Source organism: Apium graveolens, chromosome 5, assembly GCF_009905375.1.
Source record: "Apium graveolens cultivar Ventura chromosome 5, ASM990537v1, whole genome shotgun sequence".
NCBI lineage: Eukaryota > Viridiplantae > Streptophyta > Magnoliopsida > Apiales > Apiaceae > Apium > Apium graveolens.
This window is the reverse complement of record NC_133651.1, coordinates 14470540-14542628: the sequence shown is the minus strand read 5'-3', so window position 1 is coordinate 14542628 and position 72089 is coordinate 14470540. Positions and strand designations below refer to the sequence as shown.

At 33.7% G+C, this 72089-nt stretch overlaps 1 protein-coding gene across 1 annotated transcript; it reads right to left on the bottom strand.

Annotated features, from left to right (window-relative positions):
- Positions 1 to 21253: 21253 nt before the first annotated feature.
- LOC141723473 (uncharacterized) lies at positions 21254 to 49586 on the bottom strand. Its single transcript, XM_074525292.1, has 8 exons — positions 49454 to 49586; positions 49089 to 49229; positions 48618 to 48741; positions 48466 to 48535; positions 48101 to 48163; positions 47006 to 47080; positions 22653 to 22775; positions 21254 to 22179 (listed from the first exon to the last, which is right to left on the bottom strand). Exons 2-8 carry the CDS (start codon positions 49225 to 49227, stop codon positions 21445 to 21447), a joined length of 1329 nt encoding a protein of 442 aa, XP_074381393.1. The 5' UTR covers positions 49228 to 49229; positions 49454 to 49586; the 3' UTR covers positions 21254 to 21444.
- Positions 49587 to 72089: the final 22503 nt, after the last annotated feature.

Genomic DNA, 72089 nt, shown 5'->3' with positions numbered 1-72089 from the left:
GGGATTCACATTCAAAACTGGTCAACATGGTCCAGAAACGTTGACCATGATTATATGGTTCGGAAACGTTGACCATATCCAATCTGGTCCGTGATGGTTAACCATGGTTATTGACAATGTGTTATGTTCAAAGTGACATTTGCTCTGTGGTAGACAGGGTTGTGTGATAACCCATTTATGATTAATTGCTAGCAAAATTTGAAATGTAAGGTGGGACTTGCCTGAAGGCACTGATCACGCTACACGCGAGTTCTGCAGGAGTCGATACTTGTGACATGATAGTTGATCGAGCCATGGGGTATCAAAAGGTGGACGACCAGTATGCTCTTGTGTCATGTTGTTTAAAGATGTGTTTGAGTTTGTTAACATTCTCAGATTTGAGTTTTATTATTTAAGTCGTCAGTTATCGTTTGTTCTTAAAAATTTCAAATGTATTCTGTTATTTCCTATTATTGGGTGTTGATTAAATAGTGAATTTGCTGAGCATATTAATGCTCACTCTTTCTACCATGATAATTTCTTTTAGCAGTCAAATCAGAAGATGATGAATGAACATCCAAATCCGCGTGCGGAGGGCAAGGAAAAGATGCCAAGTTCAAGCATGGATCGTTAGGTTGTCTGTGTGCCAGCTTCATGCTATGAAAGTCGCCTACTAGTGGAATAAATTTTAGTTATGTAATAAAGTTCTAGTGGTTGATACTTTGGTTCGCGGAGTATGTATGGTATTCGTAAGTGATCCTTGGATCTGTGGACGTCATAAGATAAATGTAATAAAGTACTTTTTATGCTATTGTAATAATAAACAAGTATTTGATACACTGCATGATGTGGCGACCCAAATCCGGGAAAGAGCGGGTTTGGGGGCGCTACAAATAATAACCGTAATGTTTCGATAGTTATGCGAGAAATACGAATAACTCATAGAAATACGAGTAATTGATTGGTGAATTGAATTCTGATTCGAATAATAGTTTATTTATTCGACAGTTATCGTATCAGTTGATCGTATCGATTATTTACTTATAAATAATCGATCTAATCGAATAAATAACGGTAAGTTATAAATAATTGTAATAAGTTGTGATTAATCCTAACAATTAGGGATTAATTATTTTAAATTATTAAGTAATTATTTATTAATTATTTATTAGTTATTTATTTAATATTTAAAAAGTGATAATTATTTCGATAAATGATCACATAATTTTCAATAAACCATAACTTATTCATTGTAACTCTAAAAATTATAGAAAAATTATTTTTGACTTTGATTTTTCTTAAATAATTATTTTAGGATTTAAAAATTTGTAATAATTAATTATATTGAATAATAAATTGAATTATCAGTGTTTAATTGATAATAATGCAACTGTTAGTCCGATTTAAGCGAAACGAAAGCCATTTTACTTAGAAAAATGAATTCTTTTCATTAAAAATAATATGAAGACCTAATTTATTCTAGAAATTAGTTGACTTTATTAATTGCTTGATTATCAGTCGAAATGCGTGCCGAGACGAATCTGAAAAATTCCGGAAAAATGGAAAATGAAGCAGAAGGTGATCAACGGAGCAATCAGCGAGTCGATTTTGATTCTAAAAATTATTTTAACTATAAAAATGATTATGTGCTTATGTGCTTATGTGTATTATGTGGTTAATCGAGTCTTACTTGCTTATATGTAATATACGAGTTGGTCATAAGCGTATGGGTAGATAATAGGAACGAAATGAAGTCAATTCAAGATGCAACTGAAGTACAAAATGACTTAATCAGTCTATTTTGCTAACAGAATCTAAGCCAACAAGGCAGGTCGAGTAGGTGATAGAGGAAAGTGAGTTAATTGCAGTAAGTCGCGCAGAAGGCAAGTTTCTCCTCTATTCTATTTTTCAGAATACTGATATTCTCTTCAGATTCTTATTATAATTGCACTCTTTTAATTCTCTTGTTCATATTTCATTTCACTTCTTGATTTATTCTTCTCATTTGAATTCATTATTCGTATTCCAATTGTTACTCACATTCATTGATATATTCTGGTAATTAGAATATATCAAGGCATACCAATTGTTTCGGTTGCTATTCCAGGGACTGGATAATAATACTTTGGGGATTAAGTTTACTTAATCCTAAGGACCGGGACATAACCAGATCCTTGATATGGGCCGTAGTGCCTGGGTGCCCGACGGGATCTATATAGTGAGATATAGATCTGCACTGTATCCTGGCTGATCAGCAGAGTATAGCTGCGAACTTGAGTCCAGTTTAGTTCGTTAATATTCGCCAGTAATGGCCTTCTTTCTATTCTTGTAAGGTTATATCTTTGCAGATATACCTGGGTTACGGATTCACTTATATTGCTTTAACACTGTTTATATTTTGTAGACTTGTTGAGCAATTTTTGGCTCACCCATTTTGTTGTTATTCACCTTATTTGTTTCAGTTAAGAAGGAATATGTAACCCATCAGGACACGAGTGGTAAAGAAGCGGGTCAAGCCTCGGGATCCTCTCATACTCAAGGTGTTGATCCCAATTCAGGAAGAAAGCTTTGAGTTGTCCGAGCAGGTGGAGTGTTGATAGAAAGTGTGTGTGTTTGAATAAAAGATGAACTTAGTTTAAAAATGAATTAGACAATGGTTTGTAATAAAGAGAGTTTGTGAGATTTTAAATGTTGTTTTGTAATAAAAGTAGTTAGTGGTTCTTATTTTCATACTTCAACCTAAAAAGGTCCCGGTTAGTATTAAAGGGGTTTAGTTTCCTTTCTTTATTATTTATTAATAAAATTGTACAGGTTTGGTGATTAGCTCTTAACCCCCAAACTTATACCCCGGGTTTGGAGGGCGTTACAGTTTGGCATCAGAGCTGTAGGTTTGGTCCCTGAAAACAAGAACATTAGGATTAAGATAAGATAGGGAGATCACATAGGATAGGAATAGTAAATAGGGAGATCACTGCTAGGATTTAGGTCAGGTTAGAATAGGGAAATATAAATCTTAGGATTGTCTAGTGACCTTTTCTTTTCTTTGGTATATTATCAGATGGCATCTTCTGGTTATTCTGCATCTTCCGAGGGGACATTCACTGGGCCAGCAGCACCAGTTATACCTCCAGTATCTGAGTATATATTTCCTCCTCTACCACCTTCACCACCATTGCCACAGGAGCCGGTACCACCAGTTCAGGGGATAGTTCATGACCCCATAGAGATGTTTGATCTCTTTGAGTTCTTTGAGCCGATGGTTCCTTTACCAGTTGAGCATCAGTTTATGCCAGGTATTGAGCAGGAGTTACCACCACCACCATTGTTACCTCCTATACCAGTGCATGCCCCAGAGCCGGATGTGTTTCAGATGATTCCAGTCGAGGAATGGGAGAGCATGATGTAGATTTACAACTAGGATTACCACAGCAGGGTGCAGGTATTTCGAGGGTTCCTTCACAGGAGTCGGTAGGTCAGGTTGCTCAGCCATACATTGTACCATACCATGAGTATAGAGTTATGAGGGATGATGTGGAGTATTGGCGGGCACAGTGTCGAGAGATTATGCATCTATTTGATCAGAGGGACAGAGGACCATTAGCGGCCCTACAGCCAGATTACTATAGTTGATGAGTGATACTTGGGAGCTTGATGATTTGACCCATGATGGACCTCCTTCTTTTGCAGAGTTCTATCGGATATTTCGCTTGGCACAGACTTTGGTCCAGGCACTTAGAGAGGAGCTTAGGCGTATTCCGCCTAGGTTCTGGGACAGGGATAGTTGAGACAGTGACTCCAGGGTATAGATGTATATAGAGGCAGTATAGTATAACCTAGTGAGTAGTGTGTACGTGTGTACTAGTAGTTTAACCTGTAGTAGGATTTTGACCTGTAGTGTTAGTATGACTTGTAGCCGCGGTGATTACCAGCAGAGCGAGACTTTTTGTATCAAGCATTTACACCTGAGGCTGGTGTCATATATATAAACTGAACTTTTCAAATTTCTTTTATTTAAATTTCAGTCTTTACAGTTTTACAGCATTTACTTTCACCTTATTATTTTCCAGCTTTCCATATTATAATTCATGTTAAAAAAAAAAAGAACAACCATTTTATTTAACTGCTTACATTTCCAATTTTTATTCATCAACTGTTTTCTTGATTTAAATCATGTTATTAATACCGGATAAATTGTTTTCTTACCTACTGTCAATTGTTTATTAAACTGTTAAAGAAATATCACTTGTTTTATTATCAGAACAAGATGGCACCAAAAAGAAAGACTAGGGCTGAGACTTTTAACAGCAATTCCGAAGGTCAGACTAATGAGACCATGAACCAAATGTCCCATCTGATGCAACAACAGATGGTAATGATGTAGCAGCAGATGCAGCATCAACAACAGCAAATCCAACAACAAATGTTACAACAGCCACCTCGTCCTGAGCCTCAATTACCACCAGAAACAACTTATACCGCTGTAGTCCAGAAAGCTTTGATCATCGAAGGAGAAAGTGAAAGATCTCAACGAGACAGAGGACAGGAAAGTTTCCAAGACCGTTCCAACAGGAAGCCGGGATTTCAAGCCCGGGCAAATTTGAATTTCAAGAGGATAGGACAGGGTACACAAAAAGCAGGTAATTGTTTCCAAGCCTCCAAACAGCATGGAATTGTTAAGGTTCCAGTGCCGTATTGCAAAACTTGTGGACGCAAGCATACCGGCGTATGTATTAAAGCAGACGTGACATGTTTCAAATGCAAGCAGAAAGGGCCCTATTCTAACGAATGTCCAATAGGAAAAATAGCAGAAATCATTTGCTACCAATGCGGAAAGAAAGGGCATATCGCTCGGAATTGTAAAAGACCAGCAATAGCAGCCAGTATCCTGAAAGTATTGGCCTTACCTCCGCCACCGCCGCCGAATCAACCCAAAGCAAGGACTTTTAACATGACAATGAAAGAAGCAGTGCAGAGTCCAATTGTGATCACAGGTACGCTTCTGGTGAATTCCGTAGATTCAAAAGTATTAATTGATTCTGGAGCTACCCGTTCATTTATTTCTGAAGAATTTCTTAACAAATTACATTGCGAAATCGAATGGTTGGGCGAGACGTTAATTATAAAATTAGCAAATGACAACCAAGTTCCAGTGGATCGAGTGTGTCCTGCGTGTAATATAGAAATAGCTGGACATCATTTTTCTGTAGACTTAATTCCTTTTAAGCTAGGAGAATTCGATATTATTTTGGGAATGGATTGGTTAGCATATCACAATGCTCAGATAGATTGCGCAAATAAGAAAGTTAAATTGCGAACTGCGGAAAATGCAACAGTAATATTCAAGGGCGAAAAAGAGCGGAAGAAATTTCTCACCATGATGCAGACCAAACGATTGCTTCGACAAGGTTGTGAAGTGTATATAGCTTACGTCTTAGATACTGAAGAAGGAAGTCCTAGAATAGAAGACATTCCAGTTGTATGTAAGTTTCCGGACGTCTTTTTAGACGAGTTTCCAGGGTTACCGTCAGATCGAGAAATCGAGTTCACGAATGATCTAGCACCAGGTACAGAACCATTTTCGAAAGCTCCGTATCGAATGGCTCCAGTCGAGATGAAGGAATTGTCAATGCAACTGCAAGATCTTTTAGACCGAGGCATCATACGACCTAGTGTATCCCCATGGGGTGCACCAGTGTTATTCGTAAAGAAGAAGGACGGCATCATGCGATTATGCATCGACTATCGGGAGTTGAATAAGCTCACGATTAAGAACAAGTATCCTTTACCGAGAATTGATGATTTGTTCGACTAGCTAAAAGGAGCTGCATGGTTTTCGAAGATAGATTTGCGATCAAGCTATCATCAATTGAAGATTAAAGCTGAAGATATTCCCAAGACTGCGTTTCGTACGAGATATGGACATTACAAGTTTCTTGTAATGGCATTCGGTTTGACAAACGCGCCAGCTGCATTCATGGATTCGATGAACAGGGTATTCAAGAAATATTTGGACAAATTCGTGATTGTATTCATTGATGACATCTTGATTTATTCCAAGACGGAAGAAGAGCATGCAGAACACTTGAGGATAGCTTTGGAAATTCTGAGGAAAGAGCAACTGTGCGCAAAATTCTCAAAATGTGAATTCTGGTTAAGGGAAATACAATTTCTAGGGCATATCATCAGTAGAGAAGGCATCCAAGTCGATCCAACGAAGATTGAAGCTGTGTTGAATTGGGAACGACCGAAGACACCGACAGAAGTTCGAAGTTTCTTGGGATTGGCAGGGTATTATCGAAGATTTGTCAAAGATTTTGCGAAAATACCAACGCCGTTGACCAAGTTAACACGAAAAAGTGAAAAGTTTATATGGAATGATAAATGTGAAGAAAGTTTCCAAGAGTTGAAGAATCGGTTAGTAACCGCACCTGTACTTGTATTGCCAGACGAGCAAGGGAATTTTGTTATTTTCAGCGACGCTTCGTATCGCGGGCTAGGATGTGTATTAATGCAGGACGGTAACGTCATTGCATATGTTTCGAGACAACTTAAACCCCATGAGCAGAAATATCCTACGCATGATCTAGAATTGGCAGCGATCGTATTTGCATTGAAGCTTTGGAGACATTATCTCTACGGTGAAAAATGCGAAATCTATACGGAACATAAAAGTCTGAAGTATATCTTTACGCAAAAAGAACTGAACATGCGACAACGTCGATGGCTGGAATTGATAGAAGATTATGATGTCACGATCAGTTATCATTCAGTGAAAGCAAATATTGTAGCGGATGCGTTGAGCGGGAAAGAAAGATTGAATCGGTTAACTTCATGTGAAGAATTAGCTAAGGAATTTGACAAATTGGAAATCGAGATTCGTATTCCCAATGAATCTGTAGAAGCTATCTACGCTATGACTTTCCAACCAGAGTTGCTAGAGAAGATTCCCCGTTATCAAGATAAAGTGATAAGTCAAGATGACGACTTAACGGGAGAAGAGATCACCACTCAGAAAGATAATGAAGGAATTTTACGCTTTGCATCGAGAATCTGGATCCCTAATGTGGCAGAATTAAAAGAAGAAATAATACGAGATGCGCACAATTCAAAGTATTCCATTCATCCAGGAAGCACAAAAATGTATCGCGATCTGAAGGAAAACTTTTGGTGGCCTAACATGAAGAAGGAAATAGCAGAATGGGTGAGTAAATGCTACACATGCCAGCGAGTTAAAGCGGAACATCAACGGCAGAGTGGATTATTACAACCGTTAGACATTCCAGAATGGAAATGGGAACATCTAGCGATGGATTTTGTAGTAGGACTGACGAGAACTAGGGCAAATCATGATGCGATATGAGTAATTATTGACAGACTCACGAAGTCGGCACATTTTCTACCAATTAACGAAAGATTTTTTCTTGACAAGCTAGTGCATTTATATCTCAAGAAAATTGTGATGCGACATGGAGTTCCAATATCTATCGTGTATGATCGAGATCCTCGTTTCAACTCAAGATTTTGGAGACAATTTCAAGAATGTCTTGGAACAAAATTTAACATGAGTACCACTTATCATCCGCAAACCGACGGGCAAAGTGAAAGAACTATCCAAACGATTGAAGATATGCTACGAGTTTGTGCGATCGATTTTGAAGGCAGTTGGGATGAGCATTTACCTCTAGAGGAATTTTCTTATAATAACAGCTATCACACCAGCATTGGAATGCCACCGTATGAAGCACTATATGGGAGAAAATGCAGATCACCAGTGCATTGGGATGAAGTTGGAGAACGCAAAATTTTGGGTCCAGAATTAATACAACAGACTAAAGAAAAGATTGAACTTATTCGGAAACGACTCGATGCGGCACAAAACAGACAACGCAAACATGCAGACCAAGCAAGAAAAGATATGGACTATCAGGAAGGAGAACACGTATTACTCAAAATATCGCCATGGAAAGAATTGACTAGATTTGGCAATAAGGGTAAATTGAAGCCACGATATGTCGGACCATTTGAAATTTTGAAGAAAGTAGGAAAACTTGCATACGAATTAGCTTTACCGCCTCATATGCAACATATTCACAATGTGTTTCATGTGTCGATGCTTAAGCGATATAATCCTGATTCTAGGCATGTAATAGAATATGAACCGATAGATATCCAACCTGATTTTTCTTTTGTAGAACAGGCAGTAAGAATTTTAGATCGGCGAGAGAAAGTATTGAGAAATAAGTCCGTATATTTAGTGCGAGTGTTGTGGAGAAATCCTATAGTTGAAGAATCAACCTGGGAACTTGAAAGTGAGATGTTAGAAAAATATCCTCAGTTGTTTTCATAGAAGATTCTGAGGACAGAATCCTATTAAGGGGGGAGAATGTAACGACCGGGAAATTTACGTTGTATTATATCATATTTATAATAAAATATGTGTATTAGTATGTCATTTATGTGTGATTATCTGTTAAACCCTAAGGGTTATGTGTTACATGTATCCCGTGTCATTTCTGTATTTTTAAGGTATTTTTCAGATATTTTATTTCACATTCATAGCTTTCATTTCAAACGTTTTACGACCCAAACAATGATTTTAAAGCCAGTATTTCAAATAAAATAATGGGCCTTATTTTTTCATCAAACGGCTTTTACAATCGCATTATTCTGAACATCTAGATATTTTATAAATTTTCTCGTTTTACGAAAAATGACTTTTCCGGGCCCCATTGGGTGTTAAAAACCCCCCACAAAAATCACATTTTTATTTTTATAAAATTATAGGACTATTATTTATACCATTTCTTTGTATTTTTACATTATTCACAATTTTTGGGAATTTTTGGCATATATATTATATATATAAAATATTTATAAATTAATTTTTAATACCCAAAAATTATGAAAATTAGGGCCAAATATTTTTATTAGATGTACAATTAGCCCCTTAATTTTATTTAGGAGTATTATTTTTCACACTATAAATAGCCTAATTATCAGTTAATTATAATTAATTAATTATTAAAAATTCTGCAAATTTCTGGAAATTCTCTGAAGAACAGTTCGGGTCGGAATTCGGGTCAGAAATCAATCGGTGATTTTGAACGTTTCTGAGCACCAAATCGATCGATGTGAGTATCCAAATTGATCCTCTCGGGTTGTTCTTTCGGTTTCTGGTATCAAAAATATGTTTGGGTGTGTTAATTTTCAATTTTAATTTCTAGGGTTTATACCCGATTTGGTACTTTTTGATCTGGGGTTATTTGTTAAAATTGACGTTATGAATAGCTTTATTTGATTGTTTATGATTGATTCCTGCTAATTAATTTGACTGACGATTGCTTGAATCGATAGTTCGATATCTAGGGTTTATGTGTTTTTTTTGTTGTTGAATCATTTTTGATTATACAGTTATATGAGGTATGTTTGGATATGGGGGTTTGATTGTGGATGCTGTAAGCTTTATTTTCATATATATAACGTAATTTTTGATGTACAAATTAGTGAAATCGGATTATGGTCGGACTTTGAGTCGGTTTGATCGGAGAACTTAGCCTGAGGGTTATTAGGTGATGTTAGTGGGTGAATAATGTTTAGAATTGAGTTTAGGATCGATTCCCCGTAAAAACGAGTACAAACGATTCGTGATTTGGCCTAAAAATGACTTGATCGGAATCTGGAAAGCTTCGTCGGAGTTTGATGGATTTCGTCGGAGAAGAAGACACGGGCGTCGTTGATGGTTGATGAAGACAGTGATGGGTTGCTGTGTTGATTTCAAACGAGATGGACACAAAAACGGAGCAAAACAGAGTCGAATTGAGGGGTAATTGTACTGGCCGGAAAACGGGACGGTGGCCGGAATCCTCACCGGATTCTGGGTTCATCCCGACCCGTTTCCTGTTCGTGGTGACCCGGTTGCAACCCGATTTGCAACCCGGGTTTGATCTTCAATACCTAATTTCCTTAACCTGATTTCTGTTTCTGGATTTTAATTATTTAATTATATTTTATAAAAATAGAAATTAGTTTATTAATTCTAAAAATCAATTAAAAATTAAGTTTTAAATTCTGTAAAATATTATTAATAATTTCGAAAATTATTTTCTTAAATTAGAAATTCAAATTTAGTTATCTAATTAATTATTTAACTACTTATTTAATCATATACCTATTTAATTATTATTTAATAGTTTAGTGATAATTAATAATTAAAGATTAAAATTTATTGAATATTACGAGAAACGATTCGATAAATAAGGGAATAAAACGAATAACTCGTAATTGTACGAGTAATTGAACGATAAGTTTGATTATTAATATTATTATTATTCAGACGATAGTTAATTATTCGTATAATATCGAAATAATTATTCATAATGAATAATTAAATACAGATAATTGATTTAAATCGTCTACGTGTAATAATAACCGTAATGTTTCGATAGTTCTGCGAGAAATACGAATAACTCATAGAAATACGAGTAATTGATTGGTGAATTGAATTCTGATTCGAATAATAGTTTATTTATTCGACAGTTATCGTATCAGTTGATCGTATCGACTTTTTACTTATAAATAATCGATCTAATCGAATAAATAACGATAAGTTATAAATAATTGTAATAAGTTGTGATTAATCCTAATAATTAGGGATTAATTGTTTTAAATTATTAAATAATTATTTATTAGTTATTTATTTAATATTTAAAAAGTGATTAATTATTTCGATAATTGATCATATAATTTTCAATAAACCATAACTTATTCATTTTAACTCCAAAAATTATAGAAAATTTTTTGACTTTGATTTTTCTTAAATAATTATTTTAGGATTTTAAAATTTTTAATAATTAATTATATTGAATAATAAATTGAATTATCAGTGTTTAATTGATATAATTCAACCGTTAGTCCGATTTAAGCGAAACGAAAGCCATTTTACTTAGAAAAATGAATTCTTTTCATTAAAAATAATATGAAGACCTAATTTATTCTGGAAATTAGTTGACTTTATTAATTGCTTGATTATCAGTCGAAATGCGTGCCGAGACGAATTCGAAAAATTCCGGAAAAATGGGAAATGAAGCAGAAGGTGATCAACGGAGCAATCAGCGAGTCGATTTTGATTCTAAAAATTATTTTAACTATAAAAATGATTATGTGCTTATGTGTATTATGTGGTTAATCGAGTCTTACTTGCTTATATGTAATATACGAGTTGGTCATAAGCGTATGGGTAGATAATAGGAACGAAATGAAGTCAATTCAAGATGCAACTGAAGTACAAAATGACTTAATCAGTCTATTTTGCTAACAGAAGCTAAGCCAGCAAGGCAGGTCGAGTAGGTGATAGACGAAAGTGAGTTAATTGCAGTAAGTCGCGTAGAAGGCAAGTTTTTCCTCTATTCTATTTTTCAGAATAGTGATATTCTCTTCAGATTCTTATTATGATTGCACTCTTTTAATTCTCTTGTTCATATTTCATTTCACTTCTTGATTTATTCTTCTCATTTGAATTTATTATTCGTATTCCAATTGTTACTCACAATCATTGATATATTATGGTGATTAGAATATATCAAGGCATACCGATTGTTTCGGTTGCTATTCCAGGGACTGGATAATAATACTTTGGGGATTAAGTTTACTTAATCCTAAGGACCGGGTCATAACCGGATCCTTGAGATAGGCCGTAGTGCCTGGGTGCCCGACGGGATCTATATAGTGAGATATAGATCTGCACTGTATCCTGGCTGATCAGCAGGGTATAGCTGTGAACTTGAGTCCAGTTTAGTTCGTTTGTATTCGCCAGTAATGGCCTTCTTTCTATTCTTGTGAGGTTATATCTTTACAGATATACCTGGGTTTCGGATTCACTTATATTGTTTTAACAATGTTTATATTTTGTAGACTTGTTGAGCAATTTTTGGCTCACCCCTTTTGTTGTTATTCACCATATTGTTTTCAGTTAAGAAGGAATATGAAACCCATCAGGACACGAGTGGTAAAAAAGCGGGTCAAGTCTCGGGATCCTCTCATACCCAAGGTGTTGATCTCAATCCAGGAAGAAACCTTTAAGTTTCCCGAGCAGGTGGAGTGTTGATAGATAGTGTGTGTGTTTGAATAAAATATGAATTAGTTTAAAAATGAATTAGACATGGTTTGTAATAAAGAAAGTTTGTGAGATTTTAAATGTTGTTTTGTAATAAAAGTAGTTAGTGGTTCTTGTTTTCATACTTCAATCTAAAAAGGTCCTGGTTAGTATTAAAGGGGTTTAGTTTCCTTTCTTTATTATTTATTAATAAAATTGTACAGGTTTGGTGATTAGCTCGTAACCCCCAAACTTATACCCCGGGTTTGGAGGGTTTGGTATCTCCCTATTTATAAACTGTAACGCCCTCCAAACCCGGGGTATAAGTTTGGGGGTTATGAGCTAATCACCAAACCTGTACAATTTTTTTAATAAATAATAAGGAAAGAAAACTAAACCCCTTTATTACTAACCATGACCTTTTTAGGTTGAAGTATGAAAACAAGAACCACTAACTACTTTTATTACAAAACAACATTTAAAATCTCACAAACTCTCTTTATTACAAACCATTGTCTAATTCATTTTTAAACTAAGTTCTTTTATTCAAACACACACACTATCTATCAACACTCCACCTGCTCGGGCAACTCAAAGCTTTCTTCCTGGATTGGGATAAACACCTTGGATATGAGAGGATCCCGAGGTTTGACCCGCTTCTTTACCACTCATGTCCTGATGGGTTTCATATACCTTCTTAACTGAAAACAATAAGGTGAATAATAACAAAAAGGGTGAGCCAAAAATTGCTCAACAAGTCTACAAAATATAAACAGTGTTAAAACAATATAAATGAATCCGTAACCCAGGTATATCTTCAAAGATATAACCTCTCAAGAATAGAAAGAAGGTCATTACTGGCGAATATAAACGAACTAAACTGGATTCAAGTTCGCAGCTATACGCTGCTGATCAGCCAGGATACAGTGCAGATCTATATCTCACGATATAGATCCCGTCGGGCACCCAGGCACTACGGCCCATCTCAAGGATCCGGTTATGTCCCGGTCCTTAGGATTAAGTAAACTTAATCTCCAAAGTATTATTATCCAGTTCCTGGAATAGCAACAGGAACAATCAGTATGCCTTGATATATTCTAATCACCAGAATATATCAATGATTGTGAGTAACAATTGGAATACGAATAATGAATTCAAATGAGAAGAATAAATCAAGAAGTGAAATGAAATATGAAGAGAATTAAAAGAGTGCAATTATAATAAGAATCTGAAGAGAATATCACTATTCTGAAAAATAGAATAGAGGAGAAACTTGCCTTCTGCGCGACTTACTGCAATTAACTCACTTTCGTCTATCACCTACTCGACCTGCCTTGCTGGCTTAGCTTCTGTTAACAAAATAGACTGATTAAGTCATTTTGTACTTCAGTTGCATCTTGAATTGACTTCATTTCGTTCCTATTATCTACCCATACGCTTATGACCAACTCGTATATTACATATAAGCAAGTAAGACTCGATTAACCACATAATACACATAAGCACATAAGCACATAATCATTTTTATAGTTAAAATAATTTTTAGAATCAAAATCGACTCGCTGATTGCTCCGTTGATCACCTTCTGCTTCATTTCCCATTTTTCCGGAATTTTTCGGATTCGTCTCGGCACGCATTTCGACTGATAATCAAGCAATTAATAAAGTTAACTAATTTCCAGAATAAATTAGGTCTTCATATTATTTTTAATGAAAAGAATTCATTTTTCTAAGTAAAATGGCTTTCGTTTCGCTTAAATCGGACTAACGGTTAAATTATTATCAATTAAACACTGATAATTCAATTTATTATTCAATATAAATAATTATTACATAATTTTAAATCCTAAAATAATTTTTAACAAAAATCAAAGTCAAAAATAATTTTTCTATAATTTTTGGAGTTAAAATGAATAAGTTATGGTTTATTGAAAATTATGTGATCAATTATCGAAATAATTAATCACTTTTTAAATATTAAATAAATAACTAATAAATAATTATTTAATAATTTAAAATAATTAATCCCTAATTATTAGGATTAATCATAACTTATTACAATTATTTATAACTTATCGATATTTATTCGATTAGATCGATTATTTATAAGTAAATAATCGATACGATCTGATACGATAACTGTCAAATAAATAAACTATTATTCGAATCAGAATTCAATTCGCCAATCAATTACTCGTATTTCTATGAGTTATTCGTATTTCTCGCATAACTATCGAAACATTACGTTTATTATTACACGTAGACGATTTAAATCAATTATCTGTATTTAATTATTCATTATGAATAATTATTACGATATTATACGAATTATTTACTATCGTCTGAATAATAATAATAATAATATTAATAATCGAACTTATCGTTCAATTACTCGTACAATTACAAGTTATTCGTTTTATTCTCTTATTTATCGAATCGTTTCTCGTAATATTCGATAAATTTTAATCTTTAATTATTAATTATCACTTAACTATTAAATAATAATTAAATAGGTATATGATTAAATAAGTAGTTAAATAATTAATTAGATAACTAAATTTGAATTTCTAATTTAAGAAAATAATTTTCGAAATTATTAATAATATTTTACAGAATTTAAAACTTAATTTTTAATTGATTTTCAGAATTAATAAACTAATTTCTATTTTTATAAAATATAATTAAATAATTAAAATCCAGAAACAGAAATCAGGTTAAGGAAATTAGGTATTGAAGATCAAACCCGGGTTGCAAATCGGGTTGCAACCGGGTCACCAAGAACAGGAAACGGGTCGGGATGAACCCAGAATCCGGTGAGGATTCCGGCGATCGTCCCGTTTTCCGGCCATTACAATTACCCCTCAATTCGACTCTGTTTTGCTCCGTTTTTGTGTCCATCTCGATTGAAATCAACACAGCAACCCGTCACTGTCTTCATCAACCATCAACGACGCCCGTGTCTTCTTCTCCGACAAAATCCATCAAACTCCGACGAAGCTTTCCAGATTCCGATCAAGTCATTTTTAGGCCAAATCACGAATCGTTTGTACTCCTTTTTACTGGGAATCGATCCTAAACTCAATTCTAAACATTATTCACCCACTAACATCACCTAATAACCCTCAGGCTAAATTCTCCGATCAAACCGACTCAAAATCCGGCCATAATCCGATTTCACTAATTTGTACATCAAAAATTACGTTCTATATATGAAAATAAAGCTTACAAAATCCACAATCAAACCCCCATATCCAAACATACCTCAGATAACTATATAATCAAAAACGATTCAACAAAAAAAACACATAAATCCTAGATATCGAACTATCGATTCAAGCAATCGTCAGTCAAATTAATTAGCAGGAATCAATCATAAACAATCAAATAAAGCTATTCATAACGTCAATTTCAACAAATAACCCCAGAATCAAAAAGTATCAAATCGGGTATAAACCCTAGAAATTAAAATTGAAAATTAACACATCCAAACATGTTTTTGATACCAGAAACCGAAACAACTCGAGGGGATCGATTTGGATACGCACATCGATCGATTTGGTGCTCAGAAACGTTCAAAATCACCGATTGATTTCTGACCCGAATTCCGACCCGAACTGTTCTTCAGAGAATTTCCAGAAATTTGCAGAATTTTAATAATTAATTAATTATAATTAACTGATAATTAGGCTATTTATAGTGTGAAAAATAATACTCCTAAATAAAATTAAGGGGCTAATTTTACATCTAATAAAAATATTTGGCCCTAATTTTCATAATTTTTGGGTATTAAAAATTAATTTATAAATATTTTATATATACAATATATATGCCAAAAATTCCCAAAAAATGTGAATAATGCAAAAATACAAAGAAATGGTATAAATAATAGTCCTATAATTTTATAAAAATAAAAATGTGAATTTTGTGGGGGTTTTTAACACCCAAAGGGGCCCGGAAAAGTCATTTTTCGTAAAATGAGAAAATTTATAAAATATTTAGATGTTCAGAATAATGCGATTGTAAAAGCCGTTTGATGAAAAAATAAGGCCCATTATTTTATTTGAAATACTGGCTTTAAAATCATTGTTTGGGTCGTAAAACGTTTGAAATGAAAGCTATGAATGTGAAATAAAATATCTGAAAAATACCTTAAAAATACAGAAATGACACGGGATACATGTAACACATAATCCTTAGGGTTTAACAGATAATCACACATAAATGACATACTAATACACATATTTTATTATAAATATGATATAATACAACGTAAATTTCCCGGTCGTTACATTCTCCCCCCCCCCCTTGATAGGATTCTGTCCTCAGAATCTTCTATGAAAACAACTGAGGATATTTTTCTAACATCTCACTTTCAAGTTCCCGGGTTGATTCTTCAACCATAGGATTTATCCACAACACTCACACTAAATATACGGACTTATTTCTCAATACTTTCTCTCGCCGATCTAAAATTCTTATTGGCTGTTCTACAAAAGACAAATCAGGTTGGATATCTATCGGTTCATACTCTATTACATGCCTAGAATTAGGATTATATCGCTTAAGCATCGAAACGTGAAATACATTGTGAATATGTTGCATATGAGGCGGTAAAGCTAATTCGTATGCAAGTTTTCCTACTTTCTTCAAAATTTCAAATGGTCCGACATATCGTGGCTTCAATTTACCCTTATTGTCAAATCTAGTCAATCCTTTCCATGGCGATATTTTGAGTAATACGTGTTCTCCTTCCTGATAGTCCATATCTTTTCTTGTTTGGTCTGCATGTTTGCGTTGTCTGTTTTGTGCCGCATCGAGTCGTTTCCGAATAAGTTCAATCTTTTCTTTAGTCTGTTGGATTAATTCTGGACCCAAAATTTTGCGTTCTCCAACTTCATCCCAATGCACTGTTGATCTGCATTTTCTCCCATATAGTGCTTCATACGGTGGCATTCCAATGCTGGCGTGATAGCTGTTATGATAAGAAAATTCCACTAGAGGTAAATGCTCATCTCACCTGCCTTCAAAATCAATCGCACAAACTCGTGGCATATCTTCAATCGTTTGAATAGTTCTTTCACTTTGCCCGTCGGTTTGCGGATGATAAGCAGTACTCATGTTTAATTTTGTTCCAAGGCATTCTTGAAATTGTCTCCAAAATCTTGAGTTGAAACGAGGATCTCGATCATACACGATAGATATTGGAATTCCATGTCGCATCACAATTTCCTTGAGATACAAATGCACTAGCTTGTCAAGCAAAAATCTTTCGTTAATTGGTAGAAAATGTGCCGACTTCGTGATTCTGTCAATAATTACCCATATTGCATCATGATTTGCCCTAGTCATCGGCAGTCCTACTACAAAATCCATCGCTAGATGTTCCCATTTCCATTCTGGATTGTCTAACGATTGTAATAATCCGCTCGGACGTTGATGTTCCGCTTTAACTCGCTGGCATGTGTAGCATTTACTCACCCATTCTGCTATTTCCTTCTTCATGTTCGGCCACCAAAAGTTTTCCTTCAGATCGCGATATATTTTTGTGCTTCCTGGATGAATGGAATACTTTGAATTGTGCGCATCTCGCATTATTTCTTCTTTTAATTCTGCCACGTTAGGGATCCAGATTCTCGATGCAAAGCGTAAAATTCCTTCATTATCTTTCTGAGTGGTGATCTCTTCTCCTGTTAAGTCGTCATCTTGACTTATCACTTTATCTTGATAACGGCGAATCTTCTCTAGCAACTCCGGTTGGAAAGTCATAGCGTAGATAGCTTCTACAGATTCATTGGGAATACGAATCTCGATTTCCAATTTGTCAAATTACTTAGCTAATTCTTCACATGAAGTTAACCGATTCAATATTTCTTTCCTGCTCAACGCATCCGCTACAACATTTACTTTCCCAGGATGACAACTGATCGTGATATCATAATCTTTTATCAATTCCAGCCATCGACGTTGTCCCATGTTCAGTTCTTTTTGCGTAAAGATATACTTCAGACTTTTATGATCCGTATAGATTTCGCATTTTTCACCGTAGAGATAATGTCTCCAAAGCTTCAATGCAAATACGATCGCTGCCAATTCTAGATCATGCGTAGGATAATTCCTGCTCATGGGGTTTAAGTTATCTCGAAGCATATGCGATGACGTTACCGTGCTGCATCAATACACATCCTAGCCCGCGATACGAAGCGTCGCTGAAAATAACGAAATTCCCTTGCTCGTCTGGCAATACAAGTACCGGTGCGGTTACTAACCGATTCTTCAACTCTTGGAAACTTTCTTCACATTTATCATTCCATACAAACTTTTCACTTTTTCGAGTTAACTTGGTCAACGGCGTTGCTATTTTCGCAAAATCTTTGACAAATCTTCGATAATACCCTGCCAATCCCAAAAAACTTCGAACTTCTGTCGGTGTCTTCGGTCGTTCCCAATTCAACACAGCTTCAATCTTCGTTGGATCGACTTGGATGCCTTCTCTACTGATGATATGCCCTAGAAATTGTACTTCCCTTAACCAGAATTTACATTTTGAGAATTTTGCGTACAGTTGCTCTTTCCTCAGAATTTCCAAAGCTATCCTCAAGTGTTCTGCATGTTCTTCTTCCGTCTTGGAATAAATCAAGATATCATCAATGAATACAATCACGAATTTGTCCAAATATTTCTTGAATACCCTGTTCATCAAATCCATGAATGCAGCTTGCGTGTCAAACCGAATGCCATTACAAGAAACTCGTAATGTCCATATCTCGTACGAAACGCAGTCTTGAGAATATCTTCGGCTTTAATCTTCAATTGATGATAGCTTGATCGCAAATCTATATTCGAAAACCATGCAGCTCCTTTTAACTGGTCGAACAAATCATCAATTCTCGGTACAAGATACTTGTTCTTAATAGTGAGCTTATTCAACTCCCAATAGTCGATGCATAATCGCATGCTGCCGTCCTTCTTCTTTACGAATAACACTGGTGCACCCCATGGGGATACACTAGGTCGTATGATGCCTCGGTCTAGAAGATCTTGCAGTTGCGTTGACAATTCCTTCATCTCGATTGGAGCCATTCGATACGGAGCTTTCGAAACTGGTTCTGTACCTGGTACTAGATCAATCGTGAACTCGATTTCTCGATCTGGCGGTAACCCTGGAAGCACGTTTGGAAAGACGTCCGGAAACTTACATACAACTGGAATGTCTTCTATTCTAGGACTTCCTTTTTCAGTATCTAAGACGTAAGCTATATACACTTCACAACCTTGTCGAAGCAATCGTTTGGTGTGCATCACGGTGAGAAATTTCTTCCGCTGTTTTTCGCCCTTGAATATTACCGTTGCATTTTCCGTAGTTCGCAATTTAACTTTCTTATTTGCGCAATCTATCTGAGCATTGTGATATGCTAACCAATCCATTCCCAAAATAATTTCGAATTCTCCTAGCTTAAAAGGAATTAAGTCTACAGAAAAATGATGTCCAGCTATTTCTATATTACACGCAGGACACACTCGATCCACTGGAACTTGGTCGTCATTTGCTAATTTTATAATTAACGTCTCGCCCAACCATTCGATTTCGCAATGTAATTTGTTAAGAAATTCTTCAGAAATAAATGAACGGGTAGCTCCAGAATCAATTAATACTTTTGAATCTACGGAATTCACCAGAAGCGTACCTGCGATCACACTTGGACTCTGCACTGCTTCTTTCATTGTCATGTTAAAAGTCCTTGCTTTGGGTTGATTCGGCGGTGGTGGCGGAGGTAAGGCCAATACTTTCGGGATATTGGCTGACATTGCTGGTCTTTTACAATTCCGAGCGATATGCTCTTTCTTTTCGCATTGGTAGCAAGTGATTTCTGCTGTTTTTCCTGTTGGACATTCGTTACAATAGTGCCATTTCTGCTTGCATTTGAAACATGTCACATCTGCTTTAATACATACGCCGGTATGCTTGTGTCCACAAGTTTTGCAATACGGCACTGGAACCTTAACAATTCCCTGCTGTTTGGAGGCTTGGAAACGATTACCTGCTTTTTGTGTACCCTGTCCTATCCTCTTGAAATTCAAATTTTCCCGGGCTTGAAATCCCGGCTTCCTGTTGGAACGGTCTTGGAAACTTTCATGTCCTCTGTCTCGTTGAGATCTTTCACTTTATCCTTCGATGATCAAAGCTTTCTGGACTATAGCGGTATAAGTTGTTAATTCGAAAACTGCAACCTGTTCACATATCCATGGTCGTAATCCCTCTTGAAACCTCTGAACTCGTTTCTCTTCAGTGTCCACCTGTTCTGGAACAAACCTAGCCAATTCATTAAATTTGGCTTCATATTCTGTTACAGACATACTTCCCTGCTTCAGCTCTAAAAACTTTATCTGCATCTGATTCCTTACGTGGCGAGGAAAATGCTTCCCTAAAAATAACTTTTTAAACCTATCCCAAGCAATAACATCTTCACCCTCTAAAGCCTTTTTAGATTCCCACCAATAATTTGTCTCTCCTTTCAACAAGTAACTAGCAAAATCAGTCTTCTGGTCCTCACTTACCTTCACTAATGCAAATGTTTTCTCTATTTCTTTTAACCAGGTGGTAGCTTTAATAGGATCAGTAGACCCATCAAATTCTGGAGGTTTAAATGCCTGAAACTGCTTAAAATTAACAACAGGTAATGCTGGTGGTAATTGAGGCTCAGGATGAGGTGGCTGTTGTAACATTTGTTGTTGGATTTGCTGTTGTTGATGCTGCATCTGCTGTTGCATCATTATCATCTGTTGTTGCATCAGATGGAACATTTGGTTCATGGTCTCATTAATCTGACTTTCGGAATTGTTGTTAAAAGTCTCAGCCCTAGTCTTTCTTTTTGGTGCCATCTTCTTCTGATAATAAAATAAGTGATATTTCTTTAACAGTTTAATGAACAATTGACAGTAGGTAAGAAAACAATTTATCCGGTATTAATAACATGATTTAAATCAAGAAAACAGTTGCTGAATAAAAATTAAAAATGTAAGCAGTTAAATAAAATGGTTGTTCTCTTTTTTTTTAACAGGAATTCTAATATGGAAAGCTGGAAAAGCAATAAGGTGAAAGTAAATACTGTAAAACTGTAAAGACTGAAATTTAAATAAAAGAAATTTGAAAAGTTCAGTTTATATATATGACACCAGCCTCAGGTGTAAATGCTTGATACAAAAAGTCTCGCTCTGATGGTAATCACAGCGGCTACAAGTCATACTACCACTACAGGTCAAAATCCTACTACAGGTTAAACTACTAGTACACACGTACACACTACTCACTAGATTATACTATACTGCCTCTATATACATCTATACCCTGGAATCACTGTCTCAACTATCCCTGTCTCATAACCCAGGCAGAATACGCCTAAGCTCCTCTCTAAGTGTCTGGACCAAAGTATGTGCCAAGCGAAATATCCGATAGAACTCTGCAAAAGAAGGAGGTCCATCATGGGTCAAATCATCAAGTTCCCAAGTAGCGTTCATCAACACCGACTGCAATCGCTGTCTCATATAGTAGTCTGGCTGTAGGGCCGCTAACGTTCTTCTGTCCCTCTGATCAAACAGATGCATAATCCCTCGACACTGTGCCCGCCAATACTCCACATCATCCCTCATAACTCTATATTCATGGTATGGTACCATGTATGGCTGAGCAACCTGACTTACTGACTCCTGTGAAGGAACCCTCGGAATACCTGCACCCGGTTGTGATAATCCTAGCTGTAAATCCACATCATGCTCTCCCATCCCCTCGACTGGAATCATCTGAAACACATCCGGCTCTGCGGCATGCACTGGTATAGGAGGTAACAATGGTGGTGGTGGTAACTCCTGCTCAATACCTGGTATAAACTGATGCTCAACTGGTAAAGGAACCATCGGCTCAAAGAACTCAAAGGGATCAAACATCTCTATGGGGTCATGAACTATCCCCTGAACTGGTGGTACCGGCTCCTGTGGCAATGGTGGTGGAGGTGGTAGAGGAGGAAACATATACTCAGATACTGGAGGTATAATTGGTGATGTTGGCCCAGTGACTGTCCTCTCGGAAGATGCAGAATAACCAGAACATGACATCTGATAATATACCAAAGAAAAGAAAAGGTCACTAAACAATCCTAAGATTTATATTTCCCTATTCTAACCTGACCTAAATCCTAGCAGTGATCTCCCTATTTACAATTCCTATCCTATGTGATCTCCCTATCTTATCTTAATCCTAATGTTCTTGTTTTCAGGGACCAAACCTACAACTCTGATGTCAAACTGTAACACCCTCCAAACCCGGGGTATAAGTTTGGGGGTTACGAGCTAATCACCAAACATGTACAATTTAATTAATAAATAATAAAGAAAGAAAACTAAACCCCTTTAATACTAACCGGGACCTTTTTAGGTTGAAGTATGAAAACAAGAACCACTAACTACTTTTATTACAAAACAACATTTAAAATCTCACAAACTCTCTTTATTACAAACCATTGTCTAATTCATTTTTAAACTAAGTTCATCTTTTATTCAAACACACACACTATCTATCAACACTCCACCTGCTCGGGCAACTCAAAGCTTTCTTCCTGGATTGGGATCAACACCTTGGGTATGAGAGGATCCCGAGGCTTGACCCGCTTCTTTACCACTCGTGTCCTGATGGGTTTCATATTCCTTCTTAACTGAAAACAATAAGGTGAATAATAACAAAAGGGGTGAGCCAAAAATTGCTCAACAAGTCTACAAAATATAAACAGTGTTAAAGCAATATAAGTGAATCCGTAACCCCGGTATATCTGCAAAGATATAACCTTACAAGAATAGAAAGAAGGTCATTACTGGCGAATACAAACAAACTAAACTGGATTCAAGTTCGCAGCTATACCCTGCTGATCAGCCAGGATACAGTGCAGATCTATATCTCACTATATAGATCCCGTCGGGCACCCAGGCACTACGGCTCATCTCAAGGATCCGGTTATGTCCCGGTCCTTAGGTTTAAGTAAACTTAATCTCCAAAGTATTATTATCCAGTACCTGGAATAGCAACCGGAACAATCGGTATGTCTTGATATATTCTAATAACCAGAATATATCAATGATTGTGAGTAACAATTGGAATACGAATAATGAATTCAAATGAGAAGAATAAATCAAGAAGTGAAATGAAATATGAACAAGAGAATTAAAGGAGTGCAATTATAATAAGAATCTGAAGAGAATATCACTATTCTGAAAAATAGAATAGAGGAGAAACTTGCCTTCTGCGCGACTTACTGCAATTAACTCACTTTCGTCTATCACCTACTCAACCTGCCTTGTTGGCTTAGCTTCTGTTAGCAAAATAGACTGATTAATTCATTTGATACTTCAGGTTCATCTTGAATTGACTTCATTTCGTTCCTATTATCTACCCATACGCTTATGACCAACTCGTATATTACATATAAGCAAGTAAGACTCGATTAACCACATAATACACATAAGCACATAAGCACATAATCATTTTTATAGTTAAAATAATTTTTTAGAATCAAAATCGACTCGCTGATTGCTCCGTTGATCACCTTCTGCTTCATTTCCCATTTTTCCGGAATTTTTCGGATTCGTCTCGGCACGCATTTCGATTGATAATCAAGCAATTAATAAAGTCAACTAATTTCTAGAATAAATTAGGTCTTCATATTATTTTTAATGAAAAGAATTCATATTTCTAAGTAAAATGGCTTTCGTTTCGCTTAAATCGGACTAACGGTTGAATTATTATCAATTAAACACTAATAATTCAATTTATTATTCAATGTAATTAATTATTAAAAATTTTTAAATCCTAAAATAATTATTTAAGAAAAATCAAAGTCAAAAATAATTTTTCTATAATTTTTGGAGTTAAAATGAATGAGTTATGGTTTATTGAAAATTATGTGATCAATTATCGAAATAATTAATCACTTTTTAAATATTAAATAAATAACTAATAAATAATTTATAAATAATTATTTAATAATTTAAAATAATTAATCCCTAATTATTAGGATTAATCACAACTTATTACAATTATTTATAACTTATCGTTATTTATTCGATTAGATCGATTATTTCTAAAAAATTATTTTAACTATAAAAATTATTATGTGCTTATGTGCTTATGTGTATTATGTGGTTAATCGAGTCTTACTTGCTTATATATAATATACGAGTTGGTCATAAGCGTATGGGTAGATGCTAGGAACGAAATGATGTCAATTCAAGATGCAACTGAAGTCCAAAATGACTTAATCAGTCTATTTTGCTAACAGAAGTTAAGCCAGCAAGGCAGGTCGAGTAGGTGATAGACGAAAGTGAGTTAATTGCAGTAAGTCGCGCAGAAGGCAATTTTCTCCTCTATTCTATTTTTCAGAATAGTGATATTCTCTTCAGATTCTTATTATAATTGCACTCTTTTAATTCTTTTGTTCATATTTCATTTCACTTCTTGATTTATTCTTCTCTTTTGAATTCATTATTCGTATTTCAATTGTTACTCACAATCATTGATATATTCTGGTGATTACAATATATCAAGGCATACCGATTGTTCTGGTTGCTATTCCAAGTACTGGATAATAATACTTTGGGGATTAAGTTTACTTAAATCTAAGGACCGGGACATAACCGGATCCTTGAGATGGGCCGTAGTGCCTGGGTGCCCGACGGGATCTATATAGTGAGATATAGATCTGCACTGTATCCTGGCTGATCAGCAGGGTATAGCTGCGAACTTGAGTCCAGTTTAGTTCGTTTGTATTCTCCAGTAATGGTCTTCTTTCTATTCTTGTGAGGTTATATCTTTGCAGATATACCTGGGTTACGGATTCACTTATATTGCTTTAACACTGTTTATATTTTGTAGACTTGTTGAGCAATTTTTGGCTCACCCCTTTTGTTATTATTCACCTTATTATTTTCAGTTAAGAAGGAATATGAAACCCATCAGGACACGAGTGGTAAAGAAGCGGGTCAAGCCTCGGGATCCTCTCATACCCAAGGTGTTGATCACAATCCAGGAAGAAAGTTTTGAGTTGCCCGAGCAGGTGGAGTGTTGATAAATAGTGTGTGTGTGTGTTTGAATAAAAGATGAACTTAGTTTAAAAATGAATTAGACAATGGTTTGTAATAAAGAGAGTTTGTGAGATTTTAAATGTTGTTTTGTAATAAAAGTAGTTAATGGTTCTTGTTTTCATACTTCAACCTAAAAAGGTTCTGGTTAGTATTAAAGGGGTTTAGTTTTCTTTCTTTATTATTTATTAATAAAATTGTACAGGTTTGGTGATTAGCTCGTAACCCCCAAACTTATACCCCGGATGTGGAGGGCGTTACAGTTTGGCATCAGAGCTGTAGGTTTGGTCCCTGAAAACAAGAACATTAGGATTAAGATAAGATATGGAGATCACATAGGATAGGAATAGTAAATAAGGAGATCACTGCTAGGATTTAGGTCAGGTTAGAATAGGGAAATATAAATCTTAGGATTGTTTAGTGACCTTTTCTTTTCTTTGGTATATTATCAGATGGCATCTTCTGGTTATTCTGCATCTTCCGAGAGGACAGTCACTGGGCCAACAACACCAGTTATACCTCCAGTATCTGAGTATATGTTTCCTCCTCTACCACCTCCACCACCATTGCCACAGGAGCCGGTACCACTAGTTCAGGGGATAGTTCATGACCCCATAGAGATGTTTGATCCCTTTGAGTTCTTTGAGCCGATGGTTCCTTTACTAGTTGAGCATCAGTTTATAACAGGTATTGAGCAGGAGTTACCACCACCACCATTGTTACATCCTATACCAGTGCATGCCCCAGAGCCGGATGTGTTTCAGATGATTCCAGTCGAGGGGATGGGAGAGCATGATGTGGATTTACAGCTAGGATTACCACAGTAGGGTGCAGGTATTCCGAGGGTTCCTTCACAGGAGTCGGTAGGTCAGGTTGCTCAGCCATACATGGTAACATACCATGAGTATAGAGTTATGAGGGATGATGTGGAGTATTGGCGGGCACAGTGTCGAGAGATTATGCATCTGTTTAATTAGAGGGACAAAGGACCGTTAACGGCCCTACAGCCAGACTACTATATGAGACAGCGATTGCAGTCGGTGTTGATGAGCGCTACTTGGGAGCTTGATGATTTGACCCATGATGGACCTCCTTCTTTTGCAGAGTTCTATCGGATATTTCGCTTGGCACAGACTTTGGTCCAGACACTTAGAGAGGAGTTTAGGCGTATTCCGCCTGGGTTCTGAGACAGGGATAGTTGAGACAGTGACTCCAGGGTATAGATGTATATAGAGGCAGTATAGTATAACCTAGTAAGTAGTGTGTACGTGTGTACTAGTAGTTTAACCTGTAGTAGGATTTTGACCTGTAGTGGTAGTATGACTTGTAGCCGCGGTGATTACCAGCAGAGGGAGAATTTTTGTATCAAGCATTTACACCTGAGGCTGGTGTCATATATATAAACTGAACGTTTCAAATTTCTTTTATTTAAATTTCAGTCTTTACAGTTTTACAGCATTTACTTTCACCTTATTGTTTTTCCAACTTTCCATATTATAATTCTTGTTAAAAAAAAGAAAAGAAAAAGAAAAGAGAACAACCATTTTATTTAACTGCTTACATTTTCAATTTTTATTCAGCAACTGTTTTCTTGATTTAAATCATGTTATTAATACCGAATAAATTGTTTTCTTACCTACTGTCAATTGTTTATTAAACTGTTAAAGAAATATAACTTGTTTTATTATCAGAAGAAGATGGCACCAAAAAGAAAGACTAGGGATGAGACTTTTAACAGCAATTCTGAAGGTCAGACTAATGAGACCATGAACCAAATGTTTCATCTGATGCAACAACAGATGGTAATGATGCAGCAGTAGATGCAGCATCAACAACAGCAAATCCAACAACAAATGTTACAACAGCCACCTCGTCTTGAGCCTCAATTACCACCAACATTACCTGTTGTTACTTTTAAGCAGTTTCAGGCAGTTAAACCTCCATAATTTGATGGGTCTACTGATCCTATTAAAGCTACCACCTGGTTAAAAGAAATAGAGAAAGAATTTGCATTAGTGAAGGTAGGTGAAGACCAGAAGACTGATTTTGCAAGTTACTTGTTGAAAGGAGAGGCAAATTATTGGTGGGAATCTAAAAAGGCTTTAGAGGGTGAAGATGTTATTGCTTGGGATAGGTTTAAAGAGTTATTTTTAGAAAAGCATTTTTCTCGCTACGTAAGGAATCAGATGCAGATAAAGTTTTTATAGCTGAAGCAGGAAAGTATGTCTGTAACAGAATATGAAGCCAAATTTAATAAATTGGCTAGGTTTGTTCCGGAACAGGTGGACACTGAATAGAAACGAGTTCAGATGTTTCAAGAGGGATTACGACCGTGGATACGTGGACAGGTTGCAGTTTTCGAATTAACAACTTATATCGTTGTAGTCCAGAAAGTTTTGATCATCGAAGGAGAAAGTGAAAGATTTCAACGAGACAGAGGACAGAAAAGTTTCCAAGACCGTTCCAACAGGAAGCCGGGATTTCAAGTCCGGGCAAATTTGAATTTCAAGAGGATAGGACAGGGTACACAAAAAGCAGGTAATCATTTCCAAGCCTCCAAACATCAGGGAATTGTTAAGGTTCCAGTGCCGTATTGCAAAACTTGTGGACGCAAGCATACCGGCGTATGTATTAAAGCAGATGTGACATGTTTCAAATGCAAGCAGAAAGGGCACTATTCTAACGAATGTCCAACAGGAAAAACAGCAGAAATCACTTGCTACCAATGCGGAAAGAAAGGGCATATCGCTCGGAATTGTAAAAGACCAGCAATGACAGCCAGTATCCTGAAAGTATTGGCCTTACCTCTGCCACCGCCGCCGAATCAACCCAAATCAAGGACTTTTAACATGACAATGAAAGAAGCAGTGCAGAGTCCAAGTGTGATCGCAGGTACGCTTCTGGTGAATTCCGTAGATTCAAAAGTATTAATTGATTCTGGAGCTACCCGTTCATTTATTTCTGAAGAATTTCTTAACAAATTACATTGCGAAATCGAATGGTTGGGCGAGACGTTAATTATAAAATTAGCAAATGATGACCAAGTTCCAGTGGATCGAGTGTGTCCTGCGTGTAATATAGAAATAGCTGGACATCATTTTTCTGTAGACTTAATTCCTTTTAAGCTAGGAGAATTCGAAATTATTTTGGGAATGGATTGGTTAGCATATCATAATGCTCAGATAGATTGCGCAAATAAGAAAGTTAAATTGCGAACTGCGGAAAATGCAACGGTAATATTCAAGGGCGAAAAACAGCGGAAGAAATTTCTCACCGTGATGCACACCAAACGATTGCTTCGACATGGTTGTGAAGTGTATATAGCTTACGTCTTAGATACTGAAAAAGGAAGTCCTAGAATAGAAGACATTCCAGTTGTATGTAAGTTTCCGGACGTCTTTCTAGACGAGCTTACAGGGTTACCGCCAGATCGAGAAATCGAGTTCACGATTGATCTAGTACCAGGTACTAAACCAGTTTTGAAAGCTCCGTATCGAATGGCTCCAATCGAGATGAAGGAATTGTCAACGCAACTGCAAGATCTTCTAGACCGAGGCATCATACGACCTAGTGTATCCCCATGGGGTGCACCATTCGTAAAGAAGAAGGACGGCAGCATGCGATTATGCATCGACTATTGGGAGTTGAATAAGCTCACTATTAAGAACAAGTATCTTGTACCGAGAATTGATGATTTGTTCGACCAGTTAAAAGGAGATGCATGGTTTTCGAATATAGATTTGCGATCAGGCTATCATCAATTGAAGATTAAAGCCGAAGATATTCCCAAGACTGCGTTTCGTACGAGATATGGACATTACGAGTTTCTTGTAATGGCATTCGGTTTGACACGCAAGCTGCATTCATGGATTTGATGAACAGGGTATTCAAGAAATATTTGGACAAATTCGTGATTGTATTCATTGATGACATCTTGATTTATTCCAAGACGGAAGAAGAGCATGCAGAACACTTGAGGATAGCTTTGGAAATTTTGAGGAAAGAGCAACTGTACGCAAAATTCTCAAAATGTGAATTCTGGTTAAGGGAAATACAATTTCTAGGGCATATCATCAGTAGAGAAGGCATCCAAGTCGATCCAACGAAGATTGAAGCTGTGTTGAATTGGGAACGACCGAAGACACCGACAGAAGTTCGAAGTTTCTTGGGATTGGCAGGGTATTATCGAAGATTTGTCAAAGATTTTGCGAAAATACCAACGCCGTTGACCAAGTTAACACGAAAAAGTGAAAAGTTTATATGGAATGATAAATGTGAAGAAAGTTTCCAAGAGTTGAAGAATCGGTTAGTAACCGCACCTGTACTTGTATTGCCAGACGAGCAAGGGAATTTTGTTATTTTCAGCGACGCTTCGTATCGCGGGCTAGGATGTGTATTAATGCAGCACGGTAACGTCATTGCATATGTTTCGAGACAACTTAAACCCCATGAGCAGAAATATCCTACGCATGATCTAGAATTGGCAGCGATCGTATTTGCATTGAAGCTTTGGAGACATTATCTCTACGGTGAAAAATGCGAAATCTATACGGAACATAAAAGTCTGAAGTATATCTTTACGCAAAAAGAACTGAACATGCGACAACGTCGATGGCTGGAATTGATAGAAGATTATGATGTCACGATCAGTTATCATTCAGTGAAAGCAAATGTTGTAGCGGATGCGTTGAGCGGGAAAAAAAGATTGAATCGGTTAACTTCATGTGAAGAATTAGCTAAGGAATTTGACAAATTGGAAATCGAGATTCGTATTCCCAATGAATCTGTAGAAGCTATCTACGCTATGACTTTCCAACCGGAGTTGCTAGAGAAGATTCCCCGTTATCAAGATAAAGTGATAAGTCAAGATGACGACTTAACGGGAGAAGAGATCACCACTCAGAAAGATAATGAAGGAATTTTACGCTTTGCATCGAGAATCTGGATCCCTAATGTGGCAGAATTAAAAGAAGAAATAATGCGAGATGCGCAAAATTCAAAGTATTTCATTCATCCGGGAAGCACAAAAATGTATCGCGATCTGAAAGAAAACTTTTGGCGGCCGAACATGAAGAAGGAAATAGCAGAATGGGTGAGTAAATTTTATACATGCCAGCGAGTTAAAGCGGAACATCAACGTCCGAGCGGATTATTACAACCGTTAGACATTCCAGAATGGAAATGGGAACATCTAGCGATGGATTTTGTAGTAGGACTGCCGAGGACTAGGGCAAATCATGATGCGATATGGGTAATTATTGACAGACTCACGAAGTCGGCACATTTTCTACCAATTAACGAAAGATTTTCGCTTGACAAGCTAGTGCATTTGTATCTCAAGGAAATTGTGATGCGACGTAGAGTTCCAATATCTATCGTGTCTGATCGAGATCCTCGTTTCAACTCAATATTTTGGAGACAATTTCAAGAATGCCTTGGAACAAAATTAAACATGAGTACCTCTTATCATCCGCAAATCGTCGGACAAAGTGAAAGAACTATCCAAACGATTGAAGATATGCTACGAGTTTGTGCGATCGATTTTGAAGGCAGTTGGGATGAGCATTTACCTCTAGTGAAATTTTCTTATAATAACGGCTATCACGCCAGCATTGGAATGCCACCGTATGAAGCACTATATGGGAGAAAATGCAGATCACCAGTGCATTGGGATGAAGTTGGAGAACGCAAAATTTTGGGTCCGGAATTAATCCAACAGACTAAAGAAAAGATTGAACTTATTCGGAAACGACTCGATGCGGCACAAAATAGACAACGCAAACATGCAGACCAAGCAAGAAAATATATGGACTATCAGGAAGGAAAACACGTATTACTCAAAATATCGCCATGGAAAGGATTAACTAGATTTGGCAATAAGGGTAAATTGAAGCCACGATATGTCGGACCATTTGAAATTTTGAGGAAAGTAGGAAAACTTGCATACGAATTAGCTTTACCTCCTCATATGCAACATATTCACAATGTGTTTCACGTGTCGATGCTTAAGCGATATAATCCTGATTCTAGGCATGTAATAGAGTATGAACCGATAGATATCCAACCTGATTTGTCTTTTGTAGAAGAGCCAGTAAGAATTTTAGATCGGCGAGAGAAAGTATTGAGAAATAAGTCCGTATATTTAGTACGAGTGTTGTGGAGAAATCCTATGGTTGAAGAATCAACCTGGGAACTTGAAAGTGAGATATTAGAAAATATCCTCAGTTGTTTTCATAGAAGATTCTGAGGACAGAATCCTATTAAGGGGGGAGAATGTAACGACCGGGAAATTTACGTTGTATTATATAATATTTATAATAAAATATGTGTATTAGTATGTCATTTATGTGTGATTATCTGTTAAACCCTAAACGTTATGTGTTACATGTATCCTGTGTCATTTCTATATTTTTAAAGTATTTTTCAGATATTTTATTTCACATTCATAGCTTTCATTTCAAACGTTTTACGACCCAAACAATGATTTTAAAGCCAGTATTTCAAATAAAACGAATAACTCGTAATTGTACGAGTAATTGAACGATAAGTTCGATTATTAATATTTTTATTATTATTCAGACGATAGTTAATTATTCGTATAATATCGTAATAATTATTCATAATGAATAATTAAATACAGATAATTGATTTAAATCGTCTACGTGTAATAATAACCGTAATGTTTCGATAGTTATGCGAGAAATACGAATAACTCATAGAAATACGAGTAATTGATTGGTGAATTGAATTCTGATTCGAATAGTAGTTTATTTATTCGACAGTTATCGTATCAGTTGATCGTATCGATTATTTACTTATAAATAATCGATCTAATCGAATAAATAACGATAAGTTATAAATAATTGTAATAAGTTGTGATTAATCCTAATAATTAGGGATTAATTATTTTAAATTATTAAATAATTATTTATTAATTATTTATTAGTTATTTATTTAATATTTAAAAAGTGATTAATTATTTCGATAATTGATCACATAATTTTCAATAAACCATAACTTATTCATTTTAACTCCAAAAATTCTAGAAAAATTATTTTTGACTTTGATTTTTCTTAAATAACTATTTTAGGATTTAAAAATTTGTAATAATTAATTATATTGAATAATAAATTGAATTTCCTATTCTTGGTGACCCGGTTGCAACCCAATTTGCAACCCGGGTTTGATCTTCAATAACTAATTTCCTTAACCTGATTTCTTTTTCTGGATTTTAATTATTTAATTATATTTTATAAAAATAGAAATTAGTTTATTAATTCTGAAAATCAATTAAAAATTAAGTTTTAAATTCTGTAAAATATTATTAATAATTTCGAAAATTATTTTCTTAAATTAGAAATTCAAATTTAGTTATCTAATTAATTATTTAACTACTTATTTAATCATATACATGTTTAATTATTATTTAAAAGTTAAGTGATAATTAATAATTAAAGATTAAAATTTATCGAATATTACGAGAAACGATTCGATAAATAAGGGAATAAAATGAATAACTCGTAATTGTACGAGTAATTGAACGATAAGTTCGATTATTAATATTATTATTATTATTCAGACGATAGTTAATTATTCGTATAATATCGTAATAATTATTTATAAATAATTAAATACAGATAATTGATTTAAATCGTCTACGTGTAATAATAAACGTAATGTTTCGATAGTTATGCGAGAAATACGAATTACTCATAGAAGTACGAGTAATTGATCGGTGAATTGAATTCTGATTCGAATAATAGTTTATTTATTCGACAGTTATCGTATCAGTTGATCGTATCGATTATTTACTTATAAATAATCGATCTAATCGAATAAATAATGATAAGTTATAAATAATTGTAATAAGTTGTGATTAATCCTAATAATTAGGGATTAATTATTTTAAATTATTAAATATTTATTTATTAACTATTTATTAGTTATTTATTTAATATTTAAAAAGTGATTAATTATTTCGATAATTGATCACCTAATTTTCAATAAACCATAACTTATTCATTTTAACTCCAAAAATTATAGAAAAATTATTTTTGACTTTGATTTTTCTTAAATAATTATTTTAGGATTTATAAATTTGTAATAATTAATTATATTGAATAATCAATTGAAACGGGTCGGGATGAACCCAGAATCCGGTGAGGATTCCGGCCACCGTCCCGTTTTCCGGCCAGTACAATTACCCCTCAATTCGACTCTGTTTTGCTCCGTTTTTGTGTCCATCTCGTTTGAAATTAACACAGCAACCCATCACTGTCTTCATCAACCATCAACGACGCATGTGTCTTCTTCTCCGGCGAAATCCATCAAACTCCGACGAAGCTTTCCAGATTCCGATCAAGTCATTTTTAGGCCAAATCATGAATTGATTGTACTCGTTTTTACTGGGAATCGATCCTAAACTCAATTCTAAACATTATTCACCCACTACCATCACCTAATAACCCTCAGGCTAAGTTCTCCGATCAAACCGACTCAAAGTCCGGCCATAATCCGATTTCACTAATTTGTACATCAAAAATTACGTTCTATATATGAAAATAAAGCTTACAGCATCCACAATCAAACCCCCATATCCAAACATACCTCATGTAACACCTGAAAACATGCAAAGGAAAAAATTAAGGACACACAGGACAGAACAATATTGTTCAATTTAAAATTGCAATAATTAAATAAAAAGATATCTTTTTGTGCTATAAGGAGTTCACCTAGAGATACACGGTATTCAACCAACTTCTTTGAGGACTGCTAGATCTTAAACTATTGTAATTCAGTGTTTTAGAAGTCTTAGAAGTGATAAAATTCACCAAAGATAATACAATAATGAAATTCGTGGGGATCGTTTTTTATATCTGTTAACCCTAAAGAGGGAAGGCACACAGATATATAATAAACAATTATATTCATGATTAAATCCAAAAATCAACATATTTCATTTAAATGTCTACAACCTCATAACAATACTCATATTGTGATCTGTTCCATAAACATTCTACTAATATCATAATTTAGCAATCATAAATTCAGAATAATACCTTATAAGTATCCTAGATCACCTATGGCTGTCAACCTGTCTTGGCTCTCCTTCCCTTCTCGCTTCCTTGCTTCGGGATATAGCCTGACCTTGGGATCGCCTTGGGATATCCTCTAAAACACTTAATAAAATATTATATCTGTCTTAACAATTACTAAACATAGACATAGTATAATATTTACTTCGATCTCACAATATTTTCTTGTATAGAGATTGTAGAGTAAAGGGTTTAGCTACTCATAGAAAATTTATAATCAGCCATTTCTATTAATGAAAACTTTCGATATCCCCCTCTTAATGATTTACAAGATGGCTTTTATAGAGTTTTCCCATCTCTGTTGATTCTACTAATTTCTATTTCTAAAATTCCCTTTTAATTTCCTCCGTTCTTTTTCTTTCCTCTTTTTCAAAAGCTGAATCCACTTTCTGTAATTTGTCTGCCATTCCACCTTCTTTTTGACTTTAGAGATAAAATTTCTGGTAAATGTCCTTGTCTTTTCTGCTGCTGTCTTTTTCTTCTAGTAACCTTTCTTCTTTGTTGCTGCTGTCTTTTTCTTTTTCCTGAAAATTATTGATTTTTTACAGTCACCAATATAATTTGGGTCGTAGTGTCATTTGTAATATGTTTTCAGTCACCAATTCTTATTTGGCCGAAATATCATTTGTAATATGCTTTCAGTCACCAATTCTCATTGGGCCGAAATATCATTTGTAATATCCATAGGTCACCAATTCTCATTGGGCCTATCAATTCATCGTTATTATTACATTGTTAGGTCACCAAACTCTATTGGGCCTAACTTTCATCAAATAGTATTACATTGTATTATATGGTTAGGTCACCCTTTCAGGGCCTAACAAATATCTATGCAAAGGGATCAGAACATCCTTCTTCTTTTGTTGCTATATTCTTTAGAGTTGCCACTGGTCTCCGTCTTTGGCCTGATAATAAATTCTGATAAATTTCCTTTGTCTTCTGAGCATGATTGTGCTTTAAATCTGATAATCTTGCATGCATTTCGTTCAAAGCTGTAGTATCCCTGCTAATTATATCATTATTATAATAAATAGTTAGTATTTCTTCTGCTAATCCACCTTTACTTGTGTCAATGACACATGTCTTTCCTCCTCGTATCATATCTTCAAGTTTAGACTTCAATGTTGCTATGCCGATTGCTCTCTTGTTACACAACCAGTCGCCAAATTGCTCTATTGTACATGCCATGTCCGTCTTTAGGCTAGTATTTTCACCTTCTATAGTAGTATTCCTGCCATACTTAAATATTTGACAGAGTAATATGGGTTTTCCTGTTAAGTCAGTACAGGCATCAAAAACCTGTATACCATAAATTCCTCCTGGTCCGTATGAATTCATGTAAGATTGAAGGCTTTGTGTTATAGTTGATGGTAGTTGTGCTATACTTGATAAAGTTTCATCTACCATTATTTTGTCAATAAATCCTAAGAGTAATAGGTTTTTTACTACAGTTGAATCTGCGTTTTCCCTACAGATATACCTTGGGTATTTTCCAAATTTCCCATTTCTCAGGATTGTAGTATTGGTTTTATAATCATAGTACTTTTGTATCTTTTCAAAGGACTCGGTATATTCTTTGGTAAAGGTTACACGATCCTTTAGGGTAATGGCGTTGATAGTATTATCTGGTATGGTTATTGTTTTGATAGTAGGAGTACTGGCTAATCTTGATACAAAGGTTTCTGGGGTTTTTTGAAGGTTGTTTAATATTCTGAGTTTTCCTTCTAAAGTAGTAGTAAGTTGGCTGATTTTTTCGTTAATAAAGTTTATCTGGTCATTCTTTTCCTTTATCTTCTGAATTACTTCTCCCACCTGTATCATAATACTGCTAATACTTTCCATTTTCCCTGCTAAGATAGTCTGCAAGAATATTTTTAGTACCTGATATATTTTTAATAATAAAATCATAACAACTAAAAAATGCTTGCCAATTTCTTCTTTTATTTAATTCTGGTAAAGGGTCAATTTTATTGAATATAAATGATCTTACTTGAGTATTATCTGTTCTTACAACAAATTTTGCAGGTAGTAAATGATAATGAAATCTTTTAATTCCTAATTTTACAGCTAATAGTTCCTTTTCATTAATATGATAATTCTTTTCATTGGGTTTCCACGTTCCAGCTGCATATCCACATATTAAAGGGTTTTCTTTATCAATATCATCTTTTTCAAAAGCTACTAATACTGCTCCCCGTCCTATATCACTAGCATCTGTAAATAGTTCTAACTGATCACTATCTTTGGGTAATCGTAGTTTAGGTAAATTTTCTACCTTTGTTTTTAATGCTCTTATTGCATTTGTATGATCTTCCTTCCACTCAAAAGTTTTATTTTTCTTTATTAAATCTTGTAGTGGTTTTCTTAATTTTGGTAAATCTTTTATATAATCTGAAGCGTAATTTACTATTCCTAAGAATTGTTGTACTTCTTTTTTATTTTCTAAAATTCTTTATTTTTGTTGATATATGTTCTTGTAATTGAATTCCTTCAGAGTCTATAATATATCCTAAATATTCTATTTTGTGTTTAAATATTTCTGATTTCTTTTCTGATAATAATATTCCATGTTTTCTAATAGTCTGAATAAATATATCTAGATGTTTTGAATGATCTGTTAAATTATCACTAAATATTAATATATCATCTATATATACTAGAATAAAATCATTCATTTCTCTAAATATTTTATCCATTCTTCTTTGGAATATTTGTGGAGCTGTTCTTAATCCAAATGGTAGTACTATCCATTCATAATGTCCTTGTGGAACGCTAAATGCTGTTAAACATCTAGATTCCTTTGTTAATTTTATTTGTCAGTATCCACTTTTACAATCAAATTTACTAAACCATTTTTTATTACTCGTTTGGTTGATTAAATTTCTTTTATATGGTAAAAAATATCCATCAAATATAGTCTTTTTATTTAGTTCTCGATAATCTATTACCATTCTAGCTTTTCCTCTTTTTACTTCATTATGATTTCTTACTAAAAACGCTGGGCTACTATGCGGACTTTTATTTTCTTGTATTAGTCCTAAGTTTAATAATTCTTTTATTTGAACTCCTAACTCCTTTTGATCTGTTGGGCTATATCTTATTGGTCTGTTTCTAATTATATCATTAGGGTTTATTAGTTTTATTTCAGCATATATTTTTTCTTTTTCCCATAACTTCATTGGATGTTCTCCAAAATTTATTTCTAAGGCCTTTAAATATTTTTGTTTTAATAGTTCTAAATTCATTTTTCTTTCTGTTTTAATATTACTTATTTCTATTGATTTTACAGGTATTATTCTTTTTAATACTATCCATTTTTCGCAAGGTGTTAGCAAACTTATCCTATCTTGTTTTATTATTTGAGTTTTAAAAGAATCTAAAAAGTTATTTCCTAGTAACATTTGTTGTTTCATATTATTTTCTTGGTATATTATAGGTAACCTAAACCTTATTTTTCCTAATATAAATCTTACATTTTCTGCTATTATATCTATCTCTTTTTTATGGTTATTGAATCATGTTACTATTATTCTATTTTTTGTACGTTTCCATTTGTGTTGAGTAAATACTTCTTCTTTAGCTAAACAAATATCTGCTTCGCTATCTATAAATATCTTTTGTTTTATATATTTCGTAGGTTTATATTCTACCTGTGCTTCAATATATATAGCTACCATTTTATTCTATTCAGTAGTTAAACTTTCATTATTACTATCATTTTCATTTATGTAATTTATTTCTTCTGGTTTTGTTTCACTTATATAGAATACTTCTTCATCATACCAGTTATTGTTATCTTCTCTTATGTATTCTAGTTTCATTATTAATTCGGTGGTATCTATGTATTTTACTCCTTTTTGCTGTAATTTAGGACACTTATTCGCATAATTTCCCTTTTCATTACAATTCCAACATTTACAATCTGCTATTTTTGTTTTATTTCTTTTTCTAAACTTTCTCTTATATCTAAATCTCTTTCTATTTTCAGGAGTATTTCTATATTTTTTAAATTTTCTTCTTTTAAATCTTCGATTAAATGGTTTATAAGGTCTATAGGTTTTTTTTGTTTTCTATAATATTCATTTTGATTATTATAATCTAGTTTCCTATATTTCTTATACTTCTTTCTAGTTTTATAATCTTGATTATCACATCCAAATATTAATTTTTTCTCCGTAAAATTACAGATTTCTCTTAATCCTTGTTTTTTATCCTTTTTAATTTTCTGTTGAATTCTATATTCTTCACATTTTCGAGTTAAATATGCTCTTAATAATCTAATTCTTTCTCCTAATGTATTTTCTTTAGGTTCTAGATTATTATATTCTTTAGTTATTTCGGTATTATAAGGTGAAGGTAGATGATCATAATACAGTTGTTGATATACTAAGCTTTCATTAGGTAAAAACTTAGCTTCATAAAAGAATTTAGTAAAACTTATAGTATATTCTGGTAATTTACTAATCCTACAACATTTCATATTATTTAGATACATTGTTATTTCTAATTTTCTTTCTACTGTTATATTTTCTTGAGCTACAAACCATCTTTCTCCTAGAAATTCTCTTTTTAATAATATATCAAATGCGTTTAACGTATCTTTCCAGCTTCTAGCATACGTTCTTACTTGTCCCTTTAATTCATAAATAATATTTTCTAACCAAAATGCTGCTTTTCCTATAATTGTATTTGATATTAGTTCAAAAACATAATCCAGATCTTCTATATTTTTTGAATTCATTAAGGCTATATACATCCCTAAATTCCAGTCTTTTATTCTTCTACTTATTTCTTGATCGTCGTAGACATTATCTAAATCTAGAAAATATCCATTTATATTTATTCCTTGGTGTATTGATCCTATGAAGTCTTGTACTTCATTTTGTTGTCCTATAGGTATATTTCCTGGCATTTTAATATTATTTTTAGTTATTATATGATCTTCTATTTCTTCTTCTGGGTATGCATCGTTATCTGTTTCGGTTTCATAATTTGTTTGTTTATGTGAAGTTTCTCTTTCTTCAATATCACTTTCATCGCTTTTCTCTTCATTTGTTATTATTGCATTTACGGTTTTTCCGAGGGCTTCTAATATTTCTTTATTTTCTTTTATTACTATTTCCTTTTCCTCATTATCTGATTCCTCTAAGTAATTTAATCCTTCTTCTCCTAGATTACTATCTGATTTACTTGTATTACTGCTCTCATCTTGTTCTTTGTTCGTTTCTGAATTACTATCGTCAGACTTAATAATTTCCTTTTCTTTTAATTCTATTTTTAATTGATTAATCTCATTTTTTAAATTATCTATTTCTTTTAATACATTTATTACTTCTAACTTTGTTTCTTTTAATTCTTTCTTTTGGGTTTTATATTTTTTTTTATAAAATTTATATTTATTTAACCATTCTATATTAGTTTTAGTTTTTAATTTAGCATTTTCTTTTCTTAATTCTTTTAGTTCATTTTCTCTTATTTCTTGTTTTATAGGTTCATATTTTTGTCTTTCTTTTTCCAGTAACTTTTTTCCATGTTTTTTAAGAAATGTTATAGCACTATGTTCTGTTATAGACATTTTCCTAGAATTTTCCTGATTTGTGAAGCTCTGCTAAACCATTTATTGTTCTTTTAACCCCTATAGTTATTTTCGGTTTTGATTTGCTTATATCCATTAATATAGGTTCTTTAGTTCTTCCTATTACTGTTATAGGTACTAGTTCTGGTTCTTCTGTTTCGTCTTTAATTATTTTCTTTTCTTTATTTTGTTCTAAACTATTTTGTATAATAGTTAACTTATCTAATATTTGTTTAAAGATTGGGATTTCTGATATATTCCATAACGCTGTTATTTCTTCCTTAATTATCTTTCTACTAATTTCTTGATTTTCTTCCATCTTTTTTAATATAGCGTTTAAACTTTCCTTTATAAATATTTCGTTCCAAAGATCTTTTATTTGGTTTTCAGTATTATTCATATTTATAGACTCGTTTTCTCCATTCTCCTTTAATTATCCATATTTTTCTTTTCTTACCTTTTATTTTCTCTAATTCTTTTACTTCTTCCTCTAGTTTTTCTTTTTCTTTTAAGTACTGTAGTTCTTTTTCTTGAGACATAATTAATGTTTCTTTTATTATCTTATTAATAGTTTCTATTTCATCTTTCTTTTCATTTATTTCCTTTTCAGGGTTCATATTCTGTCTATAAATCTTAGTTTATTCTGATCATTTATTTCTATTCCTTCATTGGTTATATTATATTTTATTTCATTTAAGAAATCCATTCCTAATAATAGTTGATAACTAACGTCATTTTCTATTACTCCTAGGCTTATATTATATTCTAAGTCTAAAATTTTTAATCTTAATTTTATACCTTTTGTTATTATTGTCTCTCGAACTATTTGGTTCAATTATTATTTGAGGTTCTATTTCCTCACATTTGTTTGAGTCAACTTCAGTTATATGTATTTGACTTTTTGTTGCTCCGGTATTTATTTCTGTTATGACTTCTTTGGCAAATATTCCATTAAATATTATTGTTTTTATTCGTAATTTATCTGATTCGTAACACGGTAATTTTATTAAATCTAATTTTCTACTGGTCATACTCATTGATCTAACTAATTTTATAGGGTTGTGTTCTCTTCTAAAACTTAATCTAGATCCTTCTAATATTGGTTTAATTCTTTGTGTTGGAATTATTTGTCTATTACTAAAGTCTATTGTAAATTCTTCTGGGATTGTTATTTGAGATTCTTCTTTATGTTCATTTTTTTCTAATATATCATTATATAATTTTGGTACTATTATTCCTAATTCCGTTTGTTTCTTTACATTATGGTTTCCAGTCATAGCATATACTATTTTAGTTTCTATACTAATTACTTTACTTCCCTTTTGCATTTTTATTCCATCCAATTTATAATATAATGTTAAAGATCTTTCTTTATTTTCATCTCTTAATGATATGCTAAAATCAGGTTGTATTATAAATTTTAATTTCTGATATATTAAGTTTCCTTTTACCACTGCTATTAATGAATCTTGTATATTTCCTATTATTCTATCGTCTAGTACATATATTTGTATAGGAGTATCAATATTTTTCTGAAAATATACTTTTATTGTAAATTCTATTGCTCCAAAATAAATATTTTTTAGTTTATTTGCTTCTTTTTGTTTTAATTTAGATAGTTCTCTTTTTATCAAACCATCTGTTATTAAATTTATTTTTGCTTTTCCATTTATTGTATCTATATCTATTATATTTTCATGTTTTTGAACTATATATCTAACTTCTTTATTTCTTTCAAAATATGATGTTTTGAATATCTTTTTTATTGTTAGTTCTTCTGTTTCACTTTGGATTTGATTATATATATCTGGTTTAAAACTTAGAGTTTGTGATGTTCCTTCTTCGTATTCATCCATTTGATAATATACATCCAAAGTCTAAGTTTTAAACCAGTATTTACTCAACACAAATGGAAACGTACAAAAAATAGAATAATAGTAACAGGATTCAATAACCATAAAAAAAAGATAGATATAATAGCAGAAAATGTAAGATTTATATTAGGAAAAATAAGGTTTAGGTTACCTATAATATACCAAGAAAATAATATGAAACAACAAATGTTACTAGGAAATAACTTTTTAGATTCTTTTAAAACTCAAATAATAAAACAAGATAGGATAATTTTGCTAACACCTTGCGAAAAATGGATAGTATTAAAAAGAATAATACCTGTAAAATCAATAGAAATAAGTAATATTAAAACAGAAAGAAAAATGAATTTAGAACTATTAAAACAAAAATATTTAAAGGCCTTAGAAATAAATTTTGGAGAACATCCAATGAAGTTATGGGAAAAAGAAAAAATATATGCTGAAATAAAACTAATAAACCCTAATGATATAATTAGAAACAGACCAATAAGATATAGCCCAACAGATCAAAAGGAGTTAGGAGTTCAAATAAAAGAATTATTAAACTTAGGACTAATACAAGAAAGTAAAAGTCCGCATAGTAGCCCAGCGTTTTTAGTAAGAAATCATAATGAAGTAAAAAGAGGAAAAGCTAGAATGGTAATAGATTATCGAGAACTAAATAAAAAGACTATATTTGATGGATATTTTTTACCATATAAAAGAAATTTAATCAACCAAACGAGTAATAAAAAATGGTTTAGTAAATTTGATTGTAAAAGTGGATACTGGCAAATAAAATTAACAAAGGAATCTAGATGTTTAACAGCATTTAGCGTTCCACAAGGACATTATGAATGGATAGTACTACCATTTGGATTAAGAACAGCTCCACAAATATTCCAAAGAATAATGGATAAAATATTTAGAGAAATGAATGATTTTATTCTAGTATATATAGATGATATATTAATATTTAGTGATAATTTAACAGATCATTCAAAACATCTAGATATATTTATTCAGACTATTAGAAAACATGGAATATTATTATCAGAAAAGAAATCAGAAATATTTAAACACAAAATAGAATATTTAGGATATATTATAGACTCTGAAGGAATTCAATTACAAGAATATATATCAACAAAAATAAAGAATTTTAAAGAAATTTTAGAAAATAAAAAAGAAGTACAACAATTCTTAGGAATAGTAAATTACGCTTCAGATTATATAAAAGATTTACCAAAATTAAGAAAACCACTACAAGATTTAATAAAGAAAAATAAAACTTTTGAGTGGAAGGAAGATCATACAAATGCAATAAGAGCATTAAAAACAAAGGTAGAAAATTTACCTAAACTACGATTACCCAAAGATAGTGATCAGTTAGAACTATTTACAGATGCTAGTGATATAGGACGGGGAGCAGTATTAGTAGCTTTTGAAAAAGATGATATTGATAAAGAAAACCCTTTAATATGTGGATATGCAGCTGGAACGTGGAAACCCAATGAAAAGAATTATCATATTAATGAAAAGGAACTATTAGCTGTAAAATTAGGAATTAAAAGATTTCATTATCATTTACTACCTGCAAAATTTGTTGTAAGAACAGATAATACTCAAGTAAGATCATTTATATTCAATAAAATTGACCCTTTACCAGAATTAAATAAAAGAAGAAATTGGCAAGCATTTTTTAGTTGTTATGATTTTATTATTAAAAATATATCAGGTACTAAAAATATTCTTGTAGACTATCTTAGCAGGGAAAATGGAAAGTATTAGCAGTATTATGATACAGGTGGGAGAAGTAATTCAGAAGATAAAGGAAAAGAATGACCAGATAAACTTTATTAACGAAGAAATCAGCCAACTTACTACTACTTTAGAAGGAAAACTCAGAATATTAAACAACCTTCAAAAAACCCCAGAAACCTTTGTATCAAGATTAGCCAGTACTCCTACTATCAAAACAATAACCATACCAGATAATACTATCAACGCCATTACCCTAAAGGATCGTGTAACCTTTACCAAAGAATATACCGAGTCCTTTGAAAAGATACAAAAGTACTATGATTATAAAACCAATACTACAATCCTGAGAAATGGGAAATTTGGAAAATACCCAAGGTATATCTGTAGGGAAAACGCAGATTCAACTGTAGTAAAAAACCTATTACTCTTAGGATTTATTAACAAAATAATGGTAGATGAAACCTTATCAAGTATAGCACAACTACCATCAACTATAACACAAAGCCTTCAATCTTACATGAATTCATACGGACCAGGAGGAATTTATGGTATACAGGTTTTTGATGCCTGTACTGACTTAACAGGAAAACCCATATTACTCTGTCAAATATTTAAGTATGGCAGGAATACTACTATAGAAGGTGAAAATACTAGCCTAAAGACGGACATGGCATGTACAATAGAGCAATTTGGCGACTGGTTGTGTAACAAGAGAGCAATCGGCATAGCAACATTGAAGTCTAAACTTGAAGATATGATACGAGGAGGAAAGGCATGTATCATTGGCACAAGTAAAGGTGGATTAGCAGAAGAAATACTAACTATTTATTATAATAATGATATAATTAGCAGAGATACTACAGCTTTGAACGAAATGCATGCAAGATTATCAGATTTAAAGCACAATCATGCTCAGAAGACAAAGGAAATTTATCAGAATTTATTATCAGGCCAAAGACGGAGACCAGTGGCAACTCTAAAGAATATAGCAACAAAAGAAGAAGGATGTTCTGATCCCTTTGCATAGATATTTGTTAGGCCCTGAAAGGGTGACCTAACCATATAATACAATGTAATACTATTTGATGAAAGTTAGGCCCAATAGAGTTTGGTGACCTAACAATGTAATAATAACGATGAATTGATAGGCCCAATGAGAATTGGTGACCTATGGATATTACAAATGATATTTCGGCCCAATGAGAATTGGTGACTGAAAGCATATTACAAATGATATTTCGGCCCAATGAGAATTGGTGACTGAAAGCATATTACAAATGATATTTCGGCCCAATAAGAATTGGTGACTGAAAACATATTACAAATGACACTACGACCCAAATTATATTGGTGACTGTAAAAAATCAATAATTTTCAGGAAAAAGAAAAAGACAGCAGCAACAAAGAAGAAAGGTTACTAGAAGAAAAAGACAGCAGCAGAAAAGACAAGGACATTTACCAGAAATTTTATCTCTAAAGTCAAAAAGAAGGTGGAATGGCAGACAAATTACAGAAAGTGGATTCAGCTTTTGAAAAAGAGGAAAGAAAAAGAACGGAGGAAATTAAAAGGGAATTTTAGAAATAGAAATTAGTAGAATCAACAGAGATGGGAAAACTCTATAAAAGCCATCTTGTAAATCATTAAGAGGGGGATATCGAAAGTTTTCATTAATAGAAATGGCTGATTATAAATTTTCTATGAGTAGCTAAACCCTTTACTCTACAATCTCTATACAAGAAAATATTGTGAGATCGAAGTAAATATTATACTATGTCTATGTTTAGTAATTGTTAAGACAGATATAATATTTTATTAAGTGTTTTAGAGGATATCCCAAGGCGATCCCAAGGTCAGGCTATATCCCGAAGCAAGGAAGCGAGAAGGGAAGGAGAGCCAAGACAGGTTGACAGCCATAGGTGATCTAGGATACTTATAAGGTATTATTCTGAATTTATGATTGCTAAATTATGATATTAGTAGAATGTTTATGGAACAGATCACAATATGAGTATTGTTATGAGGTTGTAGACATTTAAATGAAATATGTTGATTTTTGGATTTAATCATGAATATAATTGTTTATTATATATCTGTGTGTCTTCCCTCTTTAGGGTTAACAGATATAAAAAACGATCCCCACGAATCTGGTATCAGAGCTAGAAAATAGGCCGGAAAAATGAACAGTAAATTACTGTAGCAAAATTTCGGAATGAATAGTAACCGATGAATAGTAAAAATGAATAGTAATAGTAAAAATGAAATATTAAATTAAATGAGACCTCCAGCAAAATTACTAAAAAATAAGAATAAAAGCTATAAATCTAAAATAATAGCAAATCTATTAATTTATTTTATAGTAGAGAATAAAGAAACGAAACAAATGTGTAAGAAAAATCTATATAGACAATTAATATATTTATATAAATAAAATAAATATTATATTTATGGAAGATTATAAGTTAGAGAGTATTAAACTAATAGCAGATAAAAACTTTACTTTTAATAAAGATATAAATCAACATATTGAAAGTTGTAAAATAAGTATGCAAATAATAAATGAAAAATTAGATATTATAGTTAGATTACGAACAATGTTGGAAGAGAGAGACGAAAAAATTAGAAGACTAGAAGAAGAAAAACTTTTAATAAAACGAGAAAAATTTATTAAAGAAACTAATTTAGAAATTCAAATAAAAGAAGTATTAACTGAACAATATAAATTAATAAATGATTTGAGGCAAAAAAAAATTTTAAAAATGAATTGGATAGATCCAAATGCAATAACTAGAAATAATAGAAAAATAAAAGAATTAATAAAAAATCAAGAAAAACTAGAAATAGAACTAGATAAATTGCAAGAAAGAAAAAATAAAATTGAATGGACAAGAGAAAATAGGGATGAAATAATAAGATGTTATCAACAACTTGGAAATATGATAATAACATTTAGAAATAATAAACTAAGAATTCAAGGACTTAAAAGAATAATTTTATCAAGTAATATAACTGGATAATAATACAGTTTGAAAAATGTCATTAGAGAAATCAAGTGAAACACAAGATGTATATTATCAAATGGATGAATACGAAGAAGGAACATCACAAACTCTAAGTTTTAAACCAGATATATATAATCAAATCCAAAGTGAAACAGAAGAACTAACAATAAAAAACGATCCCCACGAATAGGAACAAATGTATTAGGCAAGTTTTCCATTAGAGTCTTTCTCTATTATGCACAAACTCTTCAAATAATTTTCTTTAATACAGTATTATCACAGAAAACAATTTAGCAAGTTAAATGAAGTGACAGCTAGATGAGTATTTTAATAACTTTTAAGTTATAAGTTAGTATCATGTCATTTAATGATCCACAAGATTTACCTAGTGGCCTACAAATCCTAGAGGTTATAGTACTGAAACACTAGACTTGCAAACTACATTAAAATACCGTATATTTTTATTATATATGATTAAATAAATTAGTGTCCCTCTGAACAAAATTGATGCATGCGAGAATTGTTACCAAGTATTTTAATGTACGAAGTGAGAACCCTTTTGTGTTGGACAAGTGATCCACAAGGCTTCCAGGAGTTGCAACCTGCAATGGAGAATTGACGCGTCACACGATTGATACAACACCATTTCTACATTCCTATTGCATATTATTATTTTTTTCAAGCACACTTAGGTATGTCCAATCTACTAGTACTTAGAGATTGATGAAAAAATATTTGATGACTGTACACATTTTATAGAGTATTGGGCATCAATAACTAAAAAAAATTCTTAGGAGGATATTATCAAGACACCTGCGTGTGGTTGTAACAGTAAAGAGTTCACTACTTTGTAGATTACTTCAGTATTGTTACATTATCTTCTCCTCACTAATAGGACCTTGATCAACCCCGGATGATTTTTTTTTTGTGCAAAGCAATCAGAGAGCTTAAGTACTTAGTGTAAAAAGTATACAACTACAAAAGATTGCTGGTTCACACACAGTGAAGAGTGAAGACAATCCCCTCTTTGACTAGATCCTCAACTAGCTTATTAAATCATGGGATATCACAATTCACGTGTATATAATGGCAAATCTTAGGAACGCTTACATATTTATCAGGCTTGACAAAATATGTAATAAAATGAGATCACTAACAATAGGTAATATTACAATATCTAACAAACCTGCATTACTTAGAGAAAGCACATGTCTTGACATAAGATGTTGTAATAAAATAAGATGAAAAATAATAGGTAATATAGCTATATCTAACAAACCTACATTACTCCTAGAAAGCACATGATCCAGTCCTGAACTCTAAATAATATGCAGATTGCAGAAGATGCATTAGAAACTTTAGATTATCATCCTAAAATTGACACTGATACACAGCTAACTAATAAAATGTTTGGAGAGGATGCCATAGCATCATCCACAGCGTCTCGTTTGTCAAATAATATATTCCTTTTCATTACGATAGTATAATTAACCAGTTGCTCAATTAACATGTTACTAATAAGTAAAGAGTTACAATATATTCCCAAGGTTGCTTATTTTTATCGATTGTACTCGAAAGATAGTAAGTTCGACAAGACCTCAAAGAACAACTTGAAAACTTACAATAATGTGTGGTCGCTTTCCAAGGGAAATGCTCTGTTGCACTTGATCCACCCCTCCAACAAGCTGCATCATTTGTAAGTCAATAACTAGTTAGACCTTTTAGTTTCAAATTTAAGGAAATAATAATAAACTTTCTATAGAATGGTATTTATAAGATCAGACTCTTGAAATATAGGTATGAAAAAAAGCAGGTGATGTAACTAGGTGAAGAGGGAATCACACATTACTTAGTTATGCAACGTTATGAGTGAAAAAACACTGCAATTAACATGTAATAAATGGCTAAAAACAAACAACAAACTTGCAGATGATTTCCGAAAATTGACATGCCACATATAAACACAATCATTTATTAAAAGACTCACCACAGTACACTTCACACCAATACCGGAACCCAATGCTTCAAACTGTTCAGCAATCTGGATTGCAAGTTCCCTGGATTGAAGGCACGCCATTGAGTAAAAATATACAGATGCCTCGACCCAAGAGATTTTGACTAACAAATAACATAACAAACCTGGTTGGTGAAAGCACACAGGCGTAGAAGGCTTGTGGATTTTCTAGAAGGGATTGAAGAATAGGAATGGCAAAAGCTCCGGTTTTACCGGATCCAGTTTGGGCAAGCCCAATCAGGTCTTTTCCTAAAAATACAAAAAACCATAGTATTGCATCAAACAACTGATGAGTAACAATATCATGAGAGAATCACTAGGCCATCTTTATTTTGAAGGGCTATAATTCCCGAACTACATCCAATGTACTTAATTTCGAGCAGTTCATATTTAATCACAATTAATTCCAGACATTACTAATTTCACGGAAATGAACTACAAGGGATTGAAACTTAGTCAGTGAGATAATCTATAAATAAAACAGTTAGAAAATAGAATTAAAAGGCTAATAGTCCGGAGATTATAATCCCGTAAAACAAACAACGACCTACACAAAAACGAGGTAGCTGAAAAAACAAAATAACAGAAGTGCAAACCTTCAAGGGCATGAGGGAGTACTAAAGCCTGAATTTTGGAAGGAGTTTTCCAACCGAGATTATCACAAGCCTCAACCAACTGCTCACATACTCCAAGCTCCTTAAAAGAACTCACCTCCTTATCATCTTCCATATTCATATCTATCCCAAAACACACAATTCAACACTAAAATAAAACATAAATTAAAAATCAAAACCAGAAAGTAAATAAACGACATGAACAAAATACTTACATGTATCAATTAAATAATTCGACGCCCAAATCAAAAATTAAAACCTAGGGTTTCCTGTTTTTCGCAGTATAATGAATAGATACAGAGGCAAAAGGTACTATAGGTAAAAATAAATAGAAATTAAGAGATTACCGTGGATTATAAGGCGGTGGTTTGAAGGGTCAAGTGTTGGCGCTGCACAAATGAAGGGAGAAGGAGGCTGGTTCAAATATCTAGGGGTGAGCGAAGAAAAAACGAAACCGGACCGAAAAAACCGACACCGATAAAAATCATAACCGAATCGAACCGACGGAACGATTTGATAACGGTTACGATTTTATTCTTATAATGGAACCAAAAAACCAAACCGCATATAAATAATATAATTTTTATAGTCACTCGTCTAAAACCCGTGTGATGCACGGTTATTTTAAATAATTGTCATTTTATTATTTATATTTGGATATTTTATTAATTATATTTATTAAAAAAGTAAGTATATCTGAATAACTATAAAGATATATCTTTCATTATATTCTAATAACTATTTGTAATAATTAGATTTTAAAATACATAAATTTATACACTCACACGGTAATTAGATACTGAAAACTATATATACAGCCCAATTAAATAAGTCATGCATTTCAATTATTATATTTTTAATTTACAATTACTTAGATTGTTGATAAAATTCAAATATTTTACTAATTTATATGATTACTATTATATCTAATTATATATTTGATTTAAAAATTTCAATGATTATAATTTACGCGATAAAATTACAACCGATTATAATCGGAGATTGAAGTGATTTTTTATTAGTAATTTAGTGTGATATAAGCATATTAGTGCTAATGTTGATATGGTATATATTCTCGAAAACTTTTAGTTTGGGATCAGTTTCAAAACGTATAACGAGAGTCGAGACATATGCAATCTATCAACTAAGGTGGATATGGAAGTATAAGTCAATATCAAATTATTTTCTTTGGTCTTGTAGTTTATAAGAACATGTGCGATACATAGATTATTTTTAATATTTTTATTTATTTATTTATATTTGAAATTTAAAAATATGAAACTTGTCATTTAAGATATTTAATAATATTATTTGATAATAATTAAACATACACATAAACGTATATGTAAATGATATTCTTGAAATAAGATGTATCTTATAAAAAATAATATCATTGACTATGATATATAGTTTAATTGATATTTATAGCCATTTATACAGATGATAATAATGTTTTAATTAGAAGATAAATCTTAATATTGATTATATTACAAATTACCCTTAATTTCATTTTTGTCTTCTTTTTACCCAGATTAATTGTACACGTTATTTTGTTATAATCTAAGACACATTATACCGACTAAATTTAACTAATTATTTTCAACTTTGATTTAATTCGTTTAAACTCAAATATATGATATAATTATTTTAGCCCATCTAAAAATATATTATTTTATTTTATTTGGTCTATAAATTTTTTTAATTTTTCATTTTTTTCTTGGAATAATACTATTAAACTTTTTTAGCTTTTTTGAATAGTATATAATATTTTATTTTGTTATGACATCGTTCCACAAAGTGAAGAATTTTAATAGTGCAGATGCAACAAAATATTATGAAATTATAGAAATAGAAGAAACATATAGTTACACAAGCCCGTTAGTTTAACCAAATCCAAATATATGTATTTAGTTTGTTTGAAATTTTATTTTGGTGCAGATTTAATATTATTTTATTTTAGTGAGGATGAATAATATATTATATTAGTCCAGTTTGAATATTAATTTGTTTTAACCCCATGTAATAAATCAAATTAATTATGTTTAATTTTTTTATTTGTTATTTTAGCCCGGATGAACGGTATAATTTTTTCAGACGGAATGAGTATTGTGTATTGTTTTCTTTTATCTCAGACGATTGTACTTACCAACGAAGTATCTTTTGATTTGAATAATGTTTTAGTCGGTTTTATAGTATTATTTTGTAATATATAATGGATGATGTCAAAGATTACTAATGTTGACAATGGCATTAGCAATCAGTTATATAATAGATGATGTCAAAGATTACTGATGCTGACAATGTCATTAGCAATCAGTTATATAATAGATGATGTCAACGATTACTGATGCTGACAATGTCATTAGCAATCAGTTATATAATAGATGATGTCAAAGATTATTGATGCTGACAATGTCATTAGCAACCAGTTAAGCTTGGGGCCAACCCTAAGATTAGTTGTATTGTAACCTTAATCTGTAATTTATACTTGTAACACTTAATGTCTGTAAAATGTAAATGGAGCAGACTGGAGCATTTTTCCCTAAACAGTGTCAAGCCTAAGAATTCTATCTGGAAGAAGATCAAGAAGGTCATGCCTCAGAAGAATTATGAAGAAGCTTGGAGTTGAATAATTCTGTTTGGTGAAAAATATTCTAAGTCAAGATCTCTACAAGTCACATAATTAGTGTTATAGAGAAATCATTCGAGAACTCAGAAAGACCTATCGAGTAAGGATCAGCCTATCCGGAATCCAACAGTAAAGGTTCCAGCCATTGGATTTACGTGCTTTAAATGTGGAAAGCCAGGACATATGGCCAGGGATTGCAAGACATCAGCCCCAGTCAGTAATGCATTAAGGATTATGGGATTTACCCCAGCAGTGAATGAGACTCCAAGGGCTAGAGTTTTTGACATGTCGGTGAAGGATGCGATCCAAGATACGGATGTCGTGGCAGGTACGCTTAATGTGAATTCCTTATGTGCCAAAGTGTTAATAGATTCGGGAGCAACTCGATCGTTTGTTTCACAAGATTTTGTTAGTAAGTTAAATTGTCCAGTTGAGTGTTTAAATGAAATAATGACTGTGGAATTAGCAAATCAAGAACGTGTATATGTTAATCAAGTTTGTGGGAATTGTGAGATTGAGATTTCTGGTAGTAAGTTTTGTGTAGATTTGATACCATTTAAGTTAGGAGAATTTGACGTTATTTATATTTTGATATTTTATTAATTATATTTATTAAAAAAGTAAGTATATCTGAATAACTATAACGATATATCTTTCATTATATTCTAATAACTATTTATAATAATTAGATTTTAAAATACATAAATTTATACACTCACACGGTAATTAGATACTGAAAACTATATATACAGCCCAATTAAATAAGTCATGCATTTCAATTATTATATTTTTAATTTACAATTACTTAGATTGTTGATAAAATTCAAATATTTTACTAATTTATATGATTACTATTATATCTAATTATATATTTGATTTAAAAATTTCAATGATTATAATTTACGCGATAAAATTACAACCGATTATAATCGGAGATTGAAGTGATTTTTTATTAGTAATTTAGTGTGATATAAGCATGTTAGTGCTAATGTTGATATGGTATATATTCTCGAAAACTTTTAGTTTGGGATCAGTTTCAAAACGTATAACGAGAGTCGAGACATATGCAATCTATCAACTAAGGTGGATATGGAAGTATAAGTCAATATCAAATTATTTTCTTTGGTCTTGTAGTTTATTAGAACATGTGCGATACATAGATTATTTTAAATATTTTTATTTATTTATTTATATTTGAAATTTAAAAATATGAAACTTGTCATTTAAGATATTTAATAATATTATTTGATAATAATTAAACATACACATAAACGTATATGTAAGTGATATTCTTGAAATAAGATGTATCTTATAAAAAATAATATCATTGACTATGATATATGGTTTAATTGATATTTATAGCCATTTATACAGATGATAATAATGTTTTAATTAGAAGATAAATTTTAATATTGATTATATTACAAATTACCCTTAATTTCATTTTTGTCTTCTTTTTACCCAGATTAATTATACACGTTATTTTATTATAATCTAAGGCACATTATACCGACTAAATTTAACTAACTATTTTCAACTTTGATTTAATTCGTTTAAACTCAAATATATGATATAATTATTTTAGCCCATCTAAAAATATATTATTTTATTTTATTTGGTCTATACATTTTTTTAAATTTTAATTTTTTTCTTGGAATAATACTATTAAACTTTTTTAGCTTTGTTGAATAGTATATAATAATTTATTTTGTTATGACATCGTTCCACAAAGTGAAGAATTTTAATAGTGCAGATGCAACAAAATATTATGAAATTATAGAAATAGAAGAAACATATAGTTACACAAGCCCGTTAGTTTAACTAAATCCAAATATATATATATTTAGTTTGTTTGAAATTTTATTTTGGTGCAGATTTAATATTATTTTATTTTAGTGAGGATGAATAATATATTATCTTAGTCTAGTTTGAATATTAATTTGTTTTAACCCCATGTAATAAATCAAATTAATTATGTTTAGTTTTTTTATTTGTTATTTTAGCCCGGATGAACGGTATAATTTTTTAAGACGGAATGAGTATTGTGTATTGTTTTCTTTTATCTCAGACGATTGTACTTACCAGCGAATTATCTTTTGATTTGAATAATGTTTTAGTCGGTTTTATAGTATTATTTTGTAATATATAATGGATGATGTCAAAGATTACTAATGCTGACAATGGCATTAGCAATCAGTTATATAATAGATGATGTCAAAGATTACTGATGCTGACAATGTCATTAGCAATCAGTTATATAATAGATGATGTCAACGATTATTGATGCTGACAATGTCATTAGCAATCAGTTATATAATAGATGATGTCAAAGATTATTGATGCTGACAATGTCATTAGCAACCAGTTAAGCTTGGGGCCAACCCTAAGATTAGTTGTATTGTAACCTTAATCCTGTAATTTATACTTGTAACACTTAATGTCTGTAAAAATGTAAATGGAGCAGACTGAAGCATTTTTCCCTAAACAGTGTCAAGCCTAAGAATTCTATTTGGAAGAAGATCAAGAAGGTCATGCCTCAGAAGAATTATGAAGAAGCTTGGAGTTGAATAATTCTGTTTGGTGAAAAATATTCTAAGTCAAGATCTCTACAAGTCACAGAATTAGTGTTATAGAGAAATCATTCGAGAACTCAGAAAGACCTATCGAGAACTCAGAAAAAACTATCGAGAACTCAGAAAGACCTATCGAGAACTCAGGAATTGTCTATCGAGAACTGAGGAAATGCTATTGGAGATATCGATAAGTCAGATACCCATTCTAGAACTCAGAGATATCGACAAGTATACATTCATTAGAGAACTCTGAGTTATCGATAAGCCAAAGTCCATTAGAGAACTCTGAGTTATCGATAAACCAAAATTCATTAGAGAACTCAGAGTTGTCAAGTCAACAATGAAGTTTCAGAGATATCGACAAGCCAACATGCCTATCGAGATGTCGAGTTCTCTACAGCCTAATTGGAGATCTCGAAGTGAAGAAATTTCTCTAAGTACAGAATTGCAGAACAGTTCAATATCCAAGGTTGCAAATCAACAAACAATTCACACGGCTGAATTGAAAAGTCTACAAAAAACAGCTTGAGAGATGTGCAAGATTAATGGTGAAGATTAACTGACAAAGGAGGATCAACCAATACACAGTGGATGAAGATATGATAATCTAGATATGGAAATCTCACTTTTCCTTTAAATAGAAGTGATTAGTGACATGTTAGAAAAGTGATTAGTACTTCTTATTGCTCACTGTGTAAACCAGCAGTTAACTGAGTTATAAAGTTAACACTGGTCCTTAGTCAGAACACGGGATGCTAAAGATATTCTAAGCCAGAAATGGAAGATCTGTTTTTTATAAATAGAAATGACAAGTGACAGTTTAGAAAAGCTAATAGCATGTCTTATTACACACTGTGTAAACCAGCAGTTAACAGAGTTATAAAGTTAACACTGGTCCTTAGTCAGTTGTAACAATCTAGATAGAAAATCTTGTATTCTCTCTTAAGAAAGAAGTTAAGTTCTAAACCAAGAACTTAGATATTTTGTAGAAAAACACTGCTTAATTTTTAATATAAAATTAAGTGAGTTTTGAAGATCTTTGTTTTACATATTTGCATTGTTATTTATGTTTAACATCTATTCTACCAAATCATTGATAACAACCAACTGCTAAAGCCAAAGTCGATCAAAAAGTAAACATTTAAGCCAAAACACATTCACCCCCCCCCCACTCTGTGTTATATTCATATCTAACAAGTGGTATCAGAGCAAAATCTGAAAGTAAACAAATTACATCTTGGAAAAATGAATTCACAAAAAATCAGTAGTATCAAGATTCCTCCCTTTGATAAGGCCAACTACACTTTATGGAAAAAGAAAATGTTGCTGTTTATAAGAATGACCAATCACCTTTACATTCAGATCCTCAAGAATGGGCCCTTCACTCCTATGGTTAAAGTTGAGAAAACCACAGATGGAGACATGGTTATTCCAACTCATTTTGCTCCCAAAGATGCCTCTGAGTATACTGATATTGAAAGAGAGAAAGTTTCCCTAGACAGTGCTTTGCAACTGATACTAATTGACTCACTTGATAATGTAATGTATAATAACATTGTCAACTGTGACACTGCTAAACAGATCTGGGAAAAGATTGAGATACTCTGTGAAGGAACTGAGGAGGTTAGGTCAAATCAAAGAAGGATATTGCTTTCTCAATATGAGGGTTTTATGGCTAAACCAAAGGAAGGGATTACTGATGTGTTTGAAAGGTTTAATAAGCTGATAAATGACTTGCAGCTTCATGATAAATTTTATGATGTTGAAGAAGTGAATTTGAAGTTCTTGCTTACTCTCCCTGATCATTTGGAACAAAAGATCTCTACAATCAGAGAAGGAAGGGATTTGAGTAGAATCACACTGGAAGTGCTCTATGGGGTTCTAAAAACTTATGAACTTGAAATGATTCAAAAGAAATCATTAAGGGCTGGTCAAGGATATGTAATGGATGGCTCAAGTGCACTGATTGTGAATGATGGCCAGACCTCTAATGATGAGCAAAGATCCCAAACTCCAGAAATTTCTACAAGTGAGAAAAGAGTCAATGACACTAAAGAGCAAGTCATACTGGAATTGGATGAAGAAGATGAGTTCTACACTCTTGATGAGCTAGACAAATAAATGGCTTACTTGGCTAGAAAATTCTCTAACATTAGAGTGAAGAAACCAAGATTTTTCAAGAGCAAAGGACAGTCCTTCAACAAAGACAGCAGCTGGAAAGGAAAAGGGAAGTACACTCCTGATAGCAAAACTGGCTACAAAACTGGATCTGTTGACAGATCAAATATAAGGTGCTTTAACTGTGATGAGTTGGGCCATTTTGCTACAGAATGTAGGAAACCCAAGAAGGAAAAGAAAGACAAAGCCTATCTTGAATCGGAAGCAAAGTATGATGTTCTTCTAAAGAAGCAACAAGGGAAAGCTTATATTGCTGAGGGCAAGAGCTGGGATGATTCAGATAATGATGAAGATGAAGAAGTTGGAAACTATGCACTCATGGCCTTGGAGCAAGGAGACTCTTCATCATCTAAATCACAGGTACCAACTCTTATCACAATTGATTTAAATGAGAGTCAATATAAGGAAACTGTTGAAAAGATGAGCACATAAATGTTCCACATTCATACAAGCATGGTTGCTGCAAATGAGGAAGTTAGCATATTGAAAAAGATCAATGAAAAACTTGAGAGTGAAAAACAAGAGACTGAATTGTTGCTGGTTGAGCTTGATGCTGCTAAGCAAGAAAATGCATACTTAAAGAACAAATTAAAGTGTGTAAGTGAAATTGAAGCAGTATTGAGAGAAAGGCTGGAGAAGAATGAAGTGAAGCTGAAATCCTTCAAAAATGCTTCTGAGTTGATTGGCCAATATCATGAAAAGAACAAGCCATGTGTAAACATTGCCATTGGTCTTGATTATGAGGGTTTGAACAACAAAAAGAAGTCTGTTAGAGACAAAGAGAAATCAACTGAAACTAAGAATGTTCCAATTATGTTGAAGAAAGTTGTGTTAATCCCTTAACAATATAGCAAGAATTACAGAAGGGGGGTTGAATGGAATTCTTGAACTTTTTCTCGAAATAAAAATGTTCAACTCGATTATAGATATATTTGTTTTGATTAGCACAATGCGGAATGTAAACTTGATTGAATCAAAACATAAGTAATTAAAAACAAGAGTCTTTAAAAACTTTCTGGTGGATTTAAACAATTCCACCAGAGATATATATTATATATCGAGAGGACTCTGTGTGCAAGAATGCTCACAGCTGCTTACAAAATAGAACTACTGAGAATACAGGAAATGCTAATGATTCTGCTTACAAAGATTTCTCTGTTTTTTTGTGTTTCTCAGCTATCTCAGTTATTTTTCTATTTGCTACTCTCTTGGTTTATATAATACCAAGATTACAAAGTCAAAAAGACTGAACAAATATAAAAACTATCAGTCTTAAGCTTTGCTGTTTTTCATCCTCTATTACCCAGTTAATGGGCTTCCACATTGTGTTTGTATACATCTCGACGGCTGTGTGTCAGCTTTCACTGTTCAACTGCTGTTTGAATTCTTCATATGATTATCCGTCGACTTTCAGAACATCCGTTGTTGGTTTAATTGATCATCCGTCGACTGCTATATTAAACATCCGTTGATAGTTATTTGATCATCCGTCGATGGCTTTGTTAATCATCCGTCGGTAGCTATTTTGGCACTTGACTCTATTTCACTTATGCAGAATTACAAGACATCATTTATGTACAATTAATCAACCTATTCTGCATATCTAGTTAAAGTCAACATGACTTATATGCTACTACAGATTCTATACAAAGGTGCATACATAATTGTGCTACAAACTTATTATTACATAAGCTACTCACTCGATGGATAATAAGTTAATCATCCGTCGGGACTATAATGAGTTATCCGTCGGGACTATAATTCTTATTCGTCGAGTGCTACATAATTTCACTAAGTAAAATCTACTTAGATGTTTTGTTTATTAAATCATCAAGTACACAACATATGCACAACAATCTCCCCCAATTTATGTCTACTGGAATTGTAGCCATAAATTAAGAGATACTTGATGATAACAAAATATCCTGAACATACATCTTTAAAGATAAGTAGATAAACTGAAAGTGCTTCAATTAAACAAAATGTACAAGGTTTGGCTCACAGTCAATTCAAGATGCCCCTCTAGCCTGAGCAGATTTTTCTAGTTCCTTGAAGGTCTGGATCTTCTTCCAAGCTTTCTGTTATTTTCTTCAATTTGATTCTGGAGCTGCCTATGGAATTCTAGTTCATCAGATTCTAAGAGATCTAGCTTTTCTTGCATTTCCAAGAGAGTCTCATTGCTAGAGATACTCAATTGATCTTCTAATCTGAAGAATCTTCTTACACCCTTGTCATCCATGAATTCCATCAGCCAGTAGGGCCTTAGATGCACTTTTCTCCCTGTGTATGGGATGATTAGAGTCTTTAGGAGTGCATCCTTAGCTCTAACACTCCTTAGCTCTTCAATCTTCTTCAATACTAGTCTTCTTGCAGTTACATTGAACCCAAAGTTTTTCTTGAAGGATGAATAGACTTTAATCAGCACAGCTTGGCTTTCTTGAAGAATCCTGTGAAGTGGCCACTAAATCTCCCTTCCTCCTTTGTACTTCAACACCAACCTTTCAAGTAGGTTTCTGTATGCATCAATTGCCCTTACTTCATCCAGTTCATCTAGATAAAAATTTAGATCTGAAAATTCTTTGATGTCACACAAGTACAAGTAGTCTCCCCTGTTGACCTTGGGTTGAGCTTTAACTACTGACTTGGATTTGAGAGGTGACAGCTTCACTTTCTTGACTGCCCTTGACTTTGTCCTTTTTGGCTTGCTAAGGATTGGTAAGCTGAAGTCAGGAATTGGTATGTTATCCCACTCTATTGGCTCATCTTTTGGCACAATAGGTTTACCATGTATGTTCCTGTAGGGATCCACCACCTTTATGTCTTCAAATACCACAGAGGGCTTTGATTCTTGAGTTGTAGCTGGTGTGGATTCCTTAGGAAATTGATCTTCCAATTCCTTGTCAACAACATCCAGTTTCCTTTTTGTTCTTCTAGCCAATTCTTTCTTCCTTGGAGATTTCTTCTGTTCTTCAATTTTCTTCTTTGATTCAGCAGCTTCAGATGGTTGAGAGGGAATTTGTTGAGAAGAGTTTCCAGCCTGTAGCTTGGCCAAGATAGCAATCTGTTCTTTCTTTTATTTAGACTTCTTTGCATCTAGAGCAGCTTGCGTCTTTTCCTGATTTAATTTGGCTTTTACTTCTTTCTTTGCTTGAGCAAATTGTGGATGTTCAGCTACCACACAAATTTCCTTTCCATTTCTGAATATCTTAGCAATTCTCCTTTTTGAAGCTGAATCAGCTGGATCTTTATAGAAGACAATAGATCTTGACAGAAGCTTCTTTTCATCAGGCTTGGGTGTCTCATACACAGTGTCCATAGGGTTCTTCCAAGATGATTTAGGATAATTTGCCCTTGGTTTAAGAATTGTTTCAGCCTTTGGAGACTTGATGCAGGAAGATTGTCCTTTTTCCAGATAGTTCATGCTTATCTCATTCACACTGATTGGCTTGACATGAGAGTGATGGTTGGCTGACTTAACTGGCTCCTTGACTAGCTCAAACTTTTCCTGTATCTCCTCATCAATCTTATTCCAGTTGATCAAATTCAACTTTCCTTTTTCAGCAACTTTCAAATTTGCTGTTGCTGCTTTAATTAGATCTATACCATCTGCAACTGTTGGCTTGGAGACAGTAATTGAAGGTACAATTACTTTGCTGATTTGTACTTGAAGTTTCTCCCCCTCAGTTGGTCCTTTCTCCCCCTTACTTGATTCTCTCTCCCCCTTTTTATTATCATCAAGTTGAGGAGTTAGGCCTTGTGCTTTAGCCAGTTGCATAAGAAGATTTGTCTGAGTCTATTGATTTTGAAGAAGGATATCCACTGAATTCTCAATAACTTGAACTCTGTTTTCCAGCTTGGCTAGCTTCTTTTCAGAATCTGATTCTCTCCTCAATCTTAGTAATAGATCTTGCATGGTACCATATGGCATTACTGAATTCATCTTCTCAGAATTGTATGTCTTCAAGTCAGCTATATCTCTTTTTAGTTCATCCACACTCAGATTCTGTCTTAAGTGTTGGATCTTCATGAGATGTAGAGAGTCTAGGTGAGCTTGAAGAATGGCCTTGGTACCAACATCTGAAGTTTCCTGAAGGGCCTTTTGAATAGCCATCACTTGCTTGACCAAAGATACACCAAATTGTCCTGGTGTAAATTCCTTTGTCCATGCCCATCCAGGTAAATTTAAAACAGAACTTGGGCCTTCATCTCCCCCTAAGTTCATGCTTCCATCCAAAGAAATAGAGTCATCATCATTAGAATTTACTCCAAATTCTTCAGATGGCTCACCAGCTTGAGAAGGCATCCTATTGACAGCAGCTTTATCTCTTTGAAGAGATTCTGAGGTGTGTACTAAGTTCAAAGTCTGTTCTGCCTCCACATTGCCCTGAGCAGCCAACAATTGATAGGCTGACACAGGATGAGTAAAAGTGTCAGCATCCAAGGAAATGTTATCAATTTCAGCTTTGTAATGTTGCTGAAATTGTCTTTCCTTTTCAGCATCATCCACAATCATTGACTCACTAGCAATGGCTGGATCCACCCTTATTTCTCCTGTACCTGCCTTTCTCTCATAATCTCTCTTTTGTTGCATCAGGGTCTCACCCTGGCTCCCCACCCTCACACCCTCACCTTCACCTACCGGTGGGACTCCTCTCACTCACTCTTGCCAATCCTGAATAAATGGATTGCTGAGATTCACTCTTTTCCTCTCCTTTTGCCTGGGAGCAACCCAGCCTCTCACTCAATGCACTCTCCTCTCTCAGTCCTAAGAGTGACTGTATTACCACTAAGTCTTCTGCACTAGAAATAATTGATGTTTGAAGTGGTGCAGAGACACTCGACGGATAAGTGATATCCATCGGGTGAGTGGTAAAGCTATCCAACGGATAACTGCTGTTAAGCTTATCCGTCGGGATACAATCACTACTCGATGGATGAGCAATATCCATTGAGAGAGTAGAAATGAATGAGGTGGGAAGAGAAACTATTGTTGACTCTGTGTTGATTGAAGTTATTTGAGGCACAGATGTCACAATAGTATCTGAAAGAATTGGCAAGTGAGCCAACAAATCATCTAAAAGATGATGCTCACTTGCACTAGATTTTGGCTTCCCCAACAGAGTTAAAGAAGGGGAATTAGGAATTGAAGTGTGTATCATATCCACTTCCAGAGAGTTTGTTGGTGAGTTTGGTGTTTCAGAGGCTTCTATTATAAGAGATTTTGGCTGTGACTCCATATTTATTGGAGCCACATCAAACTGAATTTGAGAAAGTGCAGGGACTGTGTCTTTAGCACCAGTTTGCACTGTGTGTGTGCCCTGTGCATCCCCAGTTGTTTTGGATTTCTTATTTCTTGTGTAAGTTTGGGATGAGCTTGTGTCCCTAACCCTTTTGGCCTGTGCTCTTGGCTGAGAGCTTTGTTCAATAGCCACATCCTTTTGGGAGGATGCAGCTAGAAGTGAGCTTTTGTCCTTTCTAAGCACTGCAGTTTGTTGGAAAACTGCAATGTGGCTAGGCTGGGATTCACTCAACTCTCCAACCTTATCCTTGGGGTTTCTTTGATGTTCACCCCTTCCCTCACCTAACTGACCCTCCTTCACACTCCCCTCTTTGGCTTTAGTAGATTTTTTAACTGGTACCTTTTGAGAGATATCAGAGGGGGTTTTCTTTGACTTGGATTTAGAAATTACAGTTGTTTTGGCAGCTTTGGTAGGCAACTGTTTGGTCATTGTCACAGTTGCCATAGCTACTCCTGAACTCAAAGAAATTGAGGAGATTGGAATAGTTGAGGGTATGGATGAACTTACCTCACTTACCTGAGGTGTCTGCATTACAGGAAAGTAGAACATTGGCACATCCCTATGATGGTTGGCTATATTCAAATCTGCAATGATTCTTCTCTCTTGAACCCAACAAGCTAATTTGTTGTTTGGGTTCTCAAGTACAATCTCTTGACAAAGATGGTTAGCCAATATCATGAAAAATCTAGCATAATATAAATTCTTTCCCCTTTTGGCTAACTCCCCTAGTTTAAAACCTAACTCATACAAGACAAGGTCACTGAAATTGTAAAATTTATCTGTAACTAGCATGTATAGCATGTTAAGCATGGAAATGTTCACAGAGTCAAAATTACTAATTTTTCCAGAGAAAACTTTAGTCACAACATCACACATGAAACTCCATTCCTTCCTAAGACCTAATCTTCTAATATCACTTAGCTTAGTAGTAGGAAGTGCATAATGCATGGAATTAAGCATATTGATAATATCAGTGTCATTGTGTGGTGAAGTTACATTATCATCAGGAATTTTGAAACATGCTTTTATCACATCACTATTGATACAGAATTCATTACCTTCGATAGTTAGAGTGATGGTTTTGTCAGTAGAGTTGTAGATTGCAGTGGTCCACATCTCTTCAACAACTTCACAGAAAATTATGGGTGATTCAAGCATGGCATAACTTAACTTGCAGTTCTTCACGAAGTCCATCATCTTGTGATAGTCTTCTGATTGCTGAATACCCTTATTGACCAAAGCAGTGAAGTTGTTCTTCTCATAAATGAACCCAGTCTGAGACATAATCTTTACTACAGGTGCCATTGTTAGAGAATGAAAGCTTGAAGAGAAAGAGAATATTTGTTTGAGAGAGAATAAAATAAAAAGCAGTTGAATTTGAGAATGATAAAAGAAAATAATTGAAATGAAATAAGCTTTTATACTCTCTCAAAAACAACGGATAAAAATAATAAAGAAGAGTAAATTAACCAATAGAAATTGCCTAAATAACCGTTTTAAAAATAAACTATAAAAATTCCACCCATTATCCATCGTGTAATGCTTACAAACTGTAAGTATACTCGATGGATAATGTTCAAGGAATTAACGGTTAAGATTTAGACACTTCGACGGATGAGAATAAACTGTTATCCGTCGAGTTTTAAAAGGTTCCAGAAAAGTAATTGATTTTTATTTCCAAATAGTATATCGACGGATGACTCAACTCGATGGATAATGGTCATCCGTCGAGATGCAAATTTTGACTTCGCCAAAATTTCATCCATTACTAAAAATCAGCTAAATTTCTGGCTACTTTTCAACTTGCAAAATAACTCAGATAAATTCAAGAGTAATTAAGCATACCTAACTCACTTACCAACCTTGAAAATGTGGATTCATCCAGTGGCTTGGTAAAGATATCTGCAAGTTGCTTCTCACTTGGAACAAAATGTAACTCTACAGTACCATTCATTACATGTTCCCTTATGAAATTATACTTGATGTCTATGTGCTTTGTCCTTGAATGTTGCACTGGATTTTCAGTGATGGCAATTGCACTTGTGTTATCACAGAAAATAGGAATCCTCTTAACTTGCAAACTATAGTCTAGCAATTAATTTTTCATCCATAAAATCTGTGCACAGCAACTGCCAGCAGCAATATATTCAGCTTCAGCTGTAGAAGTAGAAACTGAATTTTACTTTTTACTGAACCAGGACACAAGCTTGTTTCCTAGAAATTGACAAGTTCCTGTTGTGCTCTTTCTGTCAATTCTGCAACCTGCATAATCTGCATCTGAATAACCAGTTAGATCTAAACCAGAATCTCTAGGATACCAAATGCCAAGTTTTGGTGTTCCCTTGAGATATCTGAAAATTCTCTTAATAGCTTTCAAGTGAGATTCTCTAGGATCAGCCTGAAATCTAGCACATAAACATGTAGCAAACATTATATCTGGCCTACTAGCTGTTAAGTACAGAAGTGAGCCAACCATGCCTCTATAGCTTGAAATATCTACAGACTTTTCAGTAGTGTTTAATTCAAGCTTAGTTGCAATGGCCATGGGAGTTTTTGCAGATGTGCAATCCATTAGATCAAACTTCTTTAAAAGATCAAAAATATATTAGTTTGACTAATAAATATTCCATCACTAACTTGTTTAACTTGTAAGCCAAGAAAGTAAGTTAGTTCTCCCATCATACTCATTTCATACGTACTTTGCATCAGTTTGGTAAACTTTTTATAAAGTTTCTCATCTGTAGAGCCAAAAATAATATCATCTACATAAATTTGGACAAGTATGCTAGAGCCATTAACATTTCTGAAAAATAAAGTTTTATCTACAGTACCTCTTGTGAAGTGATTTTCCAAAAGGAACTTTGATAAAGTGTCATACCAGGCTCTAGGTGCTTGCTTCAGTCCATAAAGTGCTTTGAGTAGATAATAGACATACTCTGGAAAATTTGGATCTTCAAAGCCAGGAGGTTGACTAACATACACTTGTTCCTCCAAATCTCCATTCAGAAAGGCACTTTTGACATCCATTTGATGGACCTTGAAATTGGCATGGGCTGCATAGGCTAAGAAGATTCTGATGGCTTCAAGTCTTGCAACAGGAGCAAATGTTTCATCAAAATCTATTCCTTCTTGCTGGCAATAGCCTTTAGCAACCAATATGGCTTTGTTCCTTACTACTATGCCATTTTCATCCATCTTGTTTCTGAATACCCATTTGGTGTCTATTAGATTCTTTCCTTTAGGCTTGGGTACCAGCTTCCATACTTTATTCCTTTCAAATTGGTTTAGCTCCTCCTGCATAGCTAAAATCCAATCAGGATCTAACAAAGTTTCTTCTACCTTCTTTGGTTCTTCCTTTGATAGAAAGCTGCTGTAGTGACATTCTTCCTGAGTTGCTCTCCTTGTTTGAACTCTAGAAGAAACATCACCAATAATCAGTTCAAAGGGGTGATCTTTTGTCCATTTCCTTGGTTGAGGTAGATTAGCTCTAGATGAAGAGACCTCATTGTTGTCTTGATGTGTGATTGAGTTTTGATTGCTAGAAACTCCCCCTGAGTTTGTGGATCTTTGAATTGATGAAGGGGTACTTTCTATGGGTGATCTACCTTGACTTCCTGCTCCTTTTGATAACCCGACGGATGGTGAATTTTGAGTACCGACGGATGAGGCAGGTTATCTTCCGACGGATAACACATATTGCCTTCCGACGGATGAAGTATTATGCAACTCGATGGATGTTGAGTTTTGTGCTTCATTGGTGGTAGATTTGTCTGCATTATCCTTAGACACTGTTTCTTGATCACTCTCATCATCACTTTCATCACTGACCATCTCAACATTGTCGAATTTGAGGCTCTCATGGTAATCTCCATCTTTCAGTCCTTCAATCTTTTTATCAAACACAACATGTATAGATTCCACAACAATGTTGGTTCTTAGATTGTAGACTCTATATGCTTTACCAACAGCATATCCAACAAAAATTCCTTCATCTGCTTTGGCATCAAACTTCCCATTTTGATCAGTTTGACTTCTCAGAATATAGCATTTACAGCCAAAGACATGAAAAAAGTTTAGAGTTGGCTTCTTGTTCTTGAACAATTGATAAGGAGTCATACATCTTGCTCGATTAATCAGAGAGATGTTCTGAGTGTAGCATGCAGTGTTTACAGCTTCAGCCCAGAAATATGTTGGTAATTTTGATTCTTTAAGCATTGTCCTTGTAGCTTCAATAAGTGATATGTTCTTCCTTTCCACTACTCCATTCTGTTATGGAGTCCTTGCTGCTGAGAACTCATGTAACATTCCATTTTCCTCACAAAATGCTCTCATGACATAGTTCTTGAACTCAGTTCCTGTAACACCCCCAAATCCGGGGTCGGGGATTCGGGTTGTCACGAGTTCCATTTCCCTTATCAATACTTAATCTTAATAGTCAACCGACTACAGAGTACTGTGACCCCACAATATACACACACACCACAAGTTATAGTCTCAGAGATGAATGCCAAAAATAACACAAGTCATTTTATTCCACAATTATAAACCGTTACACCTTAAAAGGGTTTCTGAATAATTTACATATTCCTTGCCATTATTACAATTCATATTATACATAAGTCTGGTTCATCAATAGTTGAAAACCTAGCCTATTAGTAGCTCCTACCTCAGCTACGGCGGCATCAACGCTTCTAGAAAACTGCGGAACGTTTCCTAACCGCTTGCGAATTGGAAGCTTGGTCTTGTTCATCTTTTCTATCTGTTGTTGTGTGATGAAAGAAGAAAGCAAGGGTGAGCAACAAGCCCACCAAAATAATATGTATAATGATTAACAATATATGAGCATCACCCTGATCATCACCCTGGCCGCAATAGGACCTTATGTTGGACTGCCACTCAGCCACTTACGCATTTGATGGACTCCCACTGAGCCACTTACACTTTCATGGACGCCCACTGAGCCCATGTTGCTTATGCCGACTCAATAGATGGACTTACTTCCCGAACGTTGGGTAAGTAATCAATTGATTTACCAAAACAGCAACCTCGTTGCAAATATAAAATACACCACAGAGCCGGATCCCTCAGGTTTTGAGCGAGTATTTAAATCCCCTTTTAAAGGAAGATCTTAAATATATAAATGAGTTTTGGGATCCGCTCTAACTTTTAAAAATCATTTTGAAGACTCGAAAACACTTTAAAGAGTGTTTGGAGTAATGTTGATTTAATAAAGTAAATCAGTCCCGATATATTAGAAAATATCTGAATATTATCATTTAAATAATATTCCCATAAGGATAATCCTTATAAAAATAATTGAAGTAAAAGTTTTAAAACTTATACTTGAAATGAATAATAAATAACCAAAGATATACTTATACGAAAGTACTATCTTTATTTGAATAATCGAAAATAAGTTTGATTATTGAAACATTATTCTTTAATAAAATAAAGAATATTATTTAGTAAATAATCGGAGTCATGGGTCCTCAAATGAATATTCAAATAATATTCATTAAATAATATAACTGAGTCATAAGTCCTCGAATAAATATTCAAGTAATATTCATTAAATAAAATAAAGTTATCGAATAAACCTTATTCGATTAATAGTTTTGAAAACTATATCAATATATATATATATATATATTATACTTGGGAACATCGACTCCCGATTTAGAAAAATGTTCACCTTTGGGTCCCCTATACTAAGGGTATACGCAACTACTGCTTATCTCTATCATAGGTATTATGCAACTTATAAGCAATTGAATCAACAATTAGATATCAAGATTACGAAACAGACATGCATATATACTATATCACATGCTCCAATATATCGCAAGATTTGCTAATAACAATCATGCACTTATCACAAGATAATGCGTATACATATATTCATCACAACAACTGTATAACGGGTACAAAACTTGCCTGAGTGCTCCGGGGTAGACTTAAGCTTAGAGTGGGTCCGGTAACCTATGAACAACAACATAAGCCGGAATTAAACCACGGTCGCTTAAGAAACTAGACTTTAACCAATTGAACCTTAATGTTCGCTTATGCGCTTAACGATTCACTTAAGTCGCTCGAGTACCCTCGGCTCCACCATTTTTAATAAATTAACCATTAAGAGTTTTAAGGTGATTCTTTCGCGAGTTCCTTACCAACTGCCTAATCCACTTAACATAATTGTTCCATATCCAAATTAGTCATTTAAGGTCCTTAACCAAGGTTTCAAAGTAAGGCGAGGGGAAATGGTTCGTTCGCGAAACGCCGTTACTTAAAACGATTGTTTCTCCTAAACCGTACATCGGATTCAAGCGTACCACATATCAAAACGAAGCTCGTAACATGAACTATCTAAACTTCATGAATTCCGGTTTCTTTGCACGTGAGACAGGTCCACAGGTCAATGGCAATGGTCAAAACCTAACAGTGAGTTCGAGGGTTCTGATGTTAAGAACAAAAACAGTCTACGATAAATCGGGCATTACGACGGCTATGTTTACGCGATTACCCAAATTTATACCACTCCAAATCAACCCACAATCAACATCACAACTAAACTCCATCCATACTTCACCAGAACAGCCCCAATAACTCAATATTATCAACTTATACTACTTCCCAATCATGAACTAAAAGCTTACTTCAGTTATTTAACTAATTATCAAGATTTACAACTCCAAACACATCATAACACCAACCCATCTCTAAATACACAATAACCAAGCATCTTATGAACCATACAAAACAAAAAACTCTAAATATACAAAAGTAGGGCTAGGGTATGAGGTTATACCTTCCTTGGTGAGTAAAAGTAAGTAAGGAGCTTGGAATCACCCTTGAATGTCCTTACCAAAGCTTAATCTAAACAAAAACTTAAGAACAAAATTTTAAGTTCTTGAAAAACACTATTCACCCTCTTCTTCCATGATTTTTAGGAAGAGATTGTGAAGGAAATTGAAGCTTAAACTTATAGGGTATCTATATCTATACACAAGGAACCTTAGATAATTACCTTGCTAATTAACAAAGCTTGGATCTAGGATTTTGACTTTTTCTTTCTTTGAAGAAGAAGAAAGCCGAGAGCTTTGATGAAGAAAGTCAAATAAACTTTGTGTTTTTGTGTTTTGTGATTTGTTTGCTTGGTTGCTAGCTTTTGTTTTTGATTAATTACCTTTTTAACCATGAAAAATTGTGTGGTTATTAATCAACCACACCTCCTTCCCTTATGTCATGCTTAGGTCATCATGTGATGTCACCCTCCCACACTTGTCCTCTTCTTATTGGTTTGATGACATCATCATCCCTAACCTCCTTGATTAACTCTTAATTGTTTTCCTAATGACCGCTGATCTGTTATACGGTTCGCTTAACTTTCGTTCTCGTTTATCGTTTGAGGGATCATACCCGGGATCTTATTACTTAGGTTCCCTTAACCTTTCTCAATACATTATATTCCTTTTATGATCCTCTCTTATAATCCTTGAATTTAAATCCTTTTTATCCTATTACCTTATACTAAATTCTTTCGGTATCTGGTGGATTTTCGGGAAAAATCAAAGTGTTCGGATTTGGATTCTAACGATTTTACATACATTTATATACCACATAGAGTACTAATAATATCCCAGAAGATCAATAAAAGAACCCCTACATAGTGTGGCATAAAAAGTTTTCTTATTCAGCATAATCATCAAAACACTATTCATAAGGGTTTCAAAAATTCCAAAAATTGGGGTTATTATAGTCTCCCCTCCTTAAAAGGATTCCGTCCCGGAATCAAATAGAAAATGAGTAGGGATACTTTCTTAGCATTGCACTCTCTAACTCTTACGTAATTTTCCCACATTATGGTTCTACCATCAAATTCTGACTTGTTTGATAACTCTTCTCCTAAGCATTTGTCCATTTTTGATCTATAACCCTTCTTGGTTGCTCCATGTAGGTTACGTCTGGTTACATGTCTATGCGCTCATATGCCCCTATTTGTCTGGCATCCGAATTACACTTCCATAACATTGATACGTGGAACACGTTATGAACTTGCTACATGTTCGGGGGTAGGGCTAGCTCATATGCTAACTTCCCAATACGTCTTAATACCTCAAAGGGTCCAACAATTCGTAGGCTTAGCTTTCCTTTCTTTTTGACCCTCATCAATCCTTTCCAAGGGATACCTTTAACATTACTAGGTCCCCTATTTCCTATTCTTTGTCCTTTCGTGTCAAATCAACATATTTCTCATGTCCATCTTGGGCTACTACCAGCCGTCCTCTGATTAGATCTATCATATCCTTGGTCCTTTGGACCACTGCTGGTCCGAGCATCTTGCGCTCTACAACTTCATCCTAACATAAGGGAGATCGACATTTTCTTCCCTCAAAGATCTCATAAGGTGACATCTCGATAATGACATATGATCTATTATCGTAAGAAAACTCAATCCGCGTTAAGTGATCATTCCAAATTCTTTCAAGTCTATTTCACAGACTCTCATCATAGCTTCTAGTATTATAGCTTTTGCTTCTCAATACCCACTTTTTTGCCGTTCATAATCATTACTATCTTCCGTATAGAATACTATTCTAGATATACTTTTACTCGCTAGAGTTTTATAACCTTTTAATAATTGCGTCAACCTTAGTATCACGAATGCGTTTCCATTCCGAATACCACCATACTTGGTACCACTTCATCTCTAGTTGCCTCCATCTTCGAAAGCTTGGTCCTTCGTATAGAAGTAAAGAATTTATTGAGAGATCACTATGATCGTGAACACTTGTCCTATTGCATGGTTAGTACAGAAGGTGGCCAGCCTTTAGTACTTGACAAGCAATTAAACAACATGTGGTATCCTACTAGGCTTCTATCACACAGATGGATAGTCATTCGGCAATACCGCCCCTTCTGGAAGGGTTGTTCTTCTCAGCATACATGAAATGAAAAGGAGAGAAAAGAACGAAATGAAGAGAATTGTATATATATAAAATATACTGCCACAAAATATCTGGCTTAAAATCTACCTCTGAACTATAGAGGTTTGTCATAGGAGAACAAAACATAAACGTATATATATCAACATCAAGTATTATAGCATCGTATTTCACATGCCTAAATATTTTTTTTTCTATTTCATCCATCATTCTATGGACCAATGCTCTTCCTCGAGCTTATAAACAATCACCTTTGAAACTCCCTCGACATCGAAAATCGAATCTGGGATTTCATTCTAGACATCATCATTACTAGAATCCATTGCTACACTGTAACCTTCCTCATATAGTAATACGACTCTCTATTGATAAGAAGGAATAATTATTTAATAGGTAGATAATCTACTTAATTAGTCTATCAATGATGACTTATACACCACCACGACCCGATTAGTGGTACTCAATCTCAACATCCATTCCAATACAACTCTCACAGTTGTAAGTAATCGGCTCATTACTCGTAGAATCATTCCTGCATTAATATGGTCCACCGTTGACCTACTGTAGTCGTTCGTTTCCCATGAAGTCTTAATAGCTAACCATACGGAGTCCATACCTGCCGTATCGGATTCTTCTGAGGAGGTAACATAATTACCATTCATGATTCATGAAGAACACTCTAGATCCTGAAGTACTTTCATGACATGAAGCAGATAAAATTGTAGAAGAGTTTCAATCAAAGCAACGATAGCAGGTTAATACCATTCTTAATCATATGCCTTCAATTGAAGACTTAACTCAAAGGTTCGTTTAGTCCTTTTTGAAACATGGTCCTGGATTATTCTCAAGATAGGATCTTCTAAGATAGATAGCCCGCTCACGGTGATTACATGAATTAAATCTTTACCAGACTACTATTATGGTTGGGTATTGCACAGTCATCAGAAGGAATGTCAATCTTCCAAACCATAATACAACCTTCACGGCTTCAACCATCATCACTGTATTCTTCTGGCACGAGCGCCTATGATTGCTCTCTTACACTTAGAGTGTCAACAACCTCATTGGCCTTTCCTGATAGTAATAGTTCCTTATAATCAATGTCTTTTGAATGATCTCCAACTAAATTTTCTACCTCATTTCCAATCACTGCTTGTGCGAAAACTCTCTTCCTTACACTTTGGTGAGAAAAAAAATATCACCATTTTTCCATAAGTTATTGCCTCGGTCTTTTAGAGGTTAACATTGTCACGATTGACTCTTGATCATACTTAGGATGTCTCTTATTTTGGGTCCTTCTTGATTTCACCAATATCGACCCTTATTGGGTCAATCTATACTTTCTTATGGTTCAACATGTG

Coding starts and splice junctions, on each gene's coding strand:
- LOC141723473 (XM_074525292.1), bottom strand. CDS start 49,227: ATGAATATGGAAGATGATAAGGAGGTGAGTTCTTTTAAGGAGCTTGGA. Junction 48,536..48,617: donor TGTGTGCTTTCACCAACCAG/GTTTGTTATGTT, acceptor CCTTCAATCCAG/GGAACTTGCAATCCAGATTG. Junction 22,180..22,652: donor GCTTTGAGTTGCCCGAGCAG/GTGGAGTGTTGA, acceptor GTATATTATCAG/ATGTCATGTTCTGGTTATTC.